Here is a 72,089-nt window from a genome sequence, read left to right as displayed (position 1 = left end):
CACACACAGATATGAACACATACATACACTCACATACACACACTTGCCTACACACACGCACCACACATGCACAAATACACACACGCTCATATGCACTCACACAAGCACACACACACGCATACACTCACACACTGACACACACACATGCAGACACACACAGTCACACACTCACAGACAGACTTACACACGCAAACACATACATACAGTCACTCATGGGCACAGACTCGCAGACAAAGACACACACACAGACTCGCACACATACAGAGGCACACACAGACGCACTCACCGACAGACGCTCACACACACAGACGCACACTCAGACAGACTCCCACATACACATACACCCACACTTACACTCACACACAAACGTGTAGAGACACACACAGGCAGACACACACACTCACAGACTTGCACACGCACTCACAGACACACACACACAGACTCGCACACATATAGACATACACACACATCTGGGAACCAGAGCATTCGCTGACATTTTAATACCTCTAAGGACCTGACAATTAATCAGGCTGCCAGATGCTGTAGGCCTTGCTGCATGTATGCGCACTGTTGATTTTTCCTGATGATGTGTGACAAACCTGGTAGGCAGTTTTCCTAACAAACAAAGACAGCATTACAATGAGGAGCGGCCAGCCAACTGAAGCTGGTCTTGTCTCCTCCAGGAGGCGGCCAGCTCGTTATCTGTCACTTCATTTCTCCTTTGAATTCGAAAAGTGTGGCCTTAAAGAGGGAACTAAGGACATTGGCTATTCATCAAAATAATTATAACCACTCCTTTTGTCATCAACTTTTCTTTTAATTCATTTATTTAGTTTGTTTTTTATAAATACATTTGCCCATTGATTGACTGAGTGAAACTGATTTGGAGATATATCCTTGCCAGACTTGCTGGAGAAAAGTAAATGAGCATAAAATACATGGTGCAGGGGGTGAAATTGGTGTTTGGTAATACCAAACGATGGGGGAATAGTAAATCAGGGCAGCTTGCTCCCCACCCACAGGAATCAGCTGCTGATTGGCTGTCACCTGTTTTATGGTGTTCCCAATTCTCTTCCTGCACCTAATGGTGCATTAAGGCAGACTTTTGTCTGTTTCCATAGCTACTTTTCACGGGAACAGGTCACTAGTCTGTCGTCAGGGGCTTATAGTTTGAGTGACGCCACTACACATCAACTGCAACTGACCAGGAGTCTCCCTCGCTCTTATCGCCGGCCATTGCTGTCTTTGAAAGGATCTTGGAGGTTAACGCTCAACCAGTTTGGCCACTTATAAACGCATCTTCCCTGACCATCAAGTCCTGGGATGGGTCTCGAACCCGGAGCTTCTGGTTCAGAGGCAGGGACATTACCCACTGTGCCACAAGACCTGTTTTGTGGGAACTGCAAATCAGTGGGGTCTCACTTCCTCACCTGATGCCGACCTCCATCCCGCAACTGCCCTTTCCTCGGGCCCACAGACCGCATCCAGGTCCCTCTGCTCTGTTGCGGGGAGGGGCCACAGGTCTGGCGCTCCACCTCTAGTTTTCTTCCACTCCTGGCGGTCATTGGCAGCCTTTGCCTGGGCGGGGTGGGAAACAGAAAATGCACCGTGTTAGACCATCCGTCGCATGCAGCCCTAGGGGGTGGGTAGCTGGTGGCTAGGGCACCCGGCCATGGCATCCGATATGGGAGTCGGCATTTGGTGCAGCGCATGGGGTAACGGGTGTGTGGGACGGGGTTGGTGCCCAGGGGCACAGTGCTGCCTACTCACCCTGGCTGCCCGAGGGGGTCGTGCAGTTTCTTCCGGCACTGCTGTCCGGTCCGTACCGTGTTGCTGACAGCACTGGCAGCCTCTGCCACCAGGCACGGCGAACGGTGGCGGCTGGCAGCCTCCTTCTCGGACCGGGGTACAGGGTCACCTGCCTCTCCTCCACGACATCCAACATGGACTTGAGTTCGGCATCCGGAAAGCAGGGTGCCGCTCTCCTCGCTGCCATCCTGTTGGCTGGGATGGTGTGGGTGGCGAGTGTAATGCGGCTGCAGCTTCTCAGCCTCCTGCGTGTCAATCACAAATCCGGTGAATCCCACACCGCTTCCCATTGGGATCGATCGTGGTCCACGTGGCACTGATGCCAGCCCTTTAACGGCCATTGGATCAGTCCTGGAGCGGCACCAGTTTTGCTGTCGTAGAAGTCCTCGAATCCTGTCCCAGCGTCAACGTCTCAGGAACGGAGAATTCCACCGCTTTCAGAAGCCTGCTGACAAAGGCCCACATGGGATTAGGGTTAGTGTATTGAGATGGATAGAAAACTGGTTGGCAGACAGGAAACAAAGAGTAGGATTTAACGGGCCTTTTTCCAACGGCAAGCAATGACGAGTGTGATGCCGGAGGGATTGGTGCCAGGACCCCAGCTATTCACATGAGGGAACAAAATTAATATTTCCAAATTTGCAGATGATGCAAAGTTGAGTGAGAGGCTGAGCTGTGAGGAGGGTGCAGACATCTTTCAGTGTGATTTGGACAAGTTGAGTGAGTGGGCAAACGAATGGCAGATCCAGTATAATTTGGATAAATATGAGGTTATCCACTTTGGTAGCAAAAACGGGAAGGCAGACTGATTGACCATAAATTAGAAGAGGGGAATGTGCAACAAGGCTTGGGTGTCCTCGTACACCAGTTGTTGAAGGTAAGCATGCAAGCGTTGCAGATGGTATGCTGGCCTTCATAGCGAGACGATTTCAGTACAGGGACTTGCTGCAATTATATAGGGCCCTGGCAGTGCCAAACCTGGAATATTGTGTGCAGTTTTGTTCTCTTTATCTGAGTGAGGATGTTCTTGCTCCAGAGGGAGTTCAGCGAAGGTTTACCAGACTGATTCCTGGGATGGCAGGAGATTGAGTTGGTTAGGATTGTTCTCACTGGAGCTCAGAAGAATGAGAGGAAATCTCATAGAAGCCTATAAAATTCTAACAGGCCTAGACAAGGTAGATACAAGAAGGATGTTTCCGATGATGGGGGAGTCGAGAACCAGGGGTCACGGTCTGACGATACGGGGTAGGCCATATGGAACAGAGTTGCTGAGAAATTTCTTCACCCAGAGAGTGGTGGGTCTGTGGAATTCATTACCACAGGAAGTAGTTGAGATCAAAACATTGTATGTTTGCAAGAAACATTTTTATCAAGCACTTGGGGCAAATGGGGATCAAAGAATATGGGGGAAAGGAAGGATAAGGCTTTGTGTTGGATGATCGGCCATGATCATAATGAATGGCAAAGTAGGCTCAAAAGGCCGAATGGCCTCCTCCTGCCCCTATTTTCTATGTTTCTATGAAATGATGGTGATGCTCATTGACGATTGTGCTTAAGAGCTGGGTATTCCCCCCGCTGGAGGAGCTTTTGGACAGGGAGAGGATCCAGACGGAAAGAGAGAAACCAGTATTTGTACTGAACTAAAATATCACAATAAAACAGCTGTGGATCTTCAGAATGTCTTCTGCTGTGCCTAATTCGGTAAATGGTTAAACACAGGCTGCATGTCTAGTTGAGACACAAATGTTGATTTTGCAAGACCTTGCCTATGATCAGTTGTGAGTTACAAGGCAGGAGGACACAGTAGTTTCCCCGAGGGTTGCAAAGGTTACACTTTCTGATCTGCAATCTGACATTCTCTTCCTCCTCTGTTTACAATGAACGTGACGTGGAGTGCAGGAGGGATCTTGGCCTGTTGTCCTTTACTGGAAGCCTGCCTCATGAGTTAGTTCAGCTTTTGTTTCCAAATGCTGCCTGAATTCACTTGGATAGTTTGTACCTCTGCAGGAATTCCAGTTTCCTGTAAACCACAGGGTCCTTTCCAGCCTAGCCGTATAATGACCGTAGACTTCATTGCTTCCCTTTGTATTAAAATGTGAAGTGTGCTCACTGCCACATTCTCTTTGCGAGCTGTCTCCCCTGAACACAGTTCAGCAAAATGAACAACACTGTTTCCGTCTCATTTGCCTTGTGTAGGTTGGTTTGCTCTCAAGCCTGGTGAGTTGCCAGTACAAGTGCTTCTGACAGACCTTGTGTTGTCTTCAGTGAGCCCACAGCTGCAGCTACTGTTCCAGATATGAAGTGTAAATGTTTTGCAGTCTGTGCTCATTACAGCTAGGCTGTAATAATGGAACTGTTAAATTGTATGACACAGAAAGAGGCCAGTTGGTCCATTGAGACTGGATCGGATCTTACGAAAGTTAACCTAGTTATCCCCACTCTCCTGTCCTTTCCCCATATTCCTGGATTTGTTCCTCCTTCAAGCATCTAGCTATTTCTCTCACCCTATGAGGCTATGCACTCCAAATCCTAACAAATCATTGCATAAAAATATATTTTTTAAATTTTGCCTCCGATTCTTTTGCCAATCACCTTAATTCCGTGCCCTCTGATTATAAATCCCTCAGCCATTGGAAAATTTATTTTTATTCAATATAATCACTCCATGATTTGAAACACCTCTCAAATCGCCTCTGGTGGCGTGGCCCCTTTAAGGGGATGGGCTCCACAGATCACATGACTGGCTGGAGGCCAATCGGGTGGGACTGCACAAATACAGCCAATGGAGAGTTTGAGCGGGGACCATGAGCAGTGTGGACCCCGGAGCGGAAGTGAAGGTCAGGTGCTGGAGGCCTGTCACCCAAAAGTAAAGACCTGGGGCGGGATTCTCCGTCCCGTTGCACCAGCTTCCCGGCGCGGCGTGGCCCCACCGCCAGCGGGATTCTCCGATCCTGCAGCCGGCCAATGGGGTTTCCTATTGTGGCCAACATCACACCATTGGGAAACCCGTGAGTGCGCTGCCAGCGAAGCGGAGAATCCCGTCGATGGAGAATCCCGCAGCTGTTATATTGAGCCTGTGCCTGTTACATACCTGATTTTGCCTTTCATCAATAAACCCCTTTGTTAACTGCTGGGAGACTGCAGCGCATATCTTGAGTCGCTACATCTCCTCTCACCTGTATTATAGGGAAAACAATCTCAGCTTCCCTAGCCTATCCATGTAACTGCAATCTCTCATCCCTGGAACCATTCAGGTATATTTCTTCCGTATTTAGCCCAAAGCCTTTCCTTCTGTCCTAATGTGTGGGACCCAGCATTGGGTATAGTACTCCAGCTGGGCGTGATTAGTGTTTAGCATCATTTCCAGGTATTTTTTGTAGGCTATGCTTCTTTTTATAATACTCAGGAACCCAACACATGTAGAGACAACTCACAACACAGAACAAGACTAACAAGTTGCTTCCCGCTACTGAAAATATAACATCTGTTCTAACAAGTAATAGTGCTGATGAGAGGGAACTTGAGCTGTTTTATTCCCGCCCCCACAATGTTGGGCCCTGAGGGAATCGCAGGTCCAACGAGGATCGACAACAACTTGGTTTCAGATCATGGAATCCCTACAGTGCAGAAGGAGGCCGTTCGGCGCAGAGAGTCTGCACTGACCCTCTGAAAGAGTACCCTACCTAGGCCCATGCCCCCGCCCTATCCCCGTAACCACACCTAACCTGCATAACTTTGGACTGTGGGTGGAAACCGGAATGCCCGGAGGAAACCCAAGCAGACACGGGGAGAATGTGCAAACTCCACACAGACAGTCACCCTAGGCCGGGATTGAATCCATACCCCTGGCACTATGAGGCAGCAGTGCTAACCGTTGCGCCACTGTACCCGAAGACGGCATTGGTGTCCTTGGACATCTATTTTATCGGTCCGTGATTATGTTTGGCAAGGTGCTGTAGTGGTTTGCCGTCGCCTTCTGCAGTTTGGCTGACTAGGAAACTCCCCCGCTCTTACAGACTGCCTATTGGAAGAATTGACAGGCTGATAATCGACCTGTTTGGCCACATTATGATTACATCTTCCATGGCCATCAAGTCCTGACTTGAACCCGGAGCTGTGGCCCAGAGGCAGGGATACTGCCCACTGTGCCACAAGACCTTCGTCAGGACGTTTTATATGGCATCTGTAATGTAAGAAATCATCCCCAATTGTGGGAGCACAGAGTATGATGAGGCCTATTACAACCAGTTCCCTGGTGAGGTCCCCCCAAATTTGCTATCTGTGATGGGATCCCTCAATTTGTTAGGTTCCGGTTGGGACATCCTCAGTGCTCCTTAGTGAATTTTGATGAGTTGGGCTCTCTTTACTTATTCAACCCCCTCAGTTGGTCGCAACAAGATTACTTCCAAGAGGATCCTTTCCCTTGTGGATCCCTTTCCCCAGTCCCAGTGTGTTTATGTTTAAAAAGGAACCAATTTAACCAGGCTTTTTTGAGTTAAAGAAAGTGGGAGTTTATTAGCTTCTAAATGAAAGGAATTTAAAAAACATACATGCATGCATTTTAGAACTGAAAAGTGAGTTCAAAATAAGTTTGAAAATATTTACAAATCAGCCTTTGGCTTGTCCATGCAGTGAAATATAATATTTGAGATTTGTGATTCCAGTAGCGCCGACTTCAGCAGTTGAATAGTTAGTTTGGAGATTCCAGGGTTCTGCAGTTTAGCTGAGAAGAGTTGTCTTGCTTTCTTTCCAGTTGTAGCATGGCTGACTTGGATTGCTTCAGCAATCAGAGAGAGAGAGAGAGAACGAGTCTTGTACTTTTATTTGTGCTCTCATTTTGCTCTTGTGTCACACACTCTGACACACCCAACACTGATCCAAACAGACCACATTTTGCAGGTAGTTTTTATCCTAGTCTTTTGTGTGTTCCTGGAAGACAAACATCTGTGGGACATTATTCACAGATTATAATTCCTGCTGAGATGATAATCAGCTTCCATTATCTCAACAGGAGATGGCAGTTCACATTTTCATGGCTTCTTCTTTTCAAATGTCTGTCTGAGACAAAGAGTGTTATATTCCATTGTCTCTCTCTTAGAATCACCCACACCAGAACAATTCAGACAATGACTGGATTTACATTCCCAGAATTTACATCCTCGGCCTTCTTTTGCTCGTATGTCCATTTGTAAAAACACGTGTCTTATCGAAAAGTTCAGTGTGTCTGTTTGTAAGTAATTCCAGGTTTTTCTCCATTATCATGATAGGCCTAAGTATGACGAGGTATGAGTATCAACTTAGGAATTTGCTGCAGGTGGAAGTCTCTGTCAGGTTTTCCTCATGTTATAATTTAGAATAACAGTAAGGTTCTGATTTAGAATTTTAAAACTGCAAGCTAGTTAGGGATTCTGGTTAACAGAAACTGCCTGGGAGGTGGTTAATCACCATAGCAGATAGCTGGGGCATGATTTAATAATAATAATCATCTTTCTTATTGTCACAAGTAGGTTTACATTAACACTGCAATGAAGTTACGTGAAAATCCCTTAGTCGCCACATTCCGGCGCCTGTTCGGGTACACAGAGGGAGAATTCAGACTGTCCAATTCACCTAACAAGCGCGTCTTTTGGGACTTGTGGGAGGAAAACAGAGCACCCAGAGGAAACCCACAGAGACGCAGGGTGAACTTGCAGACTCCACACAAACGGTGCCCCAAGCCAGGAATCAAAACTGAGACCCTGGAGCTGTGAAGCAACAGTGCTAACCACCGTGCCGCCCGACAAGCCTCTGGAATAACAGTTGACCCACAAAAAACGAAGGTGATCAGAGAGTTTCCACAATCCACAGGAACGTGACTGAGCTTCAGAGTTTCCTTGGGATGGTCAATGAAGTAGGCAAGTTCCTACAGAATTTGACAGAGGTCAATGAGCCTTTGAGATAGCTGTTGAGACAGGGGCAACAGTGGGGCGAGAATATGGACCAGGAAAATGCTTTGGAGAAAATCTTTTAATATCCTCTGAAATTTAAGCACATTATGATCTTGAACAATCGAAGACTTGATGAAAAAGAACGGAGGTCTTAATTTAGTATTTCTGAGTTACCGAAATTCATCGCTACAAAATTGTTTCTCACCATCAGAGTTGTTAATTGGAAAGAGACTGAAAACACAGCTTCCAGCTCTTCGAGGGAAACTAAAACCAATGTAACCTCAAATGAACACAAAAGGGTAAAACAGTGTGAGGGAGAACAGAGACACAGACAGTCTCGTAACTTTAACTTGAGACCCGACGGCCCCGGGGAGATACTCAGGGAGTCCGGTAGTAATGGCTTTGTTGAGAATTTGGAGGCAGTTTCGGCAGCTCTTCGGGTTGGGGCAGGGTCAAGGGAAATGCCGATTCGGGGGAACCATAGATTTGAGCCAGGGAAGTGGGATGGGAATTTTCGGAGATGGGAGGAAAAAGGAATTAGGACACTAAAAGATTTGTTTCTTGGGGGTCGTTTTGCGGGATTGAAGGAGTTGGGAGCGAAGTATGGGCTGGAGCAGGGGGAAGTATTTAGATACATGCAGGTTCGAGACTTTGCTAGAAAGGAGATACAGAGCTTCCCAGTAGAGCCGGCTTCCACATTGCTGGAGGAGGTGCTGACGACAGGGGGACTGGAGAAGGGGGTAGTATCGGCGGTTTAAGGGGCTATTTTGGAGGAGGAGAAGGCGCCACTAGAAGGTGTCAAGGCAAAGTGGGAGGAAGAGTTGGGAGAGGGTATGGAGGAGGGGTTCTGGTGTGAGGTGCTCCGGAGGGTGAACGCCTCCACCTCGTGTGCGAGGTTGGGGCTGATACAGCTGAAGGTGGTGTATAGAGCGCATCTTACAAGGACGAGGATAAGCCGGCTCTTTGAGGGGGTAGAAGATGTGTGTGAATGTTGCAGGGGGGGGCGCAAATCACGTTCATATTTTTTGGTCCTGTCCAAAGCTGGAGGATTACTGGAGGGAGGTGTTCAGGGTAATCTCTAAAGTGGTGCACGTGAAACTGGACTCGGGGCCCTTGGGAGGCCATATTCGGGGTGTCGGACCAGCCGGGGTTGGAAGCGGGCGCGGAGGCAGATGTTGTAGCCTTCGCCTCGTTGATCGCCCGAAGGCGGATCCAGTGTTTGCGCATCTTAGGGGACTGAAGGCAGACATGGTAATGTTGCAGGAGACGCACCTTAGAGTAACTGAACAGATTAGATTGAGGAAAGGCTGGGTCAGTCAGGTCTTTCACGCAGGATTAGACTCAAAGACTAGAGGAGTCGCGATCCTGATCAATAAGCGGGTGGTGTTTGAAGCGGGTAGAATAGTCTCGGATGTGGGAGGTCGGTACATTATGGCCAGTGGGAAACTGGAGGGGGTGCAGGTGGTATTAGTAAATGTGAATGCGCCAAATTGGGATGATGTGGAGTTTATAAAGAGGATGCTGGGGAAGATACCAGACCTGGACTCAACCAGGTTGGTCATGGGAGGGAACTTCAACACAGTTATTGACCCTGGCTTGGACCGGTCAAGCTCGAAAACAGGCAGGGTGCCAGCAATGGCAAAGGAACTAAAAGGGTTCATGGAGCAATGCCGGGGGGGGGGGGGGGGGGGGGGGGGGGTGGATCCATGGAGGTTTGGGCAGCCGAGGGTGAAGGAGTTCTCCTTCTACTCACACGTGCATAAAGTGTACTCCCGGATTGATTTCTTTATTTTGAGCAGGGCCTTATGGGCAGGGGTGGTGGACATGGGGTACTCGGTGATCACACACTCAGACCATGCCCCGCACTGGGTTGACCTGCAGGTTAGTAAAGACAGTAACCAGCGCCCGCACTGGAGGTTGGATGAGGGACTTTTAGCTGACGAAGGGGTGTACGAGCAGCTGAGGTAATGTATTCAGAACTACCTGCAGGTCAACGACTCGGGGGAAATTTCAGCAGCTGTGGTGTGGGAAGCACTGAAGGCAGTGGTCAGAGGGGAGCTGATCTCGATACGGGCCAGTAGGGAGAAGGTGGACAGGGCAGAGATGGACCGACTGGTTCGGGAGATACTACAGATCGATAGGAGGTATGCAGAGACCCCAGAGGCAGGGCTTTTAAGGGAACGGCGGAGGTTACCGGCGGAGTTCGGCTTGTTAACTACAGGGAGAGCGGTGGAGCAGCTGAGAAAGGCAAGGGGGGCGATCTATGAGCATGGAGAGAAGGCCAGCAGAATGCTTGCGCAGCAGTTTAGAAAGAGGGAGGCAGCCAGGGAGATAGGGAAAGTAAATGACGGAGATGGTCACCTGGTTGGAGATTCAGCAGGGGTGAATAAGGGGTTTAGGGATTTCTACAGTAGGCTGTACAGGTCGGAACTCCCTACAGGGCCAGAGGGGATGAGGCACTTCTTGGGGGGGCTGAATTTCCCAAAGGTGGACGGGGAGCTGGTAGAAGGGCTGGGGGCCCCGATCGGGTTCGAAGAGATAGTGGAGGGTCTGAAGGCCATGCAGACGGGTAAAGCCCCGGGGCCGGACGGGTACCCAGTGGAGATTTATGAAATGTTCTCTGGGATATTGGGGCCGGTGTTGATGAGGATGTTCAATGAGGCAAGGGAAAGAGGGGTGCTGCCCCCGACGATGTCACAGGCCACAACTTCGCTGATTCTGAAGCGGGACAAGAGCCCGGAGCTGTGTGGGTCCTACAGGCCGATGCCCCCTCTCTCCACTGTTGTTCGGGCTATCTATAGAGCCATTGGCAATTGCTCTGAGAGCTGCAAGGGGCTGGAAGGGGCTGGTCCGGGGGTGATGGAGCACAGAGTCTCGCTCTATGCAGACGACCTGCTTCTGTATATATCGGACCCGTTAGAGGGGATGGAAGAAATCATGAGGATTCTAGGGGAATTTGGCCAGTTTTCGGGGTATAAGCTAAATATGGGGAAAAGTGAGATGTTTGCGATCCAGGCGAGGGGACAGGAGAGGCGATTGGGGGAGCTGCCGTTTAGATTAGTAGGGGGAAGCTTTAGGTACCTTGGCATTCAAGTGGCGCGGGAATGGGACTGGCTGCATAAATTAAATCTAGCCCGGCTAGTAGACCAAATGAAGGACGATTTTCGGAGATGGGACGCGCTCCCGTTGTCATTAGCTGGGAGGGTGCAGACGGTGAAGATGACGATCCTCCCGAGATTCCTGTTTGGGTTTCAATGTCTCCTCACCTTTATTCCACGGTCCTTTTTTAAACGGGTCAACAAAGTGATTTCTGGCTTTGTTTGGGCGGGCAAGACCTCGCGGGTAAGGAAGGTAATGCTTGAACGGAGTCGGGGAGAGGGCGGGCTGGTGCTGCCAAAATTTAGTAACTATTACTGGGCGGCGAATATAGTCATGATCAGGAAGTGGGTGGTGGGTGAGGGGTCGGCATTGGAGCGTATGGAGGCGGCTTCATGCAAGGGCACCAGTTTGGGGGCGTTGGTAACTGTGCCACTGCCGTTCCCGTCGGTACGGTACTCCGCCAGTCCCGTGGTGGTGGCGGCCCTGAGAGTCTGGGGGCAATGGAGGAGACATGTGGGAGCAGAGGGAGCATCGGTCTGGTCCCCAATCTGTAATAATCACCGGTTTGCCCCGGGAAGTATGGATGGGGGGTTCCGGATATGGTGGAGAGCGGAGATTGAGAGGATGGGGGATATGTTTATAGAGGGGAGCTTTCCGAGTATGAGGGCGTTGGAGGAGAAGTTTGGGTTGGTGAGGGGAAACAAATTCAGGTATCTGCAGGTGCGGGACTTCCTATGTAAATAGGTGTGAACCTTCCTGCTCCTACCGCTAAGGGGATTCAGGACAGGGTAGTTTCCAGAGGGTGGGTAGGAGAAGGGAGCGTCTCTGACATTTACAAGGAACTTATGGGGGCAGAGGAGACGCAGACCGAGGAGCTGAAGCGCAAGTGGGAGGAGGAGCTGGGAGGAGAGATGGAGGATGGACTACGGGCGGACGCGTTGAGTAGAGTCAGCGCGTCCGCAACATGTGCCAGGCTCAGCCTGATACAATTCAAGGTTGTTCACCGGGCCCACATGACAGCGGCCCGGATGAGCAGATTCTTTGGGGTGGAAGACAGGTGTGCAAAATGTGCAGGAGGACCAGCGAACCGTGTCCACATGTTCTGGACATGTCTGAAGCTTAGGGGATTTTGGCAGGGGTTTGCAGATGTCATGTCCACGGTGATAAAAACAAGGGTGGCGCTGAGTCCAGAGGTGGCGATTTTTGAGGTGTCGGATGACCCGGGAATCCAGGAGGAGAAAGAGGCAGATGTTCTAACCTTTGCTTCCCTGGTAGCCCGGAGATGGATACTATTAGCTTGGAGGGACTCAAAGCCCCCGAAGTGAGAGACCTGGCTATCTGATATGGCTAGCTTTCTCTAGAGAAAATCAAGTTCGCTTTGAGAGGGTCACTGTTAGGGTTCGCCCGGAGGTGGCAACCGTTCGTTGACTTCTTCGCGGAAAATTAATCGTCAGCAGAAGGCGGGGGGGGGTTAGTTTAGCTTAGAGTAGGGGATTAATAAAGGTGGGACCTGTAAGGGAGGGAGACGGCTTTTGCACTATGTTTATAGTTTCATGTACGTTGTTTATTGTGTAGTTGTTATAATACCAAAAATATCTCAATAAAATGTTTATTGAAAAACAATTGCGGGCTAATGTCTGTGGTATGGTGGGAGGATGGATCATTGTTATTGATATGGGGATTGGCATGACATTCGTTGCTGATTATTGTTTATTGTTGGGCGTAAATTTGGGAGAAAATGTGAAAAAGGAGGAGAATAAAAAAATATATTTAAAAAAAATTTAACTTGAGCCATAGAGCGCGAGACTTATCAGTGCTGAAGCCTGGGGATAGAGCATGGGTGTGAGAGCACCAGAAAGAAGACATAATAATCTAAAGAGCTCCTCAACCAAGATCATACAGGATTGAGACAGATCAGGGATCTATAAGGAGAAGTTACAATGCCTTAATATCCTTGGAAGCAAAGCTGATCGAAACTTGGGCTTACCACTTTGATTCCTGATGGGGAAAAAGAAGTAGAAACAAGGCAAAGCTTTCATAGAATCATAGAATTTACAGTGTAGAAGGAGGCCATTCAGCCCATTGAGTCTGTACCGGCCCTTGGAAAGAGTACCCTACTTTAGCCCTTGCCTCCACCCTATTCCCTTAACCCAGTAACCCCACCTAACCTTTTTGATATTAAGGGGCAATTTAGCATGGCCAATCCCATCCCGGCTGCCGACCAATGGGTTTCCCAATGTGGGCACCCCATGCCGTTGGGAAATCCGTGGGCATGTGTGCTCTGCCGGCAAAGCAGTGGATCCCGCTGATGGAGAATCCAGCCCATGGTTTCTCCAAACTACAGTCTCGAGCAGTTAACTTTGGGAGAATAGATAAACCAAAAACCACATCTAGACCCCAACCACATGATGCAACATAAGCATTGCACAAACTTTATAGTTTAAAGTTTAAACGATTTAGTATAACTATGGACAGAAATTGAGTGATAGTCTGGTGAGAATAATTGCCCTTGACATCAAGGCAGCATTCGATCGAGTGTGGTGTCAGGAAACCCTACTTAAAGGTGATGTTGACTGGAATTGGGGGAATAGCTCGCCACTGCTTGAAGTCATATCCAACACAAAGGAAGATGGCTGTGGCTGTTGGAAGCCAATCATCTAAGCCCCAGGAGTTCCTCAGAGCAGTTCGTCTCCAAAGTAAAGAGAATATATTGGATTGGATGGGTGGCACTAGCATTATGGCCTTGTGGAGGTGGTGGGTGGGTGGGGGGGGGGAGATTAGAGACAAACAGGTTCTTTTAAGCGAAAGCAGAATGGTGAGGGATACTGTCCTATCATGAGTGTGGGATCCTCTGGTTATGCAGGATTTCTAAAGGATGGTCACCACGGAGTTCATGTTATAACATGGTGTATTCTAACACCACTGTGGGAGATACACTAGCACTTTTAAAAAAGGAACAATGTTTGTCTAACCCTCTCCATCAGTTGAAAGGAGTGAAATTTCTCTTGTCCTTCAATCAGTTAATGTAGCAAGAGCCTGGCTTCCAGTGACTGTGATGCGAACTGAACCCACCCCCTGTGCTGAGAATGATACTGTTGTGTTTTCCTAAAGGTCATGTTGTCAAATCCGTGAAATGTCAAGCATCAACCCTGTGTCCTTGTCACATTTTGGAGATTAAAAGTAGCCTTCCTCGTGTTGCTATGACTGTACTGATCCCTTACTTTAAGGTTACCAGAGTAACTGAATCAATCTGTTCACCTGGCTTGGTAATAACAGCGGCGCTTCAACCTGGGTCAGTAAAACCCTGTTGAAAGTCTAATTATTCACCAGAAATTAAAGGCTCTCACTAATGAACATGTTCAGGAAGAAGCTGCAGTATGTGACTATTATATTATTGCAATTTAATTAAATTGGTTCATTAAATGTTGCAGAGGGATCATTGTTTTGGGTTATTTGTACTTATTAAAGTAAAGAATCAGACACGACAAGACGAAGAAAGGAAGACATGGACAGATATCACATTGTCATGTCACTCAAGTGCATACCTCAGCCAATGAATGCTTCTGAAATGCAACTTCTGTTATCTATAGGCAAATATGGCAGCTCTTAGGCACACAGTAAGATCCCACTTAGAACAAAGAGATGAATAATGAAGAAAAAGTGTGCTTATGGCAGGTGTCAGGTAGAAAACACTTGAGAACAATGAGGAATACAGAGGGTTCAGAGGGGAGATGAAAAAGCACATTAGAGAAGCAAAGAGGGTTTATGAGAAAAGACTAGTATCCAACAAAAAGTGTTCTATAGACATATAAATAGTTAACGGATGGGAAAAGGAGGAATAGTGCTGATTATGGACCAAAAAGGGAACTTACACATGGAGGCTGGGGGCATGGCTGAGGTATTAAATGAATACTTTGCATCCGTCTTTACCAAGAAGATAAATGCTACCCAGGACACGGAAATGGATGAGGAAACTTTGTTCCCAAAAGTGTTCAAAATTGATACGGAGGAAGTATCGGATAGACTATCGGTACCAAAGGTTGACAAGACATTGGGACCAGCTGAGATGCACACAAGGATATTGAAGGAAGTGAGAATGGAAATTGCAGGGGCGCTGGCCAGTGGGAGGTCCCAAGAGAACTGGAGAATGGCAAATGTTATGCCTTTGTTCAAAAGTATTTGTAAGGATAGCCCCAGTAATTACAGACCAGGCAGTTTAATAGCGTCTAGAAACAATTATTCAGGATAGAATTCGAAGTCACATGGAAAAATGTGGGTTGTTTAGGACTGGCCAGCATGGATTTCTAAAGAGAAAGTCATGTTTAATTAGCTTGCCGGAGTTTTTTGAGGAGATAACAGAAAGGGTCGAGGAGGCTAATGCTGTTGATGTGGTGTACATGGACTTTCAGAAGGCATTTGATACAGTGCCACACAACAGACGTGAGAGAAAAGTGATAGCTCATGGTATAAAAGGGACAGTAGCAACATGGATACAAAATTGTCTGAACAATAGGAAGCAGAGAGTAATGGTCAGTGATATTTTTCATGCTGGAGGAAGGTTTGTAGTGGTGTTCCCCAGGAGTAAGTTTTGGGGCCCTTGCTTTTCCTGATATATATTAATAATCTAGATCTTGATGTGCAGGGGACAATTTCAAAGTTTGCAGATGATACAAAACTTGGAAGTATTATAAATTGTGAAGGGGGCAGTGCAGAACTTTGAAAGGACAGAGGCAATTAGGTCGAGTGAGCAGATAGATGGCAGATGCAGTTCAAAGAACAAAAAAGAACAAAGAAAAGTTAAAATAAGGGGTAAAACTCTGAAGCGGTTGCAGGAGCAGATGGACCTGGGTGTACATGTGCACAGAACCTTGAAGATGGCAAGACAAGCAGAGAGAGCATTTAAGCATATAGTATTCTGGCTTTTTAATAGGGACATAGTGTACAAGAGCAAGGAGAATATGCTGAACCTATACAATATACTATTTAGACATCAACTAGACTATAAGAAGGAGGTGAACACATTGGAGAGGGTGCAGAAGAGGTGTAAAAGAATGGTTTCAATTATGAAGATAGATTGGAGAGGTTGGGACTGTTCTCCTTGGGGAGAAGAAGGTTAAGAGGAGATTTGACAGAGATATTCAAAATAATGAATGGGTAGATAGAAATAAACTGTTCCTACACCTAAAAGGATCCAGAATGAGAGAGCACAGATTTAAAGTGATTTACAAAAGAAGCAAATGTGATGTGAGAAAAGACTCATTAATAAACTTGCAATACAGGCATGTCATTGACAAATTAATAAATAAACATGAGGTGGTGCATTTTAATTGGAGGATTAAGGAGGCCACAAAGTGCTTTGAAAATAAGAATCTAAATGATGTAAAGGAGCAGAGTTCTGGGGTACGTCAAATTTATATCCAGCTTTGGGTAAACCTGTATTCAGGGTACAGAGTGTTCTGGTCTCCATATCAAAAGATATTGAGAAACCAAAGGGTTCATAAAATCTTACAGGTTGATACCAGAACTGGGAGGAAAAGATTGAATGGGCTGGGGGTCTTATCTGAGGAAAGCGAAAGCTGAGCGGTGACCTTATAGCGATCCTTAAAGTTATGAAAGGGTTTGGTAGGGTAGTGTTAGGATAGTTCAAGTAACATTGTATTCATGGGAATTAGAAATAAAGGTAGCATAGTGGTTAGCACTATGGCTTCACAGCATCAGTGTCCCAGGTTCGATTCCCGGCTTGGGGCACTGTCTGTACGGTGTCTGCATGTTCTCCCCGTGTCTACATGAGTTTCCTCCGGGTGCTCCAGTTTCTTCCCACAAGTCCCGAAAGACGTGCTGTTAGGTAATTTGGACATTCTGAATTCTCCCTCTGTGGAACCGAACAGGCGCCGGAATGTGGCGACTAGGGGCTTTTCACAGAAACTTCATTGCAGTGTTAATGTGAGCCTACTTTTGACAATAAAGATTATTATTGTTTGGTTTTAAATTTAAGCTCTATTTGTTTTTCTGTATTTGGGTGCTAAGAAAGAGTTAAAACTTCAGTTTAGCTTTTCGTTAAAAAAGGTAGTCTGTAGGTTTAGATGCCTGCATTGTAATGAGGTTTTACAACGTAAAAGCACTTACAAAATTTTTTTAAAACTAAGCTGTTGCCCGGTAACCAGAGCCCACATAGGGACAGCAAGAGTCAGTTCAGAACCAGGTAACCCGGAGGCAAGGGGCATTCCACAGGCACAGGCGGGACAATACAGTGGGACACAAAGTCAGTCCCAAACTAAAGAACAGAAAGTTCTAGAAGGCAGGGAATGGGACAGAGCAAGGCTTCTGGAGGACTACGAAGTCAAAGAAACAAGGCAATTAGGAAGGCACAAAAATTACCAGGCCAGCCAGCGATGCCCATGTCCCAAGAATTCTTCACCTTTAACAATATCAAAATAGGTTTCCAAGAATTCTCTGGAAGGAATTTGATTTTATTAGTAAGTAGTGAGTAATTAATTGGGAAGTTTCCTTAATGGCCACTTTCTGTTACATAGCACAACCTTGAAAGCAGGGAGGGTGGCAATTGAAATCAGGTGGGGATCTTCAGAATTAATTAACGTTTAATTATTGAAGGAGCAGTGAACTATTTCAAACCTGTTCTTTCCTCCAAGGGCTTGAGAGCTTCAGTGTTCTAAATATTCAATTTGTTTAATTGTGAACCGGATTTTCAGCTTTTACAATGATCAAACATGTTATATGCCCCCCCACTGGGCGTATTTTCATGAAGGGGGGGGGGGGGTCACATAGAACAGGGCCACCCTACCATCTTCCCGGCCCTGCCCATCATTTCTCGCCTACTCCCATAATGCAATGGTGGGTGGGGGTCAAAAACTAGCAGTCTGCCCGGCATATTTTCATAAATGATCAAAGGTCAATGGGCTTGTTACCCAACGAATTGACCCCAATAACACATAAGAACATAAGAACTAGGAACAGGAGTAGGCCATCTGGCCCCTCGAGCCTGCTCCGCCATTTAATGAGATCATGGCTGATCTTTGTGGACTCAGCTCCACTCTCCGGCCCGAACACCATATCCCCGAATCCCTTTATTCTTTAGAAAGGCATCTATCTTTTTCTTAAAAACGTTTAAAGAAGGAGCCTCAACTGCTTCACTGGGCAAGGAATTCCAGAGATTCACAACCCTTTGGGTGAAGAAGTTCCCCCTACACTCCGTCCTAAATTTACCTCCCCTTATTTTGAGGCTATGCCCCCTAGTTCTGCTTTCCCCGACCAGTGGAAACAACCTGCCCGCATCTATCCTATCTATTCCCTTCATAATTTTATATGTTTCAATAAGATCCCCGCATCCTTCTAAACTCCAATGAGTACAGTCCCAGTCTACTCAACCTCTCGTCATAATCTAATCCCCTCAACTCTGGGATCAACCTAGTGAATCTCCTCTGCACTCCCTCCAGTGCCAATATGTCCTTTCTCAGGTAAGGAGACCAAAACTGAACACGATACTCCAGATGCGGCCTCACCAACACCTTATACAATTGCAGCATAACCTCACTAGTCTTGAACTCCATCCCTCTAGCAATGAAAGACAAAACTCGATTAGCCTTCTTAATCACCTGTTGCACCTGTACACCAACTTTTTGCGACTTGTGCACCAGCACACCCAGGTCCCTCTGCACAGCAGCATGTTTTAACATCTTACCATTTAAATAATAATCCATTCTGCTGTTATTCCTCCCAAAATGGATAGCCTCACACTTGGCAACATTGAATTCCATCTGCCAGACCCTAGCCCATTCACCTAACCTATCCAAATCCTTCTGCAGACTTCCGGTATCCTCTGCACTTTTTGCTTTACCATTCATCTTAGTGTCATCTGCAAACTTTGACACATTGCACTTGGTCCCCAACACCAAATCGTCTATGTAAATTGTGAACAACTGAGGGCCCAACACTGATCCTTGAGGGACCCCACTAGTTACAGGTTGCCAACCAGAGAAACACCCATTTATCCCCACTCGCAGCTTTCTGTTAGTTAACCAATCCTCTACCCATGCTACCACTTTACCCTCAATGCCATGCATCTTTAGTTTATGCAGCAACCTTTTGTGTGGCACCTTGTCAAAAGACCACACCATAAAACATTGACAACACCATAAAACATTTGGCATAGGCAATCGGGCAGGAGTGGTGTGGTAGTCACCACTGTTGTATTGTATATACCACATATGAGGGGTATTACGGTAAGGCCCCTGTACTACAGGTACGGGGGTAGAACCCTGCCTGCTGGCTCCACCCAGTGGGCGGAGTATAAATGTGTGTGCTCTCCGAACTGCAGCCATTTCGGCAGCAGCTGCAGGAGGCTACACATCTCTGCGTAATAAAGCCTTGATTATATTCTACTCTCGTCTCGTCATAATTGATAGTGCATCAATTTATTACGCAGGGATTTTCCAACGATGGATCTCCGCATCAAGCCTGATCGCCTGCAGCTGCACCCTCAAGCAGACAACGCCAAGTCGGCCTTCGCACATTGGCTAGCTCGCTTTGAAGCATACATCGGATCTGCGACAGAACCACCCTCAGAGGCACAGAAGCTCCAGATTCAGTACACACGGCTGAGCTCCGTTATCTTTCCCCTCATCCGGGACGCACCGACCTACGCCGAGGCCATGGCGCTACTGAAGGAGAACTACACTCAGCAGACCAACAAAATCTACGCCAGGCACCTCCTGGCCACGCGGCATCAACTCCCCGGTGAGTCTGTGGAAGGTTTCTGGCGTGCCCTGCACGTCAGAGACTGCGATTGCCAGGCCGTTTCGGCCATTGAACATTCTGACCTGCGGGTTAGAGACGCGTTCGTTACGGGCATAGGGTCGGCCTACATCCGCCAGCGCCTCTTAGAAGGGGCTACCCTCGACCTCACGGCGACCCAGAAACTAGCGATCTCGCTCACAGTCGCCTCTCGCAATGTACAGGCGTACGCCCCCGACCGCACGGCCCACCCCTCCTGGGCATCATGGATCCCGCCAGCGAACAGCCCACTGTGGACCCCATCAGCAACCGCTCCCAGCCAACCCCAGGCCTGCGCCGCGCGGCAGCCAACCAACCCCGGGGGACCCAAGTGCTACTTCTGCGGACAAACAAAACACCCCTGGCAGCGCTGCCTGGCACGGAGCGCGCTTTGCAAGGCCTGCGGGAAGAAAGGACATTTCGCTATTGTGTGCCAGGCCCACTCGATCGCCGCTATTGTCCCTGCACCCCCCACGTGCGACCCGCGGGCGCCGCCATCTTGCTCGCCTCAGACCACGTGCGGCCCGTGGGCGCCGCCATCTTGCTCACCTCACAACACGTGCGACCCGTGGGCGCCGCCATCTTCCCCGCCTCAGGACCCCTCCTTATCGGCCACCTCATTGAGCCGCTCACCGCCTGCAACCGCCGCTGACCAGCCGCGTATCGCCTCCATCACGATTGACCAGTCCCGACAGAACAACCTCGCGACCACGTTGACGACAGTGAAGGTCAACGGGCACAAGATATCCTGCCTTCTGGACTCCGGGAGCACTGAGAGCTTCATCCACCCCGATACGGTAAGGCACTGCTCCCTCGCGGTACACCCCATTAACCAGAAAATCTCCCTGGCCTCCAGATCCCACTCCATGGCAATCCGGGGGTACTGCACCGCCGTCCTCACCATCCAGGGCATAGAATTCAGCGGCTTTTGGCTCTACCTCCTCCCCAACCTCTGCGCTGCCCTGCTACTCGGCCTGGACTTGCAGTGCAACCTCCAGAGCCTAACCCTGAAATTTGGCGTTCTCCTACCACCCCTTACGGTCTGCGGTCTCACGGCCCTTAAGGTCGACCCGCCTTCCCTGTTTGCAAACCTCACCCCGGATTGCAAACCCATCGCTACCAGGAGCAGTCGGTACAGCGCCCAGGACAGGACCTTCATCAGGTCTGAGGTCCAGCGGCTGCTACGGGAAGGTATTATCAAGGCCAGCAACAGCCCCTGGAGAGCCTAAGTGGCAGTGGTCAAAACTGGGGAGAAAAACAGTATGGTCGTTGACTACAGTCAGACCATCAATCGGTACACGCAGCTCGACGCGTATCCCCTCCCACGCATATCTGATATGGTCAATCAGATTGCACAGTACCGGGTCTTCTCGACAGTGGACCTGAAATCTGCCTCCCACCAGCTCGCTATTCGCAAGGCGGACCGCCCGTACACTGCGTTTGAAGCAGACCGCCACCTTTACCATTTCCTTAGGGTTCCCTTTGGCGTCACTAACGGGGTCTCGGGCGATGGACCGAATTGTTGACCGGTACGGACTGCGGGCCACCTTCCTGTACTTGGATAACGTCACCATCTGCGGCCACGACCAACACGACCACGATGCTAACTTTTCCAAATTCCTCTACACCGCTAAACTCCTCAACCTAACCTACAACAAGGAGAACTGCGTGTTCAGCACGAACCGATTAGCCATCCTCGGCTATGTGGTCCAGAACGGAGTGCTTGGGCCCGACCCCGATCGCATGCGCCCCCTCATGGAACTCCCCCTTCCCCACTGCCCCAAGGCCCTCAAACGATGCCTGGGCTTCTTCTCGTACTATGCCCAATCGGTCCCTAACTATGCGGACAAGGCCCGCCCACTCATTCACTCCAGCGTTTTCCCCCTGATGGCCGAGGCTCACCAGGCCTTCAACCGTATCAAGGCCGACATGGCCAAGGCCGCGATGCATGCGGTCGACGAGACGCTCCCCTTCCAAGTTGAGAGCGATGCATCAGACGTCGCTCTAGCCGCCACCCTCAACCAGGCAGGCAGGCCCATGGCATTCTTTTCCCGCACCCTCCATGCCTCTGAAATTTGGCACTCCTCCGTCGAAAAGGAGGCCCAGGCTATCGTGGAAGCTGTGCGGCATTGGAGGCATTACCTGGCCGGCAGAAGATTCACTCTCCTCACTGACCAACGGTCGGTTGCCTTCATGTTCAACAACACACAGCGGGGTAAGATCGAAGATGATAAGATCTTGAGGTGGAGGATCGAGCTCTCCACCTACAATTACGAGATTTTGTATCGCCCCGGTAAGCTCAACCCCGATGCCAGCGCACAAGTGGACCGACTCCGGACCCTGCACGACGATCTCTGTCACCTAGGGGTCACCCGCTTTTATCACTTCAGAAAGGCCCGCAATCTGCCCTACTCCAGCGAGGACATCAGGGCTATCACCAGAGACTGCCAGGTCTGCGCGGAATGTAAACCGTACTTCTACCGGCCAGACCGAGCGCACCTGGTGAAGGCCTCCCGCCCCTTTGAACGCCTCAGCGTGGGCTTCAAAGGGCCCTTCCCCTCCACCGACCGAAACACGTACTTTCTTAATGTGCTCGACGAATATTCCAGATTCCCCTTCGCCGTCCCATGCCCCGATATGACGTCTGCCACCATCATCAAAGCCCTCAACACCATCTTCACTCTGTTCGGTTTCCCCGCTTACGTCCACAGCGACCAGGGATCCTCATTTATGAGCGATGAGCTGCGCCAGTACCTGCTCAACAGGGGCATTGCCTCGAGCAGGACGACCAGCTACAACCCCCGTGGAAATGGGCAGGTGGAGCGGGAGAATGGGATGGTCTGGAAGGCCGTCCAGCTGGCCCTACGGTCCAGAAATCTCCCGGCCTCCCGCTGGCAGGAGGTCCTCCCCGACGCCCTTCACTCCATTCGGTTGCTCCTTTGCACTGCGACTAACGAAACTCCCCAAGAACGTCTCCTTGTCTTCCCCAGGAAGTCCACCTCCGGGGTGTCGCTCCCAACATGGCTGGCAGCTCCAGGACCCGTCCTCCTCCGCAGGCACGTGCGGCTACACAAGGCGGACCCATTGGTTGAGAGGGTACAGCTACTCCATGCAAACCCATAGGTATGCCTATGTAGCGTACCCCGACGGCCGCCAAGACACAGTCTCCCTCAGGGACCTGGCACCAGCTGGGTCCCCCTCCCCTCTGCCCCGGTGCCACCTTCCCTCCCCCCAGCGCACCCCACCACAGCCCCCGCTCCAGGACGATCCGTCCTCCCCTTAGTCCCACCCGGGGATGAAGATGAGGTTGACACACTCCCGGAGTCACCGACAATGCAGCACTCTCTGAGTGCAGGACTAGAGCGTTAGCCGGGGTTACATGCCCAAGGCTCTGGAATAGGTCTTGAACCCCTGACCTTCCGACTCAGAGGTGAGAAAGTGTGACCGAAGCACAAAGTGGGGGAGGATAGTTGACAGTTAGGGCAGTGGGTGGCTCTCAATGAGAAAACGCCCCCTCCAACTGATGTTGCGTCACTTGATCAAGCACCGAGTGTCTTTAAACTAGTGACCAACCAGAAGCCTGCAAAGTTCCTTTTTGGCGTTTGGTGAATTCACCACCTGCCACTGGGTGAATACCAGTGGTGACAGGATGAGGCCCTTAAATGGCAGTTAATTTTCCACCTAAGGGCCCCAAATGGTGGTGGGGCAGAAAGGTTGTTCACAAACTTAATCAGGGAAGGTTTGGGTAGATAGCGGGGTCTCTGCCTGTCACCAAATCCACCGCAGGGGAGGGCATTAACATCCAGCCTATGCCTTCACCTCCAAAGCCCAGAAATCCATGTGCTTTTTAACAGCCTTCTCAACCTGTCCTGCCACCTCCAAACTTTTGTGTAGCCCCGGGTGTCTCTGTTCCTGTTCCTTTTACTTTGCTGATAAAACTTGTCATTTTATAACATGGACGTTTCCGTTTTATCATTCACTCAATGTGCCGTGGATTTCTTTCAGCTGCATTCAGGAAAAAGATAAACCCCCTGCAAATGAAGAAGCGGCTGTGTTAATTCAGTGGGAGTTGCAAACCCTGAGCAATAGGAGTCGTGCCTTTGCACAGTTGGGATGTGCTGTTGACAGCCCCTCCCAGCGATGAGTAAATCTCCCAGCAGCTCGATTAAACATTCCTGTATCAAAAGAAAGAGAGAATTCAGGGCAATATGCTTCATTAACTTTACAATCTGCAAACAAATTATTTGCTCTGCTTTACAAATGTGCTCACAAAATAATGAGAGCGCGCTTACAAATGGGCACCTCTGAAAATGGTTTGGGTTCATTGTTGCTTCAGAAGGCAGATGATTGCAGCAAAGATCTGACCGTTTCTATCACTTCCTTTTGTTCTCGTGAACAACTCAAATGTTTCCAGCTGCTTATTAACATGTCCCCCCCAAATACCATTGAGTCAGGACCAGTGTTACATGAAATTACATAGCATCCAAAACACAGAATCAGGCCATTCAGCCCAGCCAGTCCACACTGGAGTTAATGCTCCACGCAAACCTCCTCCCACTTGATTCATCTCTCCCTATCTGTATATTTTTTGTTTTTAATTTATGCTTTCAGTGACTGAGGACATTGTGGCCAGCTCATCTTTAATTCTTCTTGAGAAGGTGGTGGTGAGCTGCCTTCTTGAACCGCTGCTGTCCCCGAGGTGTAGGTGCGCCCGCCGTGCTGTTAGGGAGGCAGTTCCAGGATTTTGACCCAGCCACAGTGAAGGAACGGCTGATATATTTACAAGTCAGGATGTTGACTGACTTGGAGGGGAACCTCCAGGTGATGATGTTGCCATTTGGCTGCTGTCTTCACCCTTCTAGAAGGCAGTGGCAGTGGGTTTGTAAGGTGCTGCAGGGCATCTTGTTGATGGTACTGCTGCCACTGTGTGTCGATGGTGGAGGGAGTGAATGTTTGTGGATGGGGTGCCAATCAAGTGGATTGGTTTGCCCTGAATGGTGTCTTGAGTGTTGTTGGACCATTTTTTATTCGCTTATGGGCTGTGGGCATCGCTGGCTGGGCTAGCATTTATTGCCCATCCCTAATTGCCCTTGAACTGAACTTTACAAGAGTCAACCACATTGCTGCAGAGTCGCATATAGGCCAGACCAGGTAAGGACAGCAGATTTCCTTCCCTAAGGTGCATTAGTGAACCAGATGGGTTTTTATCACAATTGACTTTGGTTTCATGGTCATCATTAGACTTTTTACTCCATATCTTTACTGAATTCAAATTTTCACATCTGTCGTGGTGGGTCCCCAGAACATTACCTGGATTTCTTGAGTACTAGTCCAGTGATAATACCAGCACACCATTGCCTCCATTGAGCTGCGCTCATCCAGGCAAGTGGAGAGTATTCCATCACACCCCTGTGCCTTGTAGATGGTGGATAAGCTTTGGAGAGTCAGATGATGAGTTACTCACTGCAGGACTCCAAGCTTTTGTCCTGCTCTTGCTGTCACAGTATTTAATACAGTTCAGTTTCTAGTCAATGGGAGCTCCTAGGATGTTAATAGTGGGGGATTTAGCGATGGTAATGCTATTCGATGTCAAAGGGAGATGGTTAGATCCTCTCTTGTTGGAGATGGTCATTTCCTGGCACAAATGTTATCTGCCACTTGTCAGCCCATGCGTGGGTATTGTGCAGGTCTTGCTGCATTTGAACATGGACTGCTTCAGTATCCGAGGATTTGCAAATAAGTGTTGAACATTGTGCAGTCATCAGTGAACATCCCCACTTCTGACCTTTTGGTGGATGGAAAGTCATTGATGAAGCAGCTGAAGATGGTTGGGATTAGGACACGACCCTGAGGAACACCTGCTGCGATGTCCTGGAAATGAGATGATGGACTTCCAATAACTATAACTATCTTGCCTTGTGCCAGGTACGACTCCAACCAGCAGAGAGAGTATCCGCCTGATTCCCATTGACTCCAGTTTTGAGAGGTGTCCTTGATGCCACACTTGGTCAAATGCTGCCTTGATGCCGAGGGCATTTACACTCACCTCACCTCTGGCATTCAGCTCTTTTGTCTCCATGTTCGAACCAAGGCTGTAATGAGGTCAGGGACGGAGTTACCCTGGCGGAGCCCAACCTGCGCATCAGTGAACAGGTTGCTGCGAAGCAAATGCTTCGGCCAAATGCTTCAGTCTTATCTTTTGTACTGATGTGCTGGGCTCCTCCATGATTGAGGATGGGGATATTTGTGGAGCCTCCTCCTCCTCCAGTGTGTTGTTTAATATCCACCACCATTCGCGACTGGATGTGGCAGGACTGCCGAGCTTAGATCCGATCAGCTTAGAATCATAGAATTTACAGTGCAGAAGGAGGCCATTCGGCCCATCGAGTCTGCACCGGCTCTTGGAAAGAGCATCCTACCCAAACCCACACCTCCACCCTATCCCTATAACCCAGTAACCCCACCCAACACTACGGGCAATTTTGGACATTAAGGGCAATTTAGCATGGCCAATCCACCTAACCTGCACATCTTTGGACTGTGGGAGGAAACCGGAACACCCGGAGGAAACCCACGCACACACGGGGAGAATGTGCAGACTCCGCACAGACAGTGACCCAAGCCGGGAATCGAACCTGGGACCCCGGAGCTGCGAAGTAATTGTACTAACCACTATACTACCATGCTGCCCAGCTTGTTGTGGGATCGCTTAGCTCTTTCTGTCACTTGCTGTTTATGCTGCTTGGCATGCGTGTAGACCTCTGTTGTAGCTTCACCAGGTTGATGACAAGTGTTGGACGATACACACAATGGGGTGCTGCGTTCTGACAATGCAGCACTCTGCGATGGAGCCACATGATGTTGCAATGACAGAAGGCAAGTGGTAACCCCCCTTGCCAAACCTCTGCTTACTAAAACCTCCAACACTGAGACCCACCCTCATTGACTAATATCTCCCTCAATTAAATACATTGGTCCAGTGAGATGGTAGAATACAAAGGGGGAACCTGCTTCACTGGATTTTTTGCTTCTCCCTCTGACTGAGAATTAGTTTCCACTCGTTCTTAATTCAGCCTCTGATTGAAGCTGTGCTCAGCACCAAGGATCAAAACCCTTACAACCTAGCTTTAAGGTTCAGGTTAGTTGATTTGAAATGGATTTGATTCAACAGTCTGTTCTGGCAGTGTAAGGGTAATTCTGTCCACTGTGAGGATACTTGGCAGCCTTCCAGGGCCAAGATGTTGACTGGGACATAAAGCCAGGTGTTCAAACTCAGGCGTTCTCATGCCAAGCTATGCTTGTTATCCAACTATTTGCACCATCTTGCTGACTTTCCCAGCCGCTTATCTCTCCTGGACTTGTTTGCTTCACTGTATAAATTTTATACCCTTCTGCTGGTTCGCTGAACTTCACCTTGGACCTGAGTCGCAACAGGTACTAGGAGCTGAATCTCGAAGCCTCCGTCAACACCAGAGTCCCTGACGGGCTGATGGGCGAGAAATTCTTGTGTTGTATTCATATCTTATATTATTCTTTCTATATTATATTCTTATATCATATTATTCTTATCAATAAAGTAGAGTAGACGTACTTCTGTCGGTGTTCTCTTAATTACATTGTGTCCGAATCACAAAGAACCCTTGGAGTAATCCAAGACTGGCACTCTAACCATTAACTCTAAAACCAGATCAGAACATGAAGTGTTGGGCACTCTGAGACACAGACGAACCAACAGGGTTGCGATTGGTACAACGCAGTTTTATTTCTTTTAACTATTTATATAACAAACTCTGGTACTCAGCACATGGTGACTGTCTGAGTGTCTGGCTTGGAGGTCCTTGCCCTGAGCCGTCTCCTGCTGGACTGCCCAGGAAGTGTCGTGTTCCTTGTTTGTACTGTGTATGCTCTTGTATTTGATTGGCTGTCGTGTTGTGTGTGCTAATTGGTCCGTTGATCTGTCCATCACTATGCATGTGTGTATGTGCTGTGATGTTCACTTGAATATCATGCCATCCCCCCTTTTTTTTACAATATTATGTGCCTACGTGGTTATAAATAGAGATGTGTACTGAGTGCAGCTAAATGTGTGTGTGTGTAATATTTACAGCATGTACATGGGGCTTAACTATATACAAGGGGCGATGTCGGGTGTGACATAATAACGAGGTTGTACCATAACAAAGAACGTGGAAATGTGGAACGATAAAACGAATTCCTGTAACGATAAGAACATAAACATGTTAAAACAGTGGTTGCATGAGTTCAACGTGTAAGCAGTCTCATAGGTCCAGTCTAGTAGGTGGGCGACGAATTTGGGTTGACCACCTCAAGGGTGGGTCTGGAACCACCGGCTGAGGTGCGGGCCTGGCCACGGGCGGCGACGGAAGGGGCATGGTAGCAGGCAGCTCCACGTAGTCGTTTTCAGGAACCACAGGAGGACACGGTGTCAGTGTAAGTTCCCGTAGCGAGCGTGGAAGTAGGCGAAGAGCCCGGCGATTGCGCCTACGCACGGATCCATCAGGCATGCGAACCAGGAACAAGCGGGGAGCCACACGTCGGAGAACTTCGGCAGGTGCTGACCAGCTACCTTCTGGTAGGTAGATGCGGACGTCGTCTCCAGGGGCCAGGGCGGGAAGATCAGTTGCCCGTGTGTCATATGACCTCTTCTGGCGACCGCGTTGCAGTTGCATCCTGTGCAGTACCGGAGCATGGTCTATTGTGGGTGCCAGGATGGAAGGCACAGTGGTCCTGAGGGTGCGACCCATCAGCAGCTGGGCTGGTGAGAGACCAGTGGCTAGTGGGGCCGAGCGATAGGCCAGCAGGGCGAGGCAGAAGTCCGACCCGGCAGCAGCAGCCTTGCAGAGGAGCCGCTTGACAAAGAACAAAGAACAAAGAACAAAGAAATGTACAGCACAGGAACAGGCCCTTCGGCCCTCCAAGCCCGCGCCGACCATACTGCCCGACTAAACTACAATCTTCTACACTTCCTGGGTCCGTATCCTTCTATTCCCATCCTATTCATATATTTGTCAAGATGCCCCTTAAATGTCCCTATCGTCCCTGCCTCCACTACCTCCTCCGGTAGTGAGTTCCAGGCACCCACTACCCTCTGCGTAAAAAACTTGCCTCGTACATCTACTCTAAACTTTGCCCCTCTCACCTTAAACCTATGCCCCCTAGTAATTGACCCCTCTACCCTGGGGAAAAGCCTCTGACTATCCACTCTGTCTATGCCCCTCATAATTTTGTATACCTCTATCAGGTCGCCCCTCAACCTCCTTCGTTCCAGTGAGAACAAACCGAGTTTATTCAATCGCTCCTCATAGCTTATGCCCTCCATACCAGGCAACATTCTGGTAAATCTCTTCTGCACCCTCTCTAAAGCCTCCACATCCTTCTGGTAGTGTGGCGACCAGAATTGAACACTATACTCCAAGTGTGGCCTAACTAAGGTTCTATACAGCTGCAACATGACTTGCCAATTCTTATACTCAATGCCCCGGCCAATGAAGGCAAGCATGCCGTATGCCTTCTTGACTACCTTCTCCACCTGTGTAGCCCCTTTCAGTGATCTGTGGACCTGTACTCCTAGATCTCTTTGACTTTCAATACTCTTGAGGGTTCTACCATTCACCGTATATTCCCTACCTGCATTAGCCCTTCCAAAATGCATTACCTCACATTTGTCCAGGTTAAACTCCATCTGCCATCTCTCCGCCCAAGTCTCCAGACAATCTAAATCCTGCTGTATCCTCAGGCAGTCCTCATCGCTATCCGCAATTCCACCAACCTTTGTGTCGTCTGCAAACTTACTAATTAGACCAGTTACATTTTCCTCCAAATCATTTATATATACTACAAAGAGCAAAGGTCCCAGCACTGATCCCTGTGGAACACCACTGGTCACAGCCCTCCAATTAGAAAAGCATCCCTCCATTGCTACCCTCTGCCTTCTATGGCCTAGCCAGTTCTGTATCCACCTTGCCAGTTCACCCCTGATCCCGTGTGACTCCACCTTTTGTACTAGTCTACCATGAGGGACCTTGTCAAAGGCCTTACTGAAGTCCATATAGACAACATCTACTGCCCTACCTGCATCAATCATCTTAGTGACCTCCTCGAAAAACTCTATCAAGTTAGTGAGACACGACCTCCCCTTCACAAAACCGTGCTGCCTCTCACTAATACGTCCATTTGCTTCCAAATGGGAGTAGATCCTGTCTCGAAGAATTCTCTCCAGTAATTTCCCTACCACTGAAGTAAGGCTCACCGGCCTGTAGTTCCCGGGATTATCCCTGCCACCCTTCTTAAACAGAGGAACAACATTGGCTATTCTCCAGTCCTCCGGGACATCCCCTGAAGACAGCGAGGATCCAAAGATTTCTGTCAAGGCCTCAGCAATTTCCTCTCCAGCCTCCTTCAGTATTCTGGGGTAGATCCCATCCGGCCCTGGGGACTTATCTACCTTAATATTTTTTAAGACACCCAACACCTCGTCTTTTTGGATCACAATGTGACCCAGGCTATCTACACCCCCTTCTCCAGACTCAACATCTACCAATTCCTTCTCTTTGGTGAATACTGATGCAAAGTATTCATTTAGTACCTCGCCCATTTCCTCTGGCTCCACACATAGATTCCCTTGCCTATCCTTCAGTGGGCCAACCCTTTCCCTGGCTACCCTCTTGCTTTTTATGTAAGTGTAAAAAGCCTTGGGATTTTCCTTAACCCTATTTGCCAATGACTTTTCATGACCCCTTCTAGCCCTCCTGACTCCCTGCTTAAGTTCCTTCCTACTTTCCTTATATGCCACACAGGCTTCGTCTGTTCCCAGCCTTTTAGCCCTGACAAATGCCTCCTTTTTCTTTTTGACGAGGCCTACAATATCATTCGTCATCCAAGGTTCCCGAAAATTGCCGTATTTGTCTTTCTTCCTCACAGGAACATGCCTGTCCTGTATTCCTATCAACTGACACTTGAAAGCCTCCCACATGTCAGATGTTGATTTGCCCTCAAACATCCGCCCCCAATCTATGCTCTTCAGTTCCCGCCTAATATTGTTATAATTAGCCTTCCCCCAATTTAGCACATTCATCCTCGGACCACTCTTATCCTTGTCCACCAGTACTTTAAAACTTACTGAATTGTGGTCACTGTTACCGAAATGCTCCCCTACTGAAACATCTACCACCTGGCCGGGCTCATTCCCCAATACCAGGTCCAGTACCGCCTCTTCCCTAGTTGGACTGTTTACATATTGTTTTAAGAAGCCCTCCTGGATGCTCCTTACAAACTCTGCCCCGTCTAAGCCCCTGGCACTAAGTGAGTCCCAGTCAATATTGGGGAAGTTGAAGTCTCCCATCACCACAACCCTGTTGTTTTTACTCTTTTCCAAAATCTGTCTACCTATCTGCTCCTCTATCTCCCGCTGGCTGTTGGGAGGCCTGTAGTATACCCCCAACATTGTGACTGCACCCTTCTTATTCCTGATCTCTACCCATATAGCCTCACTGCCCTCTGAGGTGTCCTCTCGCTGTATAGCTGTGATACTCTCCTGAACAAGTAGCGCAACTCCGCCTCCCCTTTTACATCCCCCTCTATCCCGCCTGAAACATCTAAAACCTGGAACGTTTAGCTGCCAATCCTGCCCTTCCCTCAACCAGGTCTCTGTAATGGCAACAACATCATAGTTCCAAGTAGTAATCCAAGCTCGAAGTTCATCTGCCTTACCCGTAATGCTCCTTGCATTAAAACATATGCACTTCAGGCCACCAGACCCGCTGTGTTCAGCAACTTCTCCCCGTCTGCTCTGCCTCAGAGCCACACTGTCCATATTCCCTAGTTCTCCCTCAACGCTCTCACCTTCTGACCTATTGCTCCCGTGCCCACCCCCCTGCCATACTAGTTTAAACCCTCCCGTGTGACACTAGCAAATCTCGCGGCCAGGATATTTATGCCTCTCCGGTTTAGATGCAACCCGTCCATCTTATACAGGTCACACCTGCCCCGGAAGAGCTCCCAGTGGTCCAGATAACCGAAACCCTCCCTCCTACACCAGCTGTTTAGCCACGTGTTTGTCTGCTCTATCTTCCTATTTCTAGCCTCACTGGCACGTGGCACAGGGAGTAATCCCGAGATTACAACCCTCGAGGTCCTGTCTTTTAACTTTCTGCCTAGCTCCCTGAACTCCTGCTGCAGGACCTCATGCCTCTTCCTGCCTATGTCGTTAGTACCAATATGTACAACGACCTCTACCTGTTTGCCCTCCCCCTTCAGGATTCCCTCTACCCGTTTGGAGACATCCTGGACCCTGGCACCAGGGAGGCAACATACCATCCTGGAGTCTCTTTCACGTCCACAGAAGCGCCTATCTGTTCCCCTGACTATAGAGTCCCCTATAACTATTACTCTTCTGCGCTTTGACCCTCCCTTCTGAACATCAGAGCCAGCCGTGGTGCCACTGCTCTGGCTGCTGCTGTTTTCCCCTGATAGGCTATCCCCCCCGACAGTATCCAAAGGGGTATATCTGTTCGAGAGGGGGACAACCACAGGGGATTCCTGCACTGACTGCCTGCCCTTTCTGGTGGTCACCCATTTCTCTGCCTGCACCTTGGGTGTGACCACACTTACATAACTGCGATCTATGACGCTTTCCGCCACCTGCATGCTCCTAAGTGCATCCAATTGCTGCTCCAACCGAACCATGCGGTCTGTGAGGAGCTGCAGTTGGGTGCACTTTCTGCAGATGAAGCCATCCAGGACGCTGGAAGCCTCCCGGACCTGCCACATCTCACAGTCAGAGCACAGCACCCCTCTAACTGACATTGCGTCAATTAATTAAAATTAAAATTTGTCTTTTTTTTTTAATAAATACTTTTTTTTTTAAATTACAAAGTTACTGTCAACTATCTGTTTCCTAGCACTAGATTTCTAATAGAAATGCGATAGCTAACTATAATATCCTCCGATCTCTGGCTTAGATATCCTCTAAATTATAATTAAGTTATTATGTTTAATTAGTTCCCAAATAGTCAAAAAAAAAAAATTAGGTTAGAATCCCAACCAGCCACTCAGGTCACAGCTTTTCTGTCCCCCCCGACACACACAATTTGAAAAAAGGTATAAAAGTAAAAATCACTTGCTTACCTTCTGAGATGTTCTCAGGTTCTCTCGCTGACAGAGACTGCTCCTCCACCTCCAATCCTTGGCCTGCACAATGCTAATAATATATAATATAATATGGCACTTACCTTACACCAATGGGTCTTATTATTAGGTTAGAGGAGGAGGGTGGGTGGGAGACACTACACGTGTAGTGTCTCGGGTTTCCTCTCCACCAGAATTTATTGGGGGGGGGGGGGGGGGGGGGGGACTTGCCAGAGGTCGAACTTCCGGTTCCCGCCGAAATCCAATGGGCTGCTCCTGTAAAGGTAAGTGCTTTTAAACTAACTACTCACCTCCCAGAAGGCCCCTGCGCACCGCTGCCGCCGAAATCCAAAGGGCTGCTCCTGTAAAGGTAAGTGCTTTTAAACTAACTACTCACCTCCCAGAAGGCCCCTGCGCACCGCTGCCGCCGAAATCCAATGGGCTGCTCCTGTAAAGGTAAGGTTTTTAAACTCACTACTCACCTCCAAGAAGGCCCCTGCGCACCGCTGCCGCCGAAATCCAAAGGGCTGCTCCTGTAAAGGTAAGGTTCTTAAACTCACTACTCACCTCCAAGAAGGCCCCTGCGCACCGCTGCCGCCGAAATCCAAAGGGCTGCTCCTGTAAAGGCAAGGTTTTTAAACTCACTACTCACCTCCAAGAAGGCCCCTGCGCACCGCTGCCGCCGAAATCCAAAGGGCTGCTCCTGTAAAGGTAAGGTTCTTAAACTCACTACTCACCTCCAAGAAGGCCCCTGCGCACCGCTGCCGCCGAAATCCAATGGGCTGCTCCTGTAAAGGTAAGGTTTTTAAACTCACTACTCACCTCCCAGAAGGCCCCTGCGCACCGCTGCCGCCGAAATCCAATGGGCTGCTCCTGTAAAGGTAAGTGCTTTTAAACTAACTACTCACCTCCCAGAAGGCCCCTGCGCACCGCTGCCGCCGAAATCCAAAGGGCTGCTCCTGTAAAGGTAAGTGCTTTTAAACTAACTACTCACCTCCCAGAAGGCCCCTGCGCACCGCTGCCGCCGAAATCCAATGGGCTGCTCCTGTAAAGGTAAGGTTTTTAAACTCACTACTCACCTCCAAGAAGGCCCCTGCGCACCGCTGCCGCCGAAATCCAAAGGGCTGCTCCTGTAAAGGTAAGGTTCTTAAACTCACTACTCACCTCCAAGAAGGCCCCTGCGCACCGCTGCCGCCGAAATCCAAAGGGCTGCTCCTGTAAAGGCAAGGTTTTTAAACTCACTACTCACCTCCAAGAAGGCCCCTGCGCACCGCTGCCGCCGAAATCCAAAGGGCTGCTCCTGTAAAGGTAAGGTTCTTAAACTCACTACTCACCTCCAAGAAGGCCCCTGCGCACCGCTGCCGCCGAAATCCAATGTGAACGCCCTTCTCCGCCTTTCCATTTGACTGGGGGTGCAGAGGGCTAGACGTCACGTGTGTGAAGCCATACGAGGCAGCAAACGATGACCATTCCTGGCTGGCGAACCAGGGCCCATTGTCCGACATGACAGTCATCGGAATGCCGTGGCGAGCAAAGGTGTCTTTGCAAGCCCTGATGACAGCAGACGACGTCAAATCGTGCAGGCGTATGACTTCTGGGTGGTTGGAGAAGTAGTCAACGGTGATGACATAGTCCCTGCCGAGCGCGTGAAATAGGTCGACACCCACCTTCGCCCAGGGGGACGTCACCACCTCATGGGGCAGAAGCGTTTCAGGAGGTTGCGCCAGCTGAAACCTTTGGCAGGTGGGACAGTTGAGCACCATGTTGGCAATATCGTCACTGATGCCCGGCCAGTATACCGCCTCTCGGGCCCTCCATCTGCACTTCTCGACCCCCAAGTGGCCTTCGTGTAGATGGTCAAGAACCAGCTTGTGCATGCTGTGCGGAATCACAATCCGGTCCAGCTTCAGAAGGACACCATCAATGACGGCCAGGTCGTCTCGGACATTGTGGAACTGCGGGCACTGCCCTTTGTGCCACCCTCCTGTCATGTGGCGCATCACACGTTGTAGAAGGGGGTCGGCCGCAGTCTCTCGGTGAATACGGGCCAGACTGGAGCTGTCAGCTGGCAGATTTGCCGATGTGAAGGCCACCTGCGCCTCGACCTGACATACGAACCCCTCCAAATCTGGCGGCGTGCTCACTGCTCTGGATAGGGCATCCGCAACGATGAGTTCCTTCCCTGGGGTGTAGACCGGTTGGAAGTCATACCTCCTGAGTTTAAGCAGGATGCGCTGGAGGCGAGGGGTCATCTTGTTCAGGTCCTTGTTTATGATGCTGACCAGGGGGCGGTGATCAGTTTCGACAGTGAACCGGGGAAGACCATATACATAATCATGGAACGTGTCTAAACCGGTGAGCAAGCCCAGGCACTCCTTTTCGATCTGCGCGTAGCGCTGCTCTATGGTGGTCATGGCTCGCGATGCATAGGCAACTGGGGCCCATGACGACTGCAGGAGCACTGCCCCAATGCCGGATTGGCTGGCATCAGTCGAGATTTTGGTGGCACGAGACGTGTCAAAGAACGCCAATACCGGTGCAGTGGTGAGTTTGAGTTTGAGCTCCTCCCATTCCAGCTGGTGTGTGTGCTGCCACTGGAACTCCGTGGGCTTTCTGACGAGGTGGCGCAGAGCTGTCGTGTGGGAGGCAAGGTTGGGAATGAACTTCCCCAGGAAGTTGACCATGCCAAGGAAGCGTAGCACTGCTTTCTTGTCGGCCGGCTGCGGCATGGCTGTGATGGCGCTCAGCGTGTCTGCATCCGGACGGACCCCTGACCGGGTGATATGGTCCCCCAGGAACTTCAGCTCGGTTTGGCCAAAGGAACACTTGGCTCGGTTAAGGCGCAGGCCGTTTTCCCGTATGCGGGCAAAAACGCGTTGGAGACGATATATGTGCTCCTGTGGTGTGGTGGACCAGATGATGATGTTGTCCACGTATACGCGCACCCCATCGATGCCTTCCATCATCTGCTCCATGATCCTATAAAAGACCTCGGATGCCGAGATGATGCCAAATGGCATCCGGTTGTAGCAGAACCTGCCGAAAGGGGTATTGAAGGTGCATAGCTTTCGGCTGGATGGATCGAGTTGGATCTGCCAAAACCTCTTAGAAGCATCCAGTTTTGTAAATATTTTCGCCTGGGCCATTTCACTCGTGATCTCCTCCCATTTGGGTATGGGATAATGTTCCCTCATGATATTGTTATTGAGGTCTTTTGGGTCAATACATATGTGGAGCTCGCCGGAGGGCTTCTTGACACACACCATGGAGCTGACCCACGGCGTGGGCTCCGCGACCCTGGATAGGACCCCTTGGTTCTGGAGATCCTGCAGCTGCTGCTTGAGGCGGTCTTTGAGTGGTGCAGGGACTCTGCGAGGTGCGTGAATGACCAGGATGGCGTCTGGTTTGAGGCGAATTCGGTAGGTGTATGGCAGTGTTCCCATGCCCTCAAATGCCTCCTGGTTGTGGGCGTGAAGCGATTGGAGCTGTGCGTTGAACTCTGCATCCGGGAAGTCAGATGTGCCGTCTGGAGAGCGAGAGTGGACTCGTTGCACGAGGTGGAGAGCCTTGCATGCCTGTGCGCCTAGCAGGGAGTCCTTCGATGAGCCGACTATCTCGAACGAGAGTGTGGCCGTGTGTGTGTTGTGTGTCACCTGGAGCTGGCAAGATCCCATAGCCGGGATAACGTTCCCGTTGTAGTATACCATCCTGCACGGGACGGCCGGATTGGTAGTCTGACCTTCATGGCGTAGAAGGCTGACCATGCTATGAGGTTGGCGGAGGTGCCAGTGTCCAGGCGGAAAGTGATCGGCGATCGGTTGACCGTCAGGGTGGCACACCATTCATCACGCGGATTGATCGCGTTGACTCGGTTCCCATCAATGACCGCAACCCGGAAGGCGTCTTGGTCATCTGTGTCATCGGTCTGGATGTCATAATGTGGAGGCTGAATGGTCTGCACGTTCCTGCGAGGTTGTCGGAGATGTGGAAGATCGACAGGTTGAGCTGCTCGACAGTAAGCAGCGTAGGCATTGTCGGGATCTTGCGGGACATTGCCCTTTTAAATGTGCAGCTCCACAGTTGCCGCACGTCGTGACGCCATGGCGTTCTTTGCGCCACTGCGCATGCGCAGTTTGGTCTTGCGTCGAGCGCGCCTGCGCATCACGTCCCTCAGTGTTGCCGTAGGTTTTGGCGCGCACAAGCGCGGGAGGCCTCGAAAAGCGCTCGAAGCGGCCGCCTCGTCCGGGCCGCAGGCAGGGAGAAACTCGATCGCCTGGACCCGTTCGGCCTCGTGGGGCACCTGGCTCACCGATCCGGTCGCGTAGGACCCCCTCCGCGCCGATTCGGTCGCCTGAAATTGGGCATAGCGGCTAGTCGCGTTCTCGTGCAGGACACAGGCTTCAACTGCAGATGCTAAGGTGAGGCCTTTTATTTTTAAAAGCTGCTGGCGTAGGCTGCCTGAGGCAACCCCAAAAACTATCTGGTTCCGGATCATGGACTCTGAGGTGGTGTCGTAACCGCAGGACTGCGCGTGTATGCGGTGATGCGTCAGGAATGACTGAAAGAGCTAGTCCTTACCTTGCAGGCGCTGCTGGAAGACATACCTCTCAAAGCTCTCGTTGACCTCAACGTTGAAGTGTTGGTCGAGCTTGAGGAGGACCGTGTCGTATTTAGATTTGTCCTCGCCTTCCGCGAACACCAGGGAGTTGTAGACATGGATGGCATGCTGACCTGCGGTGGTGAGGAGGATGGCGATCTTTCTTTTGTCCGAGGCGCTCTGTTTTTCATTGGCTTCCAAAAAGAGTTCGAAGCACTGTTTGAACAGCGTCCAATTTACGCCAAGGTTCCCAGCGACTTGCAACGGCTGCGGTGTGTTGACGGTGTCCATGGCGCAGGATGGCAGATTTGTGGGTAGGTTTTAATTCACTTCTGGTACCATGAAGTGTTGGGTACTCTGAGACACAGACGAACCAACAGGGTTGCGATTGGTACAACGCAGTTCTATTTCTTTTAACTATTTATATAACAAACTCTGGTATTCAGCACATGGTGACTGTCTGAGTGTCTGGCTTGGAGGTCCTTGCCCTGAGCCGTCTCCTGCTGGACTGCCCAGGAAGTGTCGTGTTCCTTGTTTTGTACTGTGTATGCTCTTGTATTTGATTGGCTGTCGTGTTGTGTGTGCTAATTGGTCCGTTGATCTGTCCATCACTATGTAGGTGTGTATGTGCTGTGATGTTCACTTGAATATCATGACAGAACATAGAAGGCTATTTAACCCCTAGAACCTCTTCAATTCAATCAAATAGAATAGCTGATTGGTGCCACAAGTTCATTTATTCAGATCTACTCCGTATCCTGTGATACCTTTGACCAACAAGAATCAAATAATCTCAGAGTTGAAAGTTTCAATCGACCCCAGAACCACCCCGCCCCTCCCAACTGCCTTTTAGGGGCAGGGGTATGAGGGAGAGCCAAATTTCCACTAGTCTTGATATGAAAATGCTCTTCCCACACACTCAGAGGTTGAGTGGTGAGTAAGGCCCCATATATGGAATAGGAGAGATAGAAAACTCTGATTCATTGTTCTCTAATACCGCTAATGCTGTTTCTGCGAGTCATTGGATTTTATGACCCGACAAGTGCATGTTAGATATAAGTAAAGAAATGATAAGTTAAAAAGAGTCGTACCCACCTGAAACATTAATGCTGTTTCTCTCTCTACAGATGGTGCCACATCTGATGGGTTTCTCAAGCATTCACTGTTTTTATACCTGTCCTAAACGCTGCCTCCAGCTCATAAGACCATAAGACATAGGAGTGGAAGTAAGGCCATTCGGCCCATCGAGTCCACTCCACCATTCAATCATGGCTGATTTCAACTCCATTTACCAGCTCTCTCTCCATAGCCCTTAATTCCTCGAGAAATCAAGAATTTATCAACTTCTGTCTTAAAGACACTCAACGTCCCGGCCTCCACCGCCCTCTGTGGCAATTAATTCCACAGACCCACCACTCTCTGGCTGAAGAAATTTCTCCTCATCTCTGTTCTAAAGTGACTCCCTTTTATTCTAAGGCTGTGCCCCGGGTCCTAGTCTCCCCTGCTAATGGAAACAACTTCCCTACATCCACCCTATCTAAGCCATTCATTATCTTGTAAGTTTCTATTAGATCTCCCCTCAACCTCCTAACTCCAATGAATATAATCCCAGGATCCTCAGACGTTCATCGTATGTTAGGCCTACCATTCCTGGGATCATCCGTGTGAATCTCCGTTGGACCCGCTCCAGTGCCAGTATGTCCTTCCTGAGGTGTGGGGCCCAAAATTGCTCACAATCATTCTGGGCTTGGGTATTTTACTGTGATTTGCTTTTCACAGTATTCCTCCAGATTCCATTGTACATACATCACTTTCTCCATGTCTACTTCCTGCTGTGATACGTTGAACCTTTCATTTGTAATCTTTATGTTTGTCGCCTCATATTAATAATCAGGGTGCCTAAGGGTACGCTTGATTTGAAATCCCTTTATTTTATGCCCCAACTTCATCTCCTTTCCAATTTTCTGTTCAGTTAGCAGACTTCACTAGGGGATGGGGGGGGGGGGGGGGGGAATTTCTCTTAAATCGCACTGAGAAATTTCAGAAGCAGTCAAGGAATAAATTGATTTAACTCTCTCACAGGGAGGTACAGGAGCTTCAATGTGCGATTTTCACAGCCTGTGGACCTGTTATGGGGGAGAAGCTTCACTTCACAGCAAGTGGGGTGGTTTAGATCCGAAGTTCATTGGCATCGCCGGAAGACTGTCCCGAAATGCCCTGAGAAGATGGCAGCGGGCATTCTTGAACCTGCTGGAGTCTGCTTTTTTGTTCTCAACTGAGTGGCTTGTTGAGCCACTTCAGAGGGTGTAAGAGGCAGCTGCGTTGATTTGGGACTGGCCGGGCGGGGATAGCAGGTTTCCTTCCGTAAAGGGCCTTGAGTGAACTCGCTGGGATTTCATGATAATCCAACAGCTTCGGTCACGAGGAGCTGGTTTAGCACAGTGGGCTAAATTGCTGGTTTTGAAAGCAGACCAAGGCAGGCCAGCAGCACGGTTCAATTCCCGTACCAGCCTCCCCGGACAGGCGCCGGAATGTGGCGACTCGGGACTTTCACAGTAATTTAATTGAAGCCTACTTGTGACAATAAGCGATTTTCATTTCACTTTCACTGAAACCAGCATTTTTATTTCCAAATTTTGTTGAACTGAAATGAAATTCTCACACTGCCATTGTGGACTTTAAACTCACGTTCTCTGTATTATTAGCCCAGGAACAAGGTAAGTTGATCTCTTTATGGTTTAACAATGACTCAGCGGGTGATCATAATGATGTACTTTCAAAGATTTCATTAGTGAACAGAAAGGGATTTATTTAGTGATCTACAAGAGCAGCTACATGCTGGCAGCGAGCTCAAATATAACTGCCTAGGAGAACTCCTCCCCCTGGGGTGATTCCCCACTCTGAGTCCCGTTTGGTCATCCAGGCCAGGTGACCCCTTACTCTTGTCTTTACAGAGGCGAGTAAGTGGCCTTACTTTCCCTGGGTATATTATTTTCCCATTGTGTCGACAGTTCAGGCTCAAATCAGGAGATGGGGAGATGCTGGGAGTTGGATTTCCAACTCTGCTCAGATGTATTCCCGGAAATTCCATCACATGACTTCTTGTCTCGAACCAACACGCCCCCACACTTTGGCTATTGGATCTTCCTGCACCCCATTAACAAGAAATCAAACCTCATTGTATCATTACTGACTGTCAGTCAAAGGACTGGGCCGGGATTCTCCGAGCCTGCGTTGGGTCAGAGAATCGGCGGAGGGCGCGCGAATCCCGCCACGCCGCTCCGATGCCAGGCCGGCGATTCTCCGGCGACCAGAGAATGGGCGCCAATCGCGCCTGTGCGGTCGCCGTGGCGCTGGTCGGGGGCCATTGAAAGTGGCCCTCGCGGCGATTCTGTGCGCTCAACGGGCCGAGTGCCCGCCGAGTCCTGCCACCGTCATTTGCGTATGGTCCTACCCCGTCGGGACCTCGGCGTTCTGGCGGCCGGGGCCGTCCTGGTGGGGGGGGGGGGGGGAGCCGACTCCGGTGGGGGGAGGCCTCCACGGTGGCCAGTCCCACGATCGGGGGCAACCAATTGGCGGGCGCGCTAATTCCAGGGGTGACCTATGTTCCTCCGTGCTGGGCCCCTGTAGGGTTCCGCCATGTTGCCCGCAGGCTGGCGTGGAGATGGCCGTGGCGCGCATGCGCAGACCTGTGGTGGGCGTGGCGGAATGCGCGGACGCACACCAGCCGTGGTGAGCCGGCGTTCGGCGCCGGAGATAGGCACAGCACTCCAGCGCCGTTCTAGCCCCCGAGGACGGAGGGAATGACTGGGCCTGGAGGCCCGTTGACGCCAGTGTCGCTTGCGCCGGTTTTGACGCTGGCGGGATTTGACGGGATTTCGGAGAATCCCGGCCCTGTTCTCTACCAATCCCCAATACTTCTATAAATAATATATGAATGTGAATAAAGAAAATCAAATTTTTAGAAAATGTCTCAAAGGTTTCTTTTCTTGATTGCTCACAGCCAGAGACTAGGAGGATGGGCAAAATTATGGCAGATGAATTTAATGTAGCAAGTGTGAGATTATCAATTTTGAACCAAAAAAGGATAGCACAAAGTACTTTCTAAATGTAAAGAGGTTCGGTGTAGTGGATGTCCAAAGCGACTTGGGGGTCAGGTGTGCAGGTCCTTAAAATGCCAGGAACAAGTGCACAAAATAATCAAAAAGCCTAATGGAATGCTAGCCTTTATATCTAGAGGACTGGAATATAAAAACACATGGGTTACGTACAGCTATACAAAACCCTGGTTAGACTCCACTTGTAGTACCGTGAGCAGTTCTGGGCACCACACCTCGGGAATGATATTTTGGCCTTGGAGAGAGTGCTACATAGGTTTACAAAAATGATACCTGGATTACAGGGGTTAAGTTACGAGGCACGATTACTCAAATTAGACCTGTTCTCGCGAGAATTTATAATAATCTTTATTAGTGTCACAAGTAGGCTTACATTAACACTACAATGAAGTTACTGTGAAAACCCCCTAGTCACCACATTCCGGGGCCGTTCGGGTACACGGAGGGAGAATTCAGAATGTCCAATTCACCTAACAAGCACGTCTTTCGGGACTTGTGGGAGGAAACCAACGGTCGCGGAGGAAAGCCACACAGACATGGGGAGAACGTGCAAACTCCGCACAGACAGTGACGCAAGCCGGGAATCGAAACCGGGACCCTGGCGCTGTGAAGCAACAGTGCTAACCACTGTGCTACCGTGCAGGAGGTTAAGGTGTGGTCTGATCGAAGTATTCAAGATATTAACAGGGTAGATAAAGATAAACTATTTCCACTGGTTGGAGATTCTAAAACTAGAGGGCATTGTCTAAATATTAGGGCTAGACCGTTCAGGAGAGACATTAGCAAGCACACAAAGGGTGGTAGAGGTTTGGAATTCTCTCCCACAAACAGCGGTTGAAGCTGTTAACAGAAAAGTTGTTTATTTTAAATCTGGGATAGATATTTAGTGAGTGGCAGTATCACAGCATTAAAGAACAGCATATAGGTTATTCCCATTTCTATGCTTCCAATTCTCTCTTTCCATTACATTCACACCATCAAGTCACAATTAACCACAATATCTTTTCTGACTGACATTTGGTTTCAATGGGATCGATATTTACTCCTTAACAGGAGGGTGGGGACATGGGGGTTGTAACCGGTTCAGAATGGAATTGGTTGCATATTACACACTGCTATGTAGGCATTGCCATTTTGATACAGTGCAAATAATGGTGTAGGGACTGGGGATGTGGTGGGTGCAGAGTGTGTTGGGGGGCATATGTTGCAGAGCTGCAGAGGGGTTTTGGGGATGGGGGGGAAGCTGGGATCAGGGGTCAGGTCACAGAGCCATAGATGTCTACAGCACAGAAAAGGCACTTTGACCCATCACGTCTGCGGCGCTCAAAAACAACCACCTAAATATTCAAATCCCATTTCCAGCACTTGGCCCATGGCCTTGTATGCTTTGTCATCACAAGTGCACATCTAAATACTTCCTAAATGTTATGAGGGTCTGTCTCCACCACCCTTTCAGTCAGTCAGTTTCAGATCCCACCACCCTCTGGGTTAAAATGTTTTCCCTCACATCCCCTCTAAACCTACTGCCCCTTACCTTAAATCTGTGCCCCCTGGTCATTGACCCCTCCACCAAGGGGAAATGTTTCTTCCTGTCCACTCTATCTATGCTATCACTTTATACACCTCAATCATGTCCCCCCTCAGCCTCCTCTGCTCCAAGGAAAACAACTCGAGTGGATAGGGAGTTTGTCAAATGTAAATCAAGTTTCATTGGTTGCATTAATCTTTCCCTACATTATAACAGGTGCCATGAGGTCATGAAAGGTGCTATAGAAATGAAACTTCTTTTCTCCCTTTAATATTGTAAACGTGATAGCCAGTTTGTGAGCAGCTAGCAGCAGCATGATAATGACATGGAATCCATTTTTGTTTAAGAGTTAATATTGGCTAGGAAGTCAAGGCAACTTTAATATAGTGCTTTGGGACATTTGACATATTTCTAAAAGGACAGAGTTTGACATTTCATCCAACAGACAGCACCCTTGGCACCACAGCACTCCCTCGACGAAGGGGTGCCAGCCTGGATTATGCTCAGAAATCTGAAGCGACACATGGACATGTCAACTTCTGACTCAGAAGTAAGAACGCCCACTGAGCCATGGCAACACGTTATTGAACAGTACATAAATATAACCAATCAGCCAGATGAAACAGATCTAAGGCAGAAAAAAATGAATAATGCTGTCCGTGTCCTGGGAGTGTTTGATGGGGACAGTGTAGAGGAGCTTTACTCTGTACGTAACCCCATGCTGTACCTGTCGTGGGAATGTTTGATGGGGACAGTGTAGAGGGAGCTTTACTCTGTATCTAATCCCGTGCTGTACCTGTCCTGGGAGTGTTTGATGGGGACAGTGTAGAGGGAGCTTTACTCTGTATCTAACCCCGTGCTGTACCTGTCCTGGGAGTGTTTGATGGGGACAAGGTAGAGAGAGCTTTACTCTAGCAAACCCCATGCTGTGCCTGCCCTGGGAATGTTTGATGGGGATAGTGTAGAGGGAGCTTTACTCTATCTAACCCTGCCCTGTACCTACCCTGGGAGTGTATGATGGGAACAGTTTCGAGAGAGCTTTACTCCATCTGACCCTGTGCAGCTGTCCTGGGAGTGTTTGATAGGGACAGGATAGAGGGAGCTTTACCCTGTGTCAAACAGGGTTTACCTGTTCTGGGAGTGTTTGATGGGGACAGTGTAAAGGGAGCTTTACTCTGTATCTAACCCCATGCTTTACCTGTCTTTGGGAGCAAGGGGGAGCTTTACTCTGTACGTAACCCCATGCTGTACCTGTCGTGGGAGTGTTTGATGGGGACAGTGTAGAGGGAGCTTTACTCTGTATCTAACCCCATGCTGTACCTGTCGTGGGAGTGTTTGATGGGGACAGTGTAGAGGGAGCTTTACTCTGTATCTAACCCCATGCTGTACCTGTCCTGGGAGCATTTGATGGGGACAATGTAGAGGGAGCTTTACTCTGTATCTAACTGTGGTGATGTACATCAATGTAAATGCATGTAGTCTAGCTAGACACGAGAGGGAGCACAAGAGACATCACACACACACACTCAACCAATAGATCAGTTAGATAGGACATGACCAATGGACATTCACGATACACACAGAGGTGACACAACCACAGGAAGGCATTACACCAACCCACATATAAAGGACACTACGTAAATGATCTGTCTCTTTTCAGTGGAGACAGTCAGTGAGTAGAGACACAGGGTTGATTCAATATTACACCCACCACGTGGATTGCAGCAACTTGTTAGTCAGTCTGGGTAGCTATAGAAGGATTAGCAGTAGTGTCGAACCCGAGTAATAGAAGTGTAAATAGTTTAATAAATGTGTTGAAGTTATCTCCACGTCTGAACCTTCCTTTGTCAAGTGCACCACAAGGAAGCCGCTTATGTTACACCGAGAACATAACAAATCACTAACCCTGTGCTGTACCTGTCGTGGGATTGTTTGATGGGGACAGTGTAGAGGGAGCTTTACCTGTATCTAACCCCGTGCTGTACCTGTCCTGGGAGTGTTTGATGGGGACAGTGTAGAGAGCTTTACCTGTATCTAACCCTATGTTGTACCTTGAACGTCTGGTCCTGATACTAGTTGCCTGGAATGGAAACATGTTTAATTCCTGACACTGACATTCTCATCTTGTTCACCACAAGAAATTGAAGAAAATTTCAAAAGGAAAAAGACCTCTGCTGTGACATGACAGGTTTGCTGCTCATCTGGATTCCTCCTGACATACAACATTAGGTTCCAACATATTCGATTTGCTCAATTTTTCACATTTTGGCACCTTTTATCCCCAATTAGGTGACAAGACAGCCGATTCGACACTGCTACGTTACTCTGTGCTGTGAGTTAGCTCCGCAGTCAGTAAGAACAACTGTGGGTGACTGGAACTGAAGAGAAATGAGAGAGTTCTTTGGACCAAATCTTGGTGGAAAACTAACAGCATGTTAGCAACATGCTCCATTATTAATTCTCAAATCAGCCAGCAATTTCTGGGAGTAGATAGATGCTAAGAGCCTCCACAACATGCTGCTCAATTTACACAGTTCCACGGTTCGATTAGGTACCCTGTTATATTTAAGAACTTGCTGGGTTAACACATTATTTGGCCATTGAAGAAATTTAGAGCTGGTAGTTGGGAGGGCAGGGACAATATTATAGACGTGATCATTCTTAATGCAAAGCTAATAAACTTCTCTGGCCAAGTCAGGGAACAATTTCATCACTAACATAAAAGCAAACTACTGCGGATCCTGGAAATCGTAACACAAACAGAAATTTCTGGAAATAGTCGACAGGTCTGGCAGCATCTGTGGATCAAGAAACAGAGTTAACAGGCTGGATTATCCGTTTCAGGGACTATGTCCCAACGTCGTCGTGGATACTGTGGCCTTTTACGCCAGAAAAACTGGCGTCAAAAGGACACAGATTCACAGCCCTGCTGGGGGCTGGCAGGCAGCTGTCGTAGAGCATGCAGCTCCAGCTGCAGATACGGCCCCCCGCACTTCGGGGTCAGAGACCCCGCATGGGCATGGTGGCGGCCTCCAGCGGCCGCACCGTGCTCCATGGCGGACTCAGACCACGGATCTGAACCGAGGAAATAGTGGCCCCTATCGGCCGCGCGCCCGACCCGGACCGCCCACACAATAATGGCCCAGTCCGTAGGAGGCCCCCCACCCTGCCCTCTGATTGGCCCGCCCCCGACTATGGCGGACGGGGACTGAGTCCGCAGCCGCCTCTGAGTTTCCCGAACGGCTGGGACTATGTTAGAAATACACCACAGGACTTCGGCCGGTCGGGGGCGAAGAATAGCGGGGTGGGCCTTAAGTAACGCCCGCAGGTAGTGGATACACGCGGGCCGGAGTATCGAGGAACTGGCATTGGTCCTGATTCCATGCAGGAAACTGGATCCTCCGTCCCGGCGCTGGGTGTGATTTCGGCGTCGCGGTACAGAGAATCCAGCCTAACGTTTCAGGTCAGTGAACTTGGAAAAAGTTCGAGATGTAGCAGGTTTTAAGAACTTACAGAAGCTGGGAAATGGATGAGGGGAGGGCGAGGAAAGGGAAGGTCTGTGATGGGGTGGTTACAGGAGCGATTAAATGACAAAAGGGATAATGGTAAAGGCCAAAAGAAAAAGATGATAATGAGAGAAGAAAAGAAATTAAAGATTGGCTTGGTAATAATTTACAGTGTTTTTAAAAAAATGTTTTTGTTAAGGTATTTATACATATGCAGCAAAGACAACCAAAACCAAAAAGAGAGCAAACCGGAAATCTCATAACAAATAAATAACCAGCACCCCCGTGCCTCACCCTCCCTGCCGTGCCCCCCACCCTGCCGTGCCCCCCACCCTGCCGTGCCCCCCACCCTGCCCACTTAACTATCCTGGAAGAAGCCGATAAATGGATTCCAGCCAAAGGAATTCCGCAGGTCGCTCACCCACACCCCCAGTTTCAGCGGCTCCGAGTCCCTCCATCCCAGCAGGATCCACCTCTGGACTACCAGAGAGGCAAAAGCCAAAACATCGGCCTTCTTAAATGAGGCACGATCAATTGCACAGACCACAACAGTTGGAAATCCAGGCCTAGCAGTAGGGCAGCGCAGAGGTTAGGGAGGACGTAGAGGCGGAAGCCGCTGAATTCTATGCCCTGGACCATGAGTGTGACTGTACAGTAACCCCGGATCGCCACGGAATGGGATCCGGAGGCCAGGGAGATTCTTTGATTGGCGGGGTGTACCCCGAGGGAGCAGCCCTTACTGTATCCGGGTGGATGAAGCTTTCGGTGCTCCCGGAGTCCAGCGGGCAAGAGGTCACGTGACCGTTGACTTTCACGCTGGTTGATGCGATGGCCAGGTTGTGTGGACAAGGCTGGTCGATGGTCACTGAGGCGAGTCGTGGTCGGTCGTCGCTGGTGTAGGATGACAGGGAGTCCGGGGGGCCCTGGTCCTGGACCGCTGGCGGTGCCCATGTGCCGTGGGGGAGACAAGATGTCGGTGCCTGAAGATCTCGAGGAGTACAAAATGGCGGCTGAAGATCTAGAGGAGTACAAAATGGCGGCGCCCATGGGCCGCACATTGCGGGGGTTGGACAAGATGGTGGCCGCGCTTGGTCTGATGGAGAGAAGATGGCGGCGCCCACTGGCCACACGTGATCTGAGGGAGTGAAGATGGCGGCGCCCATTGACCGCGTGTGGTCCGGGAAGGTGAAGGTGGCGGCACCCATTGTCTGTAGACGAGGGGGGTGGGGGGCGATAGCAGCGACTGTACGAGCCTGGCACACCGCGGCGAAGTGCCCCTTCTTGTCGCAAGCCTTACAAAGGGCAGCGTGGGCTGTGCAGCGTTGGCGGGGATGTTTCTGCTGGCCGCATTAATAACATTGGGGACCCCGGGGTTTGCTGTCTGGCATGTGGCGCAAGCAAATTGGCTGGGTAAGGCCCCCGCTGGGGCAGCTGTCTGTGGTCCATGATGCGTAGGAGGGGTGGGCCGCGCGGCTGGGGGCGTAGGCCTGAACGTTGCGCGAAGCGACCATCATGGAGAGCGCTAGTTTCTTTGCCTCCACTAGGTCGAGCGTGGCCCCCTCTAACAGTCGCTGGCGCATGAGGTCCGACCCAATCCCCATAACGAACGCGTCCCGCATAAGGAGGTTTGAATGTTCAGTGGCTGTAACGGCCTGACAGTCACAGTCCTGGACGAGTGGGATTAGGGCCCGCCAGAAGTCTTCTATGGACTCACCGGGGAGTTGAGAGCGAGTGGCGAGTGCATGCCTGGCGAAGAGCGGGTTCGTCTTCTGAGCGTAATTCTCCTTGCGGAGCGTCATGGCTTCGGCGTAGTTCGGCGCGTCCTGGATTAGCGGAAAGATGCTGGAGCTCAACCTTGAGTACAGGATCTGTATCTTCTGAGCCTCCGACACAGGGGTGGTCGCCTCGAAGCAAGCTAGCCAGTGTTGAAAGTCCTTTTTGGCGTCGCTTGATTGCGGATCCAGCTGCAGGCGATCCGGCTTGATACGGAGGTCCATCTTTTGAAAATCTTAGAGCAATAAATTGAGGCACGATCAATTGGACAAAGACGAGTGTTGAATACAACTGAGGCTTTATTGCTCTAAGATGTGTGGCCTCCCACAGCAGCTGGCGAAATGGCTGCAGCATGGAGGACACACATATTTATACTCTGCCTACTGGGTGGAGCCAGCAGGCAGGGACTACCAATGTACCTGTAGTACAGGTCCTACCGTACATCACCTAATAGAGGTGCAACTGTGGTTTCCCACATTACACCATGGACTCCTGGGTCTTCCGACACTCCAAAAATTGCCAATTCTGGGCTCGGACCACCTTCACCCTCAACACCTCAGACATCGCGTCAGAGAACCTCCATCAGAACCCCTCCAGCTTTGGACAGGCCCAAAACATGTGGACATGGTTTGTGCCCCCCGCCCCCACTCCCACCCCCCCACCCCCGCACAGCACCCACACCTACCCTCCACCCCCTCAAAAAACCTGCTCACTCTGGCCACCGTCATATGCGCCCTGTGGACTACTTTGAATTGAATAAGGCTAAGCCTGGCACACAAAAAGGATGCACCCTCCTCAGAGCCTCCTCCCAAAACCCAGCCTCTAGCACCCTGCCCAGCTCCTGTTCCCACTTCCGCTTATCTTCTCCTATCGAGGCACCCACCCAGTCCATTAATTCTTTATAAATCTCCGACACCTCACCAACCCCTGCTTTCGACACCACTTTGTCCTGCAACCCCGGGAGCGACAGGTCAGGAAAGGACCTGTTTCCTCACAGAGTCCCGGACCTGTAAGTACCGGAACCCGTTCCCGCTGGGCAGCTCATACCAGTCCCTCCAAGCTCGGGAAACTGCACCCCCCCCCCCCCCCCCCCGCCCCCCCCCCCCCCCCCCCCGACGAATAGGTCCCCAAACCACTAAATCCCCGCCTGCCGCCACCCCTGGAAACCCGCGTCCAGCCCCATCAGAATAAACCTGTGATTCCCACAGATCGGAACCCAAACCGAGGCCTCCTCCAGCCTCAGGTGCTGCCGCCACTGTCCCCACACCCCGCCAGTGACAGCGGGAACTCGTCCCACCTCTTCAAATCCCCCTTCATTTGCCCCACCATCCCAGCCAAATTTGATTTATGCAATTGCTCCCATCCCCCGCACCACTTGCGTGCCCAGATACCTAACTTCTTTGCTCTAGGGAGTCCCCACCACCTTAACCGGCAGCTCGCCCAACCTCCTCTCCTGCCCCCTCCTCTGGATCGGAAAGACCTCACCCTGCCACAGGTTGAGCTTATACCCAGAGAATCGGCAGAATTTCACCAAAGTGTCCATGATCCCCCCCGCCCCCCCCTCAATATTTAATAATTTACAGTGTTAAACCTCATTCCCGATTGTAATAAATTGTTAGAAATGCTAAAAACGTCAACTTTTTTCTCTGTATTAATCCAGTGGTTCTTTCCCTCTCTTTATCTTTCTTTCTGTAGCTAAAGTAATTCTGATGAGTCCGATCCAATCCCTGTCTTTGCTCAGTGTGGTAGTCACCACTGATGTATATATTGTATATATAGGATGTTGATATAGGTGCTTTACGGTAAGGCCCCTGTACTACAGGTACGGGGGTAGATCCCTGCCTGCTGGCTCCGCCCAGTAGGCGGGGTATAAATATGTGTGCTCCCCGTACAGCAGCCATTTTGTCAGCTGCTGTAGCAGGCCACACATCTCAGTGTAATAAAGCCTCGATTACATCCTACTCTCGTCTTTGTGTCATTGATCGTGCATCACTCGGTTTATTTCTGAATCGTCAAATCTCATTAGCTAAGGAGATACGGGTGATGGCTGCAGTGTTCACTGAGGTCCCAGTTGGCCTGTTTCCCTTTGCCGAACTGCTGGCAACTCAAAGTCCAGGGCAAAGAAACTTTGAGCGGTGGTGTGCAGGGAAATGTCTGACTGGGCAGGTAGTGACGCTAGCTGCCCCACTCCAGCGACGTCTACCCACTGCATTCTCTGGAGAATTTTATTGAACTTCCCATTGGGCAGAGTCATTCTGGGTATCACAGAACAGGAACGTTCCCTCCACTCAGACAATGTAAACAAATGGGTACAGCTCTTGGTTCCAGTGCCCCTGAGTTAAGCAGGAAGAGAGGCTACTCGGTTCCCATCGCCTAATCGGAAATCCGCTGGAACCTGCATGTGAGGATGTGTCTGATCACAGCTGCGATGGTGCTGGAGTCGAATAGCTCACCAAACACTCACTGCCCTGGGTTTACACAGGAAGAATGGACATGGGAGGGGGGTACGGTGGACAGTGCACCTATCCATAATCTATCAAGGGGCAGCTGGAGAAGGGGAGAAAGGAGGAAAGAAGAGATAAGCGAGATAGAGAATCTCTCCTTCCACGTGCTGCCTGAGGCAATACACATTAATAGCTGTGTCATAGCTGCTGTGGTCGAACTGCAATCTCTCCAGGATCAATGGGTGTTCGAACTGCCAGTATCCAGAGAAAGATATGGTCAGCTGTCATCAAACAAACCCACATTAACATCACTGTCGTCTCTGACCACTCATTTGAAGAATAATTATTAAGGAAACTGGTGTCAAACTCAGGTAACAATGGTTGTTAGTCACGTGAGTTTCATTTTGCACTTCAAAATGTAACCTCACAACCAGCAATTGGAATCGAGTAACTCACTCCCGGGTAATTTTTATTCTATATATAAACCACCCAAACCTCTCGATTAGATTCCAGTCTGTACCTTACTCCTGCGTATCTGTTATTCTATATAAAAACCCTGAATCCCTCGATTAGATTCCAGTCTACAACTCACTCCCCGGGTATCTGTTATTCTAAGTATAAACCATCTGAACTCCTCGATTAGATTCCAGGCTGTAACTCACTCCCAGATATCTGTTGTTCTAAACAAAAACCACCCGAACCCTGTGATTAAATTCCAGCCTGGAACTCACTCCCGTGTATCTGTTATTCTATATATAAACCACTCGGACACCCTGATTAGATTCCAGTCTGTAACTCAATCCCGGGTATCTGTTATTCTATTTATAAACACCCCTGAACTCCACAATTAGATTCTGGTCTGTTACTCACTCCCGGATATCTGTTATTCTATATATAAACCACCAAACCCCTCAATTAGATTCCAGTCTGTAATTCACTCCTGGGTATCTATTATTGGATATAATAACTCCCGAATCCCTTGATTAGAATCCAGAAAGTAAACTCAATCCCGGATATCTATTATTCTATATGAAAAGTCCTGAATTTCCCCATTAGATTCCAGACTGTAAGTCACTCCCGGGTATCTGTTATTCTAAATATAAACCACTCAGACCTCTTGATTAGATTCCTGTTTGTAACTCATACCTGGGTATCTGTTATGTTATATATAAACCACCCAGAACCTATCAATAAGATTCCAGTCCGTATCTCACTCCAAAGTACCTGTTATTCTATATATAAACCACCCTGAACACCACCCACGCCCACCTCCCCAAGTAGATTCCAGGTTGTAACTCACTCCTGGGTATCAGTTATTCCATATATAAACCACACAAACCCCAAGATTAGATTCCAGTTTGTAGCTCACTCCTGGGTACATGTTATTCTAGGGGGTGGCACGGTAGCACAGTGGTTAGCACTGTTGCTTCACAGCGCCAGGGACGCAGGTTCAATTCCCGGCTTGGGTCGCAGTCTGTGCGGAGTCTGCATGTTCTCCCCGTGTGCACGTGGGTTTCCTCCGGGTTCTCCAGTTTCCTCCCACAGTCCAAAGATGTGCGGGTTAGGTGGATTGACCACGCTAAATTGCCCATCGTGTCGAAAGGCTAGGCAGGGTTACTGGGTTACGGGGAGAGGGTGGATGTGTGGGCTTAAGTAGGATGCTCTTTCAAGGGTTGGTGTAGACTCGATGGGCCAAATGGCCTCCTTCTGCACTGTAAACTCTATGATCTATGATATACATTAACCACTCAAACACCTCGATTAGATTCCGGTCAGTAACTCACTCCTCAGTAATTGTTATTCTATATATAAACCACCGCAAACCCCTCGATTAGATTCCAGTCTGTAACTCACTCCCGGTAACTGTTATTCTATATATAAACCACCCCAAACCCCTCGATTAGATTCCAGTCTGTAACTCACTCTCGGAGTTGGGTTGTGAAGTCTCACCCTGCCACCTTGTGGTCACTGGTGAATCTGCCAGAGCTGTCTGGGTATCTGACACAGGATAAAAAGAATTGCCAGGTTTGCTGTCTGCTAATGTATTTTAGCTATCACATTCCCAACTTATTTACTAAATGAATGTTTTGTGCGGCGCACGGTGATAGCAGTCATAGCCCGCAAATTGCAAGATGTGGTGACTTCGATCAGGGTAGAAGAAATATTTTAAGAAATGTTTCAGTTGTAGCTGGGAACATAGAACATAGAACATAGAACAATACAGCGCAGTACAGGCCCTTCGGCCCACGATGTTGCACCAAAACAAAAGCCATCTAACCTACACTATGCCATTATCATCCATATGTTTATCCAATAAACTTTTAAATGCCCTCAATGTTGGCGAGTTCACTACTGTAGCAGGTAGGGCTTTCCACGGCCTCACTACTCTTTGCGTAAAGAACCTACCTCTGACCTCTGTCCTATATCTATTACCCCTCAGTTTAAAGTTATGTCCCCTCATGCCAGCCATATCCATCCGCGGGAGAAGGCTCTCATTGTCCACCCTATCCAACCCCCTGATCATTTTGTATGCCTCTATTAAGTCTCCTCTTAACCTTCTTCTCTCCAACGAAAACAACCTCAAGTCCATCAGCCTTTCCTCATAAGCTTTTCCCTCCATACCAGGCAACATCCTGGTAAATCTCCTCTGCACCCGCTCCAAAGCCTCCACGTCCTTCCTATAATGCGGTGACCAGAACTGTACGCAATACTCCAAATGCGGCCGTACCAGAGTTCTGTACAGCTGCAACATGACCTCCCGACTCCGGAACTCAATCCCTCTACCAATAAAGGCCAACGCTCCATAGGCCTTCTTCACAACCCTATCAACCTGGGTGGCAACTTTCAGGGATCTATGTACATGGACACCTAGATCCCTCTGCTCATCCACACTTTCAAGAACTTTACCATTAGCCAAATATTCCGCATTCCTGTTATTCCTTTCAAAGTGAATCACCTCACACTTCTCTACATTAAACTCCATTTGCCACCTCTCAGCCCAGCTCTGCAGCTTATTTATATCCCTCTGTAACCTGCTACATCCTTCCACACTATCGACAACACCACCGACTTTAGTATCGTCTGCAAATTTACTCACCCACCCTTCTGCGCCTTCCTCTAGGTCATTGATAAAAATGACAAACAGCAACGGCCCCAGAACAGATCCTTGTGGTACTCCACTTGTGACTGTACTCCATTCTGAACATTTCCCATCAACCACCACCCTCTGTCTTCTTTCAGCTAGCCAATTTCTGATCCACATCTCTAAATCACCCTCAATCCCCAGCCTCCGTATTTTTTGCAATAGCCTACCGTGGGGAACCTTATCAAACGCTTTGCTGAAATCCATATACACCACATCAACTGCTTTACCCTCGTCTACCTGTTCAGTCACCTTCTCAAAGAACTCAATAAGGTTTGTGAGGCATGACCTACCCTTCACAAAGCCATGCTGATTATCCCTGATCATATTATTCCTATCTAGATGATTATAAATCTTGTCTCTTATAATCCCCTCCAAGACTTTACCCACTACAGACGTGAGGCTCACCGGTCTATAGTTGCCGGGGTTGTCTCTGCTCCCCTTTTTGAACAAAGGGACCACATTTGCTGTCCTCCAGTCCTCTGGCACTATTCCTGTAGCCAATGATGACATAAAAATCAAAGCCAAAGGTCCAGCAATCTCTTCCCTGGCCTCCCAGAGAATCCTAGGATAAATCCCATCAGGTCCCGGGGACTTATCTATTTTCAGCCTGTCCAGAATTGCCAACACCTCTTCCCTACGTACCTCAATGCCATCTATTCTATTAGCCTGGGGCTCAGCATTCTCCTCCACAACATTATCTTTTTCCTGAGTGAATACTGACGAAAAATATTCATTTAGTATCTCGCCTATCTCCTCAGACTCCACACACAATTTCCCATCCCTGTCCTTGACTGGTCCTACTCTTTCCCTAGTCATTCGCTTATTCCTGACATACCTATAGAAAGCTTTTGGGTTTTCCTTGATCCTTCCTGCCAAATACTTCTCATGTCCCCTCCTTGCTCGTCTTAGCTCTCTCTTTAGATCCTTCCTCGCTACCTTGTAACTATCCATCGCCCCAACCGAAACTTCACACTTCATCTTCACATAGGCCTCCTTCTTCCTCTTAACAAGAGATTCCACTTCCTTGGTAAACCACGGTTGCCTCGCTCGACGCCTTCCTCCCTGTCTGACCGGTACATACTTATCAAGAACACGCAGTAGCTGATCCTTGAACAAGCCCCACTTATCCAGTGTGCCCAACACTTGCAGCCTACTTCTCCACCTTATCCCCCCCAAGTCACGTCTAATGGCATCATAATTGCCCTTCCCCCAGCTATAACTCTTGCCCTGCGGTGTATACTTATCCCTTTCCATCATTAACGTAAACGTCACCGAATTGTGGTCACTGTCCCCAAAGTGCTCTCCTACCTCCAAATCCAACACCTGGCCTGGTTCATTACCCAAAGCCAAATCCAACGTGGCCTCGCCTCTTGTTGGCCTGTCAACATATTGTTTCAGGAAACCCTCCTGCACACACTGTACAAAAAACGACCCATCTATTGTACTCGAACTATATCTTTTCCAGTCAATATTTGGAAAGTTAAAGTCTCCCATAATAACTACCCTGTTACTTTCGCTCATATCCAGAATCATCTTCGCCATCCTTTCCTCTACATCCCTAGAACTATTAGGAGGCCTATAAAAAACTCCCAACAGGGTGACCTCTCCTTTCATGTTTCTAACTTCAGCCCATACTACCTCGGAAGAAGGGTCCCCATCTAGCATCCTCTCCGCCACTGTAATACTGCTCTTGACTAGCAGCGCCACACCTCCCCCTCTTTTGCCTCCTTCTCTGAGCTTACTAAAACACCTAAACACCGGAACCTGCAACATCCAGTCCTGTCCCTGCTCTATCCATGTCTCCGAAATGGCCACAACATCGAAGTCCCAGGTACCAACCCATGCTGCCAGTTCCCCTACCTTGTTTCGTATACTCCTGGCATTGAAGTAGACACACTTCAAACCACCTACCTGAACACTGGCCCCCTCCTGCGACGTCAAATCTGTGCTCCTGACCTCTATACTCTCATTCTCCCTTACCCTAAAACTACAATCCAGGTTCCCATGCCCCTGCTGCATTAGTTTAAACCCCCCCAAAGAGCACTAACAAATCTCCCCCCCAGGATATTTGTGCCCCTCAGGTTCAGATGTAGACCATCCTGCCTGTAGAGGTCCCACCTTGAAGTGCCACCAGAGATTCCATGTGGCATCGAGGGTGCCACTGCAGCACCCTGCCCATCCGGGGGCCGCTGATCGCCCGGGCGACCTCCCAAAGGATCGATATGTCTGGTCGACATTTGTGGAAACCAGATTTAGAAGCCAAGTAGAAGATGGAAAAAACTTGGGCGGGATTCTCCGACCCCCCGCCGGGTCGGAGAATTGCCGGGGGTCGGCGTGAATCCCGCCCCCACCGTCCTCCAAATTCTCCGGCCCCCCCAAAAATTGGCCCGGCATGAATTGCGCCGGCCACCTCGGAGAATGGCCGGGACCGGCGCGACTCAATGGGCCCCGGGGCTGCCCGAATGCTCCGGCCCGCGATGGGCCGAAGTCCCGCCCGTCTTTTGCCAGTCCCGCCAGCGCAAATTGGAGTAGGTCCCTTACCGGCGGGACCTGGCGGCGCGGGTGGCCACCGGGGCTCTTGGGGGGGCGCAGGGGGGGATCTGGCCCCGGGAGGTGCCCCCATGGTGGCCTGGCCCACGATCGGGGCCCACCGATCCGCCATTGCTGGTGCGGAAATGAAGCCCTCTGCGCATGCGCGGGGATGACGCCAGCACACGCTGATGCTCCTGCGCATGCGCTAACTCGCGCCGTCCGGCGGAGGCCCTTCGGCACCGGTTGGCGTGGCGCCAAGCCCCTTTCCCGCCGGCCAGCGGGGTGCAAACCACTCCGGGGCGGGCCTAGCCTCTAAAGGTGCAGAGGATTCCACACCTTTGGGGGGACCCGATGCCGGAGTGGTTCACGCCACTCTGTCCCGCTGGAGTTGCCCGCCCCGCCGATTACGGCAGAATCCCGCCCCTTGTTTTTATATCACGACCCGGGATGTGACAAGGCCAGTAGATCGCGCGAGATCTGCAATGCTCGTTATGCCTCACGAGGTCTAACGAGGTCTCGCGAGGCGACCGAATCTGGAATGCAATCTCACTGGGCGTGATCCAGATTTGCATATTCAAGTGAGTAGTTAAACCAGGGGCTGGTTTAGCACTGAGCTAAATCGCTGGCTTTGAAAGCAGACCAAGGCAGGCCAGTAGCACGGTTCAATTCCCATACCAGCCTCCCCGAACAGGCGCCGGAATGTGGCGACTAGGGGCTTTTCACAGTAACTTCATTGAAGCCTACTTGTGACAATAAGTGATTTTCATTTTCATGTCTGCACCAGAGTTACCCTAGGGGCGGGATCGAACCGCCTCACCTCGGAGACCCCGAGCCGGCGCCATTTAGCACTGGTTTCCACAAATGTCGACCAGACATATCGATCCTTTGGGAGGTCGCCCGGGTGATCAGTGGCCCCCGGATGGGCAGGGTGCTGCAGTGGCACCCTCGATGCCACATGGAATCTCTGGTGGCACTTCAAGGTGGCATCTAGCCTGTGCCGGGGATTGGGCCAGGGGTGCCCTGCCCTTATGAGGTGGGGTGCGGTGGGGGGGGGGGGGGATCTCGAGGACACCCTAATTTTAAAATGGCACCCCAATCTCTTCCTGCTCTGGTGATCTGAGTTTGTTTGTGCAGGAAATGAGTCTAAGTGCGTCCTCAGTGGGGTCCAAAAATGAACCCGTCCCGTTTAATAGCGGGGTCGTTCTCGACGTTGCAGGTGCCGGGGTAACACCCCGCTAAACGCGCCCAAAACGGGACTCTGTTTCATTTCCATTAAATCACGCCCAATGTCTTTCATGACTTCCTACACGTGTGACACTTACGCCATGTTATGACAGAGAATTACATATATTACATAAAACATGGACTGAAGTGTTCCTGCCATTCCCGCCAGCGGGATCTTCCAGACCCGCTGACAGTGAGCCCCGCCATGGGTTCCCCGTCATGCAGGGTGCGAAGGACAGGAACTCCTGTTGGCAGAGGCGGAACTGGAAGATCCTGTCACTGGCCAATGGCAGGCCATCTCCACCATCGCGGGGGGGGGGGGGGGGCAGCACGGTAGCACAGTGGTTAGCACTGTGGCTTCACAGCGCCAGGGTCCCAGGTTCGATTCCCCGCTGGGTCACTGTCTGTGTGGAGTCTCCCCGTGTCTGCGTGGGTTTCCTCCGGGTGCTCCAGTTTCCTCCCACAGTCCAAAGACATGCAGGTTAGATAGATTGGCCATGATAAATTGCCCTTAATGTCCAAAACAGGTTAGGAGTGGTTATAAGGTTGTGGGGATAAGGTGGAAGGTGGAAACACTTTCCCCATGTCTCATCTATTAAAATGTTACGTCCCAAATTACTCATCTGCTGCAACTCGAAAGTGTTGTTTTCTGAAGGGTTATGGGCCAGGGTTTAGAGAACCCCAAAGTGCATCATGGAGTTCACCTGACCCACAACTTTTAATAGATTGTGGTATGGGGAGCACACGGCCCACTCTACAGGTGTGGTACAGCAGAAATGGAAATGTATTTGTCAAAGCAAAACAATGTTAATTCTATGAACTCAAGTTAACCTTTTTAAAACATACAGTGAATATCTTAGCAACCATCAATTCAAATACAACCCCCAAAGAATACAACACTAAGTAATCCTTAATAACTTCCCAAATAACATCCAGAGGACAAAAGAAACACCTTTTAACAGAAGCACATTAGGTTTACATTCACTACTGAGAACATTTATAATTCTGAATTCACCAGATGATCAAGAGATAGTCTTTTCATGGCAGAGAGACCAGCAGTACGCTTGCTTTGTCTGGCTCCAGCTCCAACACTGACAACCAAACCAAAAACTCACTCTATAACAGCCTGCTCAAAAACGAAAGTAAAAAGCTGACAGACAGCCCAGCTCCACCCACACTCTGACATCACTGATAAACACCCATTTCTTAAAGGTGCATTTCTTAAGCACCCATTTCTTAAAGGTAGTCTCACATGACAGAAAGAAATCCTTACCCATAAAAACACAAAACGCCGGAAATTCGGAGCAGGTCAGGCAGCCTTTGTGTGGAGAGAGAAACAGAGTTAATGGCTGGAATTTTATCAGTCCTTTGGAGACAGTTGGCAGGCTGGCAAAACAGAGTGACAGACTTCCCTCGTGTGTTCGTGTCACCAGGAGATATTCCCAGAGGAAAGAACAGCAGCCACTCTGTCGTGGCCAATCCACAAAAGCTTTCAGTCCAATTCCTCGGAGATTGAAGACAGAATGTCCAGGGTATACATGGCCGGGGTCGGAATATTAGAATGACAAACAATGGACAGCTCAGGATCACACTATTTTGAAATGTATTTATTAATGGAGGTGACTCTGGCTGGGCCCGCAATTGTTGTCCATCCTGAAAACCCTTGCACTGAGTGGCTTGCTGGGCCATTTCTGAGTCAGCAACATTGCTGTGGGTCTGAAGTCACATATAGACCAGACCAGGATGGCAGGTTTTCTTCCCTAAAGGACATTAGTCAACCAGATGCGTTTTTATAACAATAAACAATAGTTTCATGGTCATTATCAGGCTTTTAATTCCACAATTTTATTGAATTCAAAATTCACCATCTGACATGGTGGGATTCAAACTTGGGCCTCCAAATCATTACCCTGACCTCTGGATTCTCAGTCCAGTGAAAATACCACTGCGCCATCACCTCCCTGATTGAACTGATGTGTTCCGTAAAGTAATCACTCAGTCTGCGTTTGGGCCCCCCAGTATAGAGGAGACTGTACAGTGAGCAGCAAATTGCAGGATATTAAATTGAAAGGAGGACGGGTAACGTGCTGGTCACCTGGAAGGCGTGTTTGGGGCCTTGGGCGGTGCGGAGGGGCAGGTGTCATATGTTAGGAATTGTTAGGAAGGTGTGAGGGGACATTGGGCGGAATTCTCCGCAATCAGCGCGATATCCGCCGACCGGCGGCAAAAACAGCGCGAAGCAGTCGACGTCGCGCCGCCCCAAAGGTGCGGAATCCTCCGCATCTTGAGCGGCCGAGCCCTAACCTTGAGGGGCTAGGCCCGCGGCGGACTGATTTCCGCCCCGCCAGCTGGCGAGAAAGGCCTTTGGTGCCCCGCTAGCTGGCACGGAAATACTTTGCCGGGCGGCGCATGTGCGGGAACGTCAGCGGCCGCTCACGGCATTCCCGCGCATGCGCAGTGGAGGGGGTTTCTTCCGCCTCCGCCATGGTGGAGACCGTGGCGAAGGCAGAAGGAAAAGAGTGCCCCCACGGCACAGGCCCGCCCGCGGATCGGTGGGCCCTGATCGCGGGCCAGGCCACCGTGGGGGCACTCCCCGGGGCCAGATCGCCCCGCGCCCCCCCCCCCCCCCCCCCCCAGGACCCCGGAGCCCGCCCGCGCCGCCTTGTCCCGTCGGTAAGAGAGGTGGTTTAATCCACGCCGGTGGGACAGGCATTCCAGCAGCGGGACTTCGGCCCATCCGGGCCGGAGAATCGCCGGGGGGGGGGGGGGCAACCGGCGCTGCGCGATTCCCGCCCCCGCCGAATATCCGGTGCCGGAGAATTTGGCAACCGCCGGGGCGGGATTCACACCAGCCCCCGGCGATTCTCCGACCCGGCGGGGGGGTCGGAGAATCCCGCCCATTGAGTCTGACTGAGAGTGGACCAAGATGTCAAGGAGGAGATGGTCCCTTTGGCGGGCGGGCAAGGGAAGTTTGTGTCTGGGGGTAGCGTTGGAGGTGGCAGAAAACAGGGAAGGAGACTGGTGGGGTGGAAGGTGAGGTCAAGGGGAGAGGGGGAGGGGTTAGAGTACGAATGCAGGATAATGGAAGGGGCATAGTTGTGGACCCTGTGAACCACGGTGGAGGTGCGGGGTGTGTGGAATCCTCAGTTAAGGAAAATGGGAAATGCTGGTTTGGAACTCTGTATCGGCGGAACAGAGACTGAGAAACTGGGAGATTAGAATGAGTCTTTGTGACCAGTGGGCTGTGAGAAACTGTAGTTGAGGTAGCGTTGGGGATCAATTGGCTTATTGTGAATATTTGTCGAGGTTGCCTTCAGCTTGCTTCACCTGTAACACTAACATTTATCCTTGCGTATGGGAAAGATACATGGAGAAAATAAAATGAGTTTCAAAGAGGTGGTGGCATGTGGATTAAAGAGAGCATAGAATGTGTAACCATGGTAATACCATTACTGTAAGTAGCATTTGTTATTTAATTGACAAAAAGATTCAGCACGTGTGATGTGTTGCAAAGTATTGCCATTTTTCTGTAAAATAAAGATCAAACACATCAAAAGAATTCTGCATCAAATGAATCAACTCAACAAGGCCACATCTGAACACTTTACTGATCTCAGTGATTGATATTCCTCCTCAGGAGGGATTCATTTTAGAAGCTTTCAAGTTGGACATCCCATCAGCAACAAACTGCAAACTGGTGGCATTCTTCCTGCAGCAGCTCTTTGTAAATTTAACATTCATCAAAGTCAAGGATGTCAGTGGTGGGGAAGGAAACATTTTTGTAATTGGTATCAGCACATAAGGCACAGATGCAGAATAAATCTGCCTCTTCACTGTCCCCATCAAACACTGTCCCCATCAAACATTTACAGGAAACATACAGCATGGGGTTAGATACAGAGTAAAGCGCCCTCCATACTGTCCCCATCAAATACTCTCCTCATCAAACACTCCCAGGACAGGTACAGCACGGTGTTAGATACAGAGTAAAGCTTCCTCTACACTGTCCCCATCAAACACTCCCAGGACATGTACAGCATGGGATTAGAAACAGAGTAAAGCACCCTCTACATTGTCCCTATCAAACACTCCCAGGCCAGGTACAGCACGGGGTTAGATACAGAGTAAAGCTCCCTCTACCCTATCCCTATCAAACACTCCGAGGACAGGTACAGCACGAACTTAGGTGCAGAGTAAAGTTCCCTCTACCCTGTTCCTATCAAACACTCCGAGGACAGGTACAGCACGGACTTAGGTACAGAGTAAAGTTCCCTCAACTCTGTCTCTATCAAACACTCCGAGGACAGGTACAGCATGGACTTAGGTACAAAGTAAAGTTCCCTCTATATTGTTGTGCCAATATGGTTGTACGTTAAACTGATCTTCAAAGATTAGTGTTTCATTCTTCTATTACCTACATCAGCCACACTTGGTGTAGTCAGAATCCGTTTCACACAAATTTCAGTTAATGCTAAATTAGGAATACATCTGTGTGTTCCTGACTTCACCAGAAACTGGCTGAACCTTTCCATAGTTCGTCAGAAATGGTAACGGTGCTTCCCTTTCTTTCAATGTGGATTTGTTGCTTTTATCAGGTTTTAGGCTTGATAAATTCAGTGTCTGGTTCTGTCAAACCATTGAACTGACTGGGTCATCTGTAAGAAACAGATAATAAAAGTTGCATTTATCTCACGCCATCTCCGTATGAAAACATCCCAACTTCACTGGAGCATAAATCAGACAAAATCTGACTCAAAACCGCAAAGGGAGACATCAAAGCAGGTGCCCAAAAAACTTGGTCAAGGCGTTTGCTTTCAAGGGAAATCGAGAGAGGTGGAGGGTGGAGAGCTTTTAGGGAGGGGACATAGCTCAGGCAGTTTAAGGCACGGCCGCCAACAATGGAACATTAGAAATTGGGGCTACGTGAGGGAGCAGAAACGGAGGAGCACAGAGATCTTGGAAGACAGTCCGATAGGAAGAGGTGGCAGAGTTCGGGAGGGGTCGCTATGGGTGTTTGAAAACTAGGGTGAAAGTTTATTCTCTCCTCCGTTTCAGATCTGTAACACTGATGATTGACGAGTGTCTTAATAGGAATAGAAACAAAGTCATCAACAATTTTATCTGTTCTTGACAGCTTTCTGCTTACACTAGAGTTGGTGCTTCCTTGACAGTGAGACTTGGGCTGTGGGCATTTTATAATGGCTGCATCTCTCTCTCACTGCTTCATTACAGCGCATCAGATGCCTGAAGCTATGTAGAGCTGTCAACACCCACAAGAAATGAGTTCCTTTGACGTATTTCATGAATTCCACCGGCAGAACAGACAGAATCTGACCTGACAGTCAGTCTTTTGCCCTTAAGAATAGAACATGCAAACAGTTCCATGTTCACTGTAAGCTACGGAACCGGAGAAAAGCATCTGAAAATGAGCACAAAACCGTGTCAGCAATCCAGGAATAGGAGTTTCCGTTAGGATATTGTCAGGGCTGATGGCCTTTGAGGATCAATACACTCAGTCGCTTCTTAATATTTCAATTTCAATTCCCATTTCCTTTCTTTGTCCATACATAGAAACAGAGAACATAGGAGCAGGACGAGGCCATTCGGCCCTTCAAGCTTCCTCTGCCATCCAATATGATCAGGGCTGATTATCCAACTCAGTAACATGTTCCCACTTTCCTCCCATATCCTTTGATCCCTTTATCCCCAAGAGCTCTATCTAACTGCTTCTTTAAAACATTCACAGCGGGATTTTCCACTTCAGAGACTAAGGGCGGGATTTGCCATTGGGCCGATGCCAGAATCATGAAACGTGATTGGGCGGAGAATAGGATCCGATGCTAAAATCGCAATTCTCCGTCACCTCGACAGAGGCGTTATTGCGGTCCGGAACGCACGCACAGTAAACACCGTGGAACATCATTGCCGCAGCGGAAAGGCAGCCATGCAGCTGCGCACGCCGTTGACAGACCACTGTGAACCTAGGGCCACGGGTCATAGAGGTGTCCCCCCAGGGCACCCCCCTAGGTGCCCTCTGGCCCCAGCCAACCCATCCGCTGTACGGGTGTACTCCAGCACAACCAGTGCCACCTTGTTGGGCGGGATGAGTGTGTGTGGCGATTGTAATGTGTGTATGCGGCTGCAGCTTGTCAGCCTCCCGAGAGTCAATCATAGGCCCGGCAAATCCTGAACTGTTTTTCATTGGAATCGATTGTGTTCCACGTGGTGCCGATGCTAGCCCCTCCGCAGTCGCTGAATCGGTCCAGGTTCAGTGCCAGTTTTGCTGTCGAGAATGTCCCGAATCCTGCATCAGCGTCAACACTTGTCTCAGAAACGGAGAATCCCCACCCAAAGTGTTGATGCCGGGACTGAATCAGTGGTGTTCTACGACAGGAAATTTGACGCCACTCCCATAGAAATTCATCAACCATTAATGGGCTAGCAATGAAAAACGGCATCTGCTTCGTCGGAGCAGGGGGGCCTCGAGCCCTGGTGCCCTTTGTCGCTATCCATGCCAAAGGTGCACTATGTGACCCCTAACTGGCATCCTCCTGCAGGGCCTACCGTGGGCATTGCCCTTCAGTGGACCGCCTGCTGCCCCGCCGGCAGATGGTGGCTGGTTTGGGGGGGGGGGTGCAGGGAGAGTTGGTGGGGTGGAGGGTGAGGAATGGGGCGATGTGGTGGAGGGTGGCATGCCAAGTGGCACTCTGCACAACCAGGGGCCACGGTGTGCAGTCTGTAGGGTGCACAGCAAGATAGCTATGCCCAGGTCCGTGCCTGGACACCCTGGTCCTGTGGGTGGTCACCCTGACCTCACTGCCCATCCTCTGATCACACCCCACTGCCTACCCCACCCAACCCCTCTGGGTCTGGCAGACATACCTCCCTCCGCTGCAGCCAGCCCAGCTAATGGCAGGTCCGGCAGCCCACGGTCATGCCTCTACATTTCCTTCCACTCTCTCTCTCTCCCTCATCAGCAACGGCCCTGTTTCCCAAACCACAAGCGAAACTCGCCGGCGGCAAATAACCCCCCTCCCCCCCGGTAGGAGGCGGACCATCGCAAGGCCCGGGAGAATATTGGGTCAGGCCTGCTAATGATATGCAAACAGTATTTACTGCGCGGGCGGAGTAGAGCAGTCAAGGCACCAGAGCATGGCATTCTGGCGTGCGTCCGGTCCCCGCCACAATTTTGGTGTCACGACCGATTCTCCGCCCAATCGCATTTCGCGATTCCGGCGTAAGCGGACGGAGAATCCCGTTGACAATGATATAGCATCAACTGCTTCCTATGGTCGAGAATTCCACAGGCTTACCATTCTCTGGGTGAAGAAATTTCTCCTCATTTGAGTCCTAAATAGTTTACCCTGTATCCTTAGACTCTGGGCACCCCCACCATCGGGAACATCCTTCCTGCATCTACCCTGTCTAGTCCTGTTAACATTTTATACGTTTCTATGAGATGCCCCCTCATTGTTCTAAACCCCAGTGAATATAATCCTAACCGACTCAGTCTCTCCTCATATGTCAGTCCTACCATCCCAGAAATCAGTCTGGCAAACCTTCGCTGAACTCCCTCGAGAGCAAGAACATCCTCCCTCAGATAAAGAGACCAAAACTGCACACAATATTCCAAGTGTGGTCTCACCAAGGTCACTGCATAATTGCAGCAAGCTGCCCCTGCTCCTGTACTCGATTCCTCTCACGATGAAAGCCAACATACCATTTGCCTCTTTTAAGCCTGCTGCACCTGCATGCTTACTTTCAGCGACAGGTGTACAAGGACACCCAGGTCTTGTTGCATATTCCCCTCTCTCAAACTATAGCCATTCAGATAATAATCTGCCTTCCTATTTTTGCGATCAAATGGATAACCTCATATTTATCCATATTATACTGCATCTGACATGCATTCGCCCACTCACTCGTCTTGTCCAACTCACCCTTAAGCACCTCTGCATCCTCCTCACAGCTCGCCCTCCAACCCAGCTTTGTGTCACCTGAAAACATGGGGATATTAGATTTAGCTCCCACATCTTAATCATTAATATGTATTGTGAATAGCTGGGGTCCCAGCACAGTTCTTTGCGGTGCTCCACTAGTCACTGCCTGCCATCTGGATAAAGACCCATTAATTCCTACTCTTCTTTTCCTTTCTCCCAACCGGTTTTCTATCCATCGCAATACACAATCCCTAATCCCGTGCATTTTTATTTCACAAGCTAATCTCTTATGTGGGACTTTGTCGAAGCCTTCTGAAAGTCCAAGTTAATCACATCTACTGACTCCCCCTCTTCAACTCTACTCATTACATTCTCAAAGAATTCCAGTCGATTTTGTGGTGATATGCATCACTGTAAATACACAAGGGGTTAATGTAAATACACTAAGACTAAGTAAACACTAGAGGGAGCACCAGAGACATCATGACATGCAGACACACAGCTAATGAACACATAGAATAGGACACGGCCAATGGGCAGTCAAGACACCCAGAGGTGACACTACTACAAGGGGGCATTTACACAACCCATATAAAAGGACAGGGCACACATGCTCTTCCTCTTTCCACAGGCGAAACTTGGAGACAAGGACAGGGGCAGATCAGAAGCATCACACCCACCACATGGATTAGAGCAGACTCAGTTAGACTGAGTTACTATAGCAAGATTAGCAGGAGAGTCGAACTCAAGTAGGAGAATTGTTAACTGTTCAATAAATGTGTTAAACCTATCTCCAAGTCTGAACCTTCCTTTGTCAGAGCATACATCAGGGAAGCAGCTTATGCTACATGAAGAAGCATAACACAACAGATTTGTCAAGCATGATCTCGCCTTCGTAATTCCATGCTGTTTCAGTCTGATACTGCCACCGTTTTCCAAATGCTCTGTTATTAAATCTTTAATAATGGGTTCGACTTTAACCTGTTACCCACTAGGAAAGCAGTGTACCAACTCCGTCACACATGGGGGACCTTCTACGAACACGGAGACAAGGCTGGCCGCCTATTGGCTCACCAGCTGAGAAAGCAGGCAGCCACGCGGGAAATAGCCCAGGTAAAGGATAGCAGAGGCAGACTGGTAACAGAACCAAAGGAGGTCAATCGGGCATTTGAGACCTTCTACTGGGGGCTGTACACCTCCCAACGGGGACGCGGGGATGAAACTGTTCCGAGACGGACTGGAACTACCAGTTGTGGGGGAAGACAGGCGGGCAGAGCTGGAAGCACCAATAGACCTGGGAGAAATCATGGAGAGCATCAGCTCCATGCAGGCGGGGAAGGCACCGGGACCCGATGGGTTTCCGGCAGACTTCTACAAATAATTTGCACCAGTCCTGGCCCCACACCTAAGGGACATGTTCGCGGACTCACTGGCAAGGGGCACCCTGCCCCCAATGCTAGTGCAGGTCACAATTTCACTGATACCCATAAAAGATAAAGACCTGACGGAATGCGGATCATACAGACACATTTCACTGCTGAACGTGGATGCGAAAATACTCACAAAGATCCTGGCCAAAAGGCTGGAGGGCTGTGTACCAGAGGTGGTCGCAGAGGACCAAACCGGCTTTGTCAAGGGTAGGCAGCTCACAGCGAACATCAGGCGGCTGCTGAACGTAATAATGACCCCCTCTGGGGAGAGAACACCAGAGGTGATCGTCTCCCTGGACGCAGAAAAGGCCTTCGACAGAGTCGAATGGAAATACCTCCTTGAGGTACTGGAACGGTTTGGGCTAGGAGCGGGTTTTACCGCCTGGGTGAGGCTCCTGTACAACGCTCCCAAAGCGAGCGTCCGAACTAACACCACCAGCTCTGAATACTTCCAGCTGCAGAGAGGAACAAGACAGGGCTGCCCCCTGTCCCCACTCTTGTTCGCGCTAGCCATCGAACCCCTGGCGAGGGAATCCGGAGAGGAGGCAGAGAGCACAGAGTCTCGCTCTATGCAGATGACCTGCTCCTCTATGTCTCGAAGCCACAGGAGGGACTGAAGGCAATACTGCAAATGCTGAAAGAGTTTGGAACCTTCTCGGGCTACAAACTTAACCTGGGCAAAAGCGAGGCGTTCCCAGTGAACCCAAACGGGGGAGGGAGAGAGCTGGAGGGGCTCCCGTTCAAAACAGCCCAGAACAGATTCCGTTACCTGGGGATCCAAATAGCCAGAGACTGGTCACAGATCCACAAGAGGAACCCGACCAGCCTGGTGAAGGAAGTAAGAAGAGACCTTCAAAGGTGGGGCTCACTCCCACTCTCCCTAGCGGGAAGATGAACGTACTGCCAAGGTTCCTCTTCCTGTTTAGATCCCTTCCGATCTTCATCCCCAAGGCCTTTTTCCAAAACGCAGACAGTCTAATCATGGTGTTTGTGTGGGGAGGGGGAGAGGGGGGGGGGGGGGGGGGGTAAGAACCCGAGAATCCCAAAACAGACACTGCAAAGAAAGAAAATCAAAGGGGGCTTGGCCTTACCAAACCTACAATACTACCATTGGGCAGCAACGGCAGAAAGAGTGAGGGGATGGGTACAAGAACCCGACACAGATTGGGTACAAATGGAGGAGGCATCCTGTAAAGGAACGACCCTCCGGGCCCAGGCCACAGCTGCACTCCCATCCTCCTCAACAAGATACACAACAAGCCCAGTGGTAGCGGCCACGCTGAGAACATGGACCCAGCTCAGACAACACTTCGGGATAACTAAAATGTCCCCCATGGCCCCCATCTGCGGCAATCACAGATTCCCCCCAGCCATGCTAGATACCATCTTCAAAAGATGGAGGTGGGACGGGGGCACATTGACGGTCGGGGACTTCTACGTAGGGCACAGACCGGCGACACTAGACGAACTGACGAGGAAGTGGAGGCTAGCAAAAAGACAGGAAATGAGACACCTCCAAATAAAACACTTCCTCCGCAAAGAGACAGTAGGGTACCCTGGGCCCCCAGAAAGCACATTACTAGAGGACCTGGTAGGCACAAGGAGCGAGAAGGGGGGGCTATGTGGGAAAATATACGGACAGCTACTGAATAGAGCCCGGACTCCACTGGACGAGATCAGTCAAAAATGGGAGGACGAGCTGTGGACAGAGGTAGGATGGGGACTCTGGAGCGAAGCACTGAGCAGGGTGAGCTCCACCTCCTCCTGCGCAAGGCTAAGCCTAATGCAGCTCCAAGTGGTGCACAGAGCGTACCTGACCAGAACCCGAATGAGCAGGTTCTTCCCGGAGGTGGAGGACAAATGTGAGCGGTGCCAGAGGGGCCCGGCCAACCACACCCACATGTTTTGGGCTTGCCCCAAGCTGGCTGGGTTCTGGGCAGCCTTCTCTGAGGCAATGTCCAAGGTTGTGGGGGTGATAGTGGTAATCTTCGGGGTATCGGAGCAGCCAGAGTTACACAGGGGGAAGGGGGCCACCGCCCTTGCTTTCACTTCGCTAATCGCACGCCGGAGAATCCTGCTCGGCTGGCGATCGGCAGCACCACCCACAGCTGCAGACTGGCTCGCTGACCTCTCAGAATTTCTCCATCTGGAGAAGATTAAGTACGCCACCCGAGGGTCAGAGGAAGGCTTCCTGGATACTTGGGGGCAGTTTGTCGGTCTGTTCCAAAACCTGTTCGAGGCCAACAATGAGGAGATACCTAATAAGAATTTTTTTTTTTTTAAACACCAAGATAGATGAGTTACCAAAAGGGGGGGGGGGTGAACGGGGAAGGGGGAGGAACCATAGACCGATCCAGAGGGCAATGAAAGGCACGTAGGGTCAGTTAAACGAAGGACAAACTAAACCTCTGTATAATAAAGGAAATTAGGGCAGGTGAGAAAAATGTGATGTGTATACATACAACTGTTTATAAATATGAGAAATGCCAATAAAAAGATTTTTAAAAATGAAAAAATAATGGGTTCTAGCATTTTCCCCACTTCTGACGTCAGGCTGACTGGTCTATAATTCCTTGTTTTCTCTCTATCCCCCCCTTTTTAAATAGTGGGGTTACATTAGCTACCCTCCAATTTGTAGGAATTGTTCCAGAGTCTATAGAATCTTGGAGGATGACCACCAATGCATCCAATGTTTTTAGGGTCACTTCCTTAAGTACTCTGGGATGTAGATTATCAATCCCTGGGGATTCATTGGCCTTCAATCCCATCAATCTCCCCAACATCATTTCCCTACTGGTACTGATTTCCTTCAGTACCTCCCGCTCACTGTGTTGCTCAACGTTTCTGGTATCTTACTTGTGTTCTCTTGTGAATACAGAACAAAAGTATTTATTTAGTTACAGATGGAGGGTGAGAAGGTAAAATCAAACACTAGTGTTTTGTGCTTAAACAAAGGAGATTACAATGGGATGAGAGAAGAACTAGCTAAGGTAGTCTGGGAGCAAAGACTTTATGGTGAAACAGTTGAGGACAGTGGAGAACCTTCCAAGCGATTTTTCACAGTGCTCAGCAAAGGTTTATACCAACAAAAAGGAAGGGCGGTAGAAGGAGGGAAAATCAACCATGGATATCTAAGGAAATAAGGGAGAGTATCACATTGAAGGAAAAAGCATACAAAGAGGCAAAGATTAGTGGGAGACTAGAGGACTGGGAAATCTTTAGGGGGCAACAGAAAGCTACTAAAAAAGCTATAAAGAAGAGTAAGATAGATTATGAGGGTAAACTTTCTCAGAATATAAAAACAGATAGTAAAAGTTTCTACAAATATATAAAACAAAAAAGAGTGGCTAAGGTAAATATTGGTCCTTTAGAGGATGAGAAGGGAGATTTAATAATGGGAGATGAGGAAATGGCTGAGGAACTGAACAGGTTTTTTGGGTCGGTCTTCACAGTGGAAGACACAAATAACATGCCAGTGACTGATAGAAATGAGGCTATAACAGGTGAGGACCTTGAGATGATTGTTATCACTAAGGAGGTAGTGATGGGCAAGATAATGGGGCTAAAGGTAGACAAGTCTCCTGGCCCTGATGGAATGCATCCCAGAGTGCTAAAAGAGATGGCTAGGGAAATTGCAAATGCACTAGTGATAATTTACCAAAATTCACTAGACTCTGGGGTGGTCCCGGCGGATTGGAAATTAGCAAACGTGACACCACTGTTTAAAAAAGGAGGAGAAAGTGGGTAATTATAGGCCAGTGAGCTTAACTTCGGTAGTAGGGAAAATGCTGGAATCTATCATCAAGGAAGAAATAGCGAGGCATCTGGATGGAAATTGTCCCATTGGGCAGACGCAGCATGGGTTCATAAAGGGCAGGTCGTGCCTAATTAATTTAGTGGAATTTTTTGAGGACATTACCAGTGCGGTAGATAACGGGGAGCCAATGGATGTGGTATATCTGGATTTCCAGAAAGCCCTTGACAAGGTACCACACAAAAGGTTGCTGCATAAGATAAAGATGCATGGCATTAAGGGTAAAGTAGTAGCATGGATATAGGATTGGTTAATTAATAGAAAGCAAAGAGTGAGGATTAATGGGTGTTTCTCTGGTTGGCAATCAGTAGCTAGTGGTATCCCTCAGGGATCAGTGTTGGGCCCACAATTGTTCACAATTTACATAGATGATTTGGAGTTGGGGACCAAGGGCAATGTGTCCAAGTTTGCAGACGACACTAAGATGGGTGGTAAAGCAAAAAGTGCAGAGGATACTGGAAGTCTGCAGAGAGATTTGGATAGGTTAAGTGAATGGACTAGGGTCTGGTAGATGGAATACAATGTTGACAAATGTGAGGTTATCCATTTTGGTAGGAATAACAGCAAAAGGGATTATTATTTAAATGATAAAATATTAAAACACGCTGCTGTGCAGAGAGACGTGGGTGTGCTAGTGCATGAGTCGCAAAAAGTTGGTTTACAGGTGCAACAGGTGATTAAGAAGGCAAATGGAATTTTGTCCTTCATTGCTAGAGGGATGGAGTTTAAGACTAGGGAGGTTATGCTGCAATTGTATAAGGTGTTAGTGAGGCCACACCTGGAGTATTGTGTTCAGTTTTGGTCCCTTACCTGAGAAAGGACGTACTGGCGCTGGAGGGTGTACAGAGGAGATTCACTAGGTTAATCCCAGAGCTGAAGGGGTTGGATTACGAGGAGAGGTTGAGTAGACTGGGACTGTACTCTTTGGAATTTAGAAGGATGAGGGGGAAATCTTATAGAAACATATAAAATTATGAAGGGAATAGATAGGATAGATGCGGGCAGGTTGTTTCCACTGGATGGTGAAAGCAGAACTAGGGGGCATAGCCTCAAAATAAGGGGAAGTAGATTTAGGACTGAGTTTAGGAGGAACTTCTTCACCCAAAGGATTGTGAATCTATGGAATTCCTTGCCCAGTGAAGCAGTTGAAGCTCCTTCATTAAATGTTTTTAAGATAAAGATAAATATTTTTTGGAAGAATAAAGAGATTAAGGGATATGGTGTTCGGCCGGACAGTGGAGCTGAATCCACAAAAGATCAGCCATGA

This window comes from Scyliorhinus torazame, chromosome 17, assembly GCF_047496885.1.
Source record: "Scyliorhinus torazame isolate Kashiwa2021f chromosome 17, sScyTor2.1, whole genome shotgun sequence".
Classification (NCBI taxonomy): domain Eukaryota; kingdom Metazoa; phylum Chordata; class Chondrichthyes; order Carcharhiniformes; family Scyliorhinidae; genus Scyliorhinus; species Scyliorhinus torazame.
This window is presented reverse-complemented; position numbering follows the sequence as displayed.